We start from the raw sequence: 62,210 nt of genomic DNA, 5'->3' as shown, positions 1-62,210 counted from the left end.
AGGTGCAGGATTTGCAAAGGGCTCTGCCCTAGGCAGAGGTGAAAGTAAGCCGGTACACCATGCTGGACCCAACTGGCTTCCCCAGGCTGGCGATTCAAAGGGCCCGGGGCCCTTTCAATTGCCTCCAAGCCCCACTGCCAGAACTCTGGGTCAGCAGCAGTAGGGCTCCAGATGTGATTTAAAGAGGTCCGGGGCTCCAGCCACTGTGGGGAGCCCCAGGCCCTTTAAATCACCGACAGAGCCCTGCTGCTGCTACCCCAGAGCTCCAGCAGTGGGGCTCAGGCGGCGCTTTAAAGGGCCCAGGGCTCCCCACAGCAGCCAAAGCCTCCGGCCCTTTAAATCCCCACTGGAGCTCTGCTGCTGCTACCCCGGGGCTCGGGCAGCTGGGCTCGGGTGGCGATAAAGGGCTGGGTCTCCCTGCCATCGGAGCCTCGGGCCCTTTAAATCGCCACCCGAGCCTGGCTGCCAGAGCCCTGGGGTAGCGGAGGCAGGGCTCCGTCAGTGATTTAAAGGGCCCGGAGCTCCACTGCAGTAGCGGTGGCCAGAGCCCTGGGCCCCTTAAATCGCCCTGGGGCTCCTAGCCACCTCTGCAGCTGGTAGCCCTGAGGGTGATTTAAAGACCCCGGGGCTCCCAGCCACAGCCAGAGCCCTGGGGCCTTTAAATCTTGATTTAAAGGCCCATCCTCTCCCGGTTGAGGCCCCGCCCCTGCCCAGGACTCCGGTAAGTACCTTTAACTTACTTTCATCCCTAGCCCTAGGACCTCAAAAGAAGGCTCAAGGTGCTTCTAATGGAGGCAGCACTCTGGCCGCAATCCGACCCGGAGTCGGCAGAACCCATGCCCACCACCTCCTCACCGGTGCGCACTGCTCCGGTGCTGACAGTCCACGAGGCAGTGCCGAGGAAGGACCCCAAGGGGCAGGCCGATGCAAGGAAGTTTCGTGCCCTAGGTGAAACTTTCACCTTGAGCCACCCCCCCCAACCAGCTAACCCTGTCCGCTTCCTGCCCTGCGGCAGCTAACCATGCCCCCGCTGCAGCAGCTGCCACCCCCTGTCTGCAGCTAACCCCGTGCAGGGAGCCCCCAACTCTGCAGCAGCTAACCCCACCCAGGGAGCCCACCTCCCACCCCGTGGAAGCTAACACCACTCGGAGAGCTCTCCCCAGTTCTCCCCCATTCCGTCTCCTCCACTCAGTATGCCGGCATCGCTCTAATTCTCCTCCCCTCCCAGGCTTGCGGCGCCGATTGGAGGAGAATTAGAGCGGGGGCTGTGTGCTCAGCGGAGGAGGCAGAGTGGAGGTGATCTGGGGCGGGGAGCGGTTCCCCTGTGCGTCCCCCCCATTACTCCAGGTGACCCTGCCCGTGCTCCCTCCCCCCCGTCCCAGCTCACCTCCACTCCACCTCCTCACCTGAGCGGGCTTTTAGGCACCCTCAACCACTAGGCGCCCTAGGCAGCCGCCTAGTTCGCCTAGTGGTTGCACTGACCCTGCCAAGGAGTCATAGGACTGCCACGGCTCTGCCCAGAGACTATCTTCTCAGTCCCCAGTGCCCTGGAAAAAGAAGAGGCTGGAGAGGGGTCGCTCTCCCCCCTCCAGGCCCAAGGAGCCTGGGGCAGGGAGATCCAAATCAGGCCATGTCACCTCGGCCCTCCACTTCCCAGGGTCTCGTCAACTCCTGTCCCACCCCGGGACCCAAACCTACCCTTGTTAATGGGTGGGTGGGTCTCCAACAAAAGGGGAACTGAATATGGAACAATAATACTTATGAACAACACACACTTCCTTTTTAAAGTAGTGATACATTTGGTAATATATGACCAGGAGCTACAGAGATGCTCTCCATCCATGCAGCTGCTCTTCTAACCATGCTGATTAAACACCACCCCCTGTACTCATTGATACATTTGCTTTGGACTGGTGTAACTGGTAAGTTAATACTTCTAGTTCTTTTGATGTGGAGGCAATGTTGGGTTTCCTTAATGAGTCTGGACAAATGACTCAGACAGGATCTCTAGGTGTTTTCACAAATGTATAAAGTTTTGTCATTTCCAAATGTTAGTTGGTTTTATTGTCTGTCAAGGTTCTGAATTAGAAGCTAAGATAAATGTTTCCCATTAAAAATCATTTTATAGCTGTATCATCAGTCACTTTAACTAATGTGTTTTCGTTCATTCTGTTATAATGCCTAGTGTCAGAGCCAGAATAGGAAGTCAGCTGTATCACTGAAAGGGGGAAATTGGATGTTTCTGAAGCTTATTAACTGGTTCAGATTAGCATGAAAATTGTTGCCATCTGATAAATTTTCAGTTTCTTATGTGGCATAAACTGGTAAATTCCAGATCACTTTTTACTGGACAGGAGTTGACATCGCAAATTACCACAACAAATGGAACCCTGATTGACCATTCAGATGTTAATATTTTGAACAGGCATGCAGAGCCTCTCATCCTTAACATGTTTATGGGCAATGCATAAATAATAAATAGTAACAATAATAATCCCTATCATTTATGGTTGAGACATGTGGGTGGGATGGCATTGGGGAAACTAGAAACTGCTGATGTGAATTGACTTAAAATGCTTCAATTTTCTAGGATGTCAATATGCCCCTTCTACTGGCACTAAATTCACTATTCTGTAAAAGAAAATTAATGCCAAAATTTACAATTTAACTACTTTAGTTCTGTATGTGTCTAAAACAAATGCTTTCTATCCTTTAGTACTTATTATTTGCAGTTTCTTTTTCTTTAGTTTCAGGAACTCGAGAATTGCAGGAATTAATTAAACCACAAAAGGTCGAATTTCACTCATTAAACTTCAACAATACTTTGCATTGGCAGCTTGGGAGGGCTGCCCCAGGTGACATCATCTACTTTGTGCAGTACAAAGTGTAAGTACAGTGAGGAACTCCCAGCTCCTGCTTGTCTTTATGTCTGTGATAGCTGGGCTGAAAAGTAGAATTGAGCTGGAACTGATTTTTTTTCAGTTCACTGGCAGTTCCAAAAAGTCAGAAACAAAAATTGTTTTGGGTTGACCCAAAGGAAATGCTTAGCAAAATATTTGGCAAAGTGAAAAGTCAAAGAAAAATTAATTTTGGGTCAAACAAAGTGTCTTGTTTCAATTTTGAGCTTTTCAAATGGCTTTATTATTATTTATTAGTAAAGTAGTGTGCAATTTTGAAACAGTCTTTTTGAATACAAAAATGTTCAAATGAAACATTTTGACTTAAAAAAGTGTTTGTTTTTTCCCGTCCACAACCGTTCAATGAAATTGACAAGAATTCACAAAATATTTCATTGTTGCTGAATCTGCATTTTTCACTGAAAAACTTCACTCTTCTCTTCTTTCCTATGTTCAGGGAATGGCCAGGCTCTGCTACCTCAAAAGAGGTGACTTAGTCAATCGCGACAAGCACCACAAAAGATGTCAAGTAACTCCCTGCAATGTGCTGAGCATCTTCATCACTCATTGTCTCTGGGGTGGAATGTGCTATCTCACTGGCCCACATTTTCAAAAGCAACTAGTAATCTTGGGTGCCTCAGTCTTTAGTTGTCCAGGTTTTGAGACACCTTAAAGAGGGTTGGTTATTAGATATACTGAGCTCCTGCCCTCTGGCATATCACGTAGTGTCCCACATGGAGGCACCTTAAATCATTAGTCACTTTTGAAACCTTAAGCCACAGTGCCCAGCAATTGGAAGTGAGAAACAAGACTTCATTTGCTGGTTGGAACTGCAGGAAGGCTTAGATGGGCAGTTTGATGTTTTGCCTCCATGGAAAAATATCTAGTAGGCCACAGCTAGCACCCCTTATCTGAAGGGGAAAAGTGCCATAGGTTTTTAATGACAGGAAATGGTCAGCATTTCAGTTTTATGTATCCTTTAGAGAAATGCAGTAATACACTTTGGAAAGCACCTATGACATCAATTTTTCCTGCAATCAACTTGGATGAAAAAGCTACTTGCCATGGCAGATCTGAGGATCTGGTGTTTGGGTGCAGCTCAGCAACTGGATATGGAACTATAACATCAGAACCTGCACAACCTTGAACCAATGGTCAGAAATTACTGAAGTCTACACCTTCTCTCCCTCTCCACAGGTATGGGCAAAGCCTATGGAAAAATAAAGAAGAATGTTGGGGTATTCGTGAAGATTTTTGTGACCTAACACATCAGACATCTGATATCAGAGAACCTTATTATGGCAGAGTGAAATCTGTTTCAGCAGGAGTCCATTCAGATTGGAACACCAGCAGCAGATTTACTCCATGGAGGGAAAGTAAGTCTGAAAGTGTTTAGCCATTCTGTGTATATGGGCTCTCTCTTCAAGAGATGTCTGTTTTTTTCCCCCAACTTGTAATTTTGAATAGTCGCTTTATAACTAAAAGTTTAACAAAAAAATTACGATTACATTGCAGACCAAGTTAACACTGTGGTCCTTAAATCTAAAGGTATACCTTTTGTTTCATGCTATGATCCTTTTTGTTCTGAATGCACATTTGTACCTGCAAAATGGGTTGCTAGACGTCTATGCTCTATTGCTTGTGACCGTAATTGTTTGCAGCCTCAGTACTGTAGTCATAGTTGACAGCAGACACAAAAGTGCTGGTGCAAAATCAGAGGCCTTACTGAAGATGCCCTCTACAGAGCTAAATGCTTGTCGGCTTTAGCCTTCTACAGGTTTCTATGGTAAGAGAGTACACATTATGTCAAAGTGGTTCTCGTCCACGTTGCTGGCTTATTGATCTCCAAGTATGTTAATACCATGAGAAGGAAGCGGAAGTTTCTTTTTCTGCCTAAAGAGTGAATTTAGCAAAACTGTGCTGTGTGCTGGCTGGCAGTGGGTACACTTTATGTTTGTGGAAGATGCCCACTTCCCTAGAGACTGGACTATATAAAGCTACCACTAGCCTGAGCCTACTTGCATTCAGTGCTTCTGTCTAGAGTGCATTACTGAGGAAATTGTGAAAATGTTCAATTGCTTGGGGGGAGGAAAGATTCCTAGGTGGCTCTGAACTATGAAGGTCAGCAAAATTCAGTTGCTTTAGCATGCAGGATAAAACAGCTGTGTAGTATTGCTGTACGGTACAAACATGCAATCTGCATCAGGTGGTAGGCTGAAGATATGTTAGCTAAATCAGGGTGTGGCAGATGAGCAACAAAAAGATGTATGAGTCCCAGGGTGAAGCACATCAGATGAAACACCAGACGTCAGGTGTCAGAACCTTATTCAGAAACAGAGCATTCACAGTGAGACATCTAGCTCTCAGGAATCAGCCATTCTCAAGAAAATTCCTATTACAAAACAAATACATTATACAAAATTCCATTTAGCTTGAGTACACACAAGTACTAATTAGATGCTATACATAACTGAGAAACCAGAGCAGGCTGACTCTCTTTAGCTTAAGAAATGGGCATCTTCAAGATAACTAAATGGCCTGGAGCTGGAACAAGCATTGTCATTAGCATTCAACACCCCGGCCAGGTCTGGACAAAGGATCGAGAAAGCTGAGAGTAAGCGGGGGAAATGTGTCCTCCTTAAGCTATGGGAAAAAGGAGCAGAAAGTCAAGAATTATAGGCTGCATGGGAATGTCTACACCAGCACCTGTCATGTGGAAGTTCAGTGCTTTCAAGAGCACAGTACATCTTTCACTGAAGGAACAGTTTGTAAAGCATGGCGTACAGCTGTGATCACCACCCTTTACTGCACTGAAGTCTCTTCTATGTTCTGTTTCCTAATTGCATGCTGAACTTTCTTGCTAATGCATTTCCTTCTACCTGGGGCCAGGGGAACAAGTTTGAAGGGACATTCATAGCAGATGAACCTTTGTTTTGGCAGAGGAGGTTTACAGCTTGTATTTAGAAGTTGGCAAAATGTGTGTAGGTGTAACTTTTTCTTTTGATGGTATATATCCTAGTGATACATACAGAGAAGCAGCAACAGAAGAGGTGATAGCATGCTTTTCCAACTCACTTTTGATTGGTACAGTTGATCTTGTGGATCTGTGAGAGTCAGACTTAACAATCCTCATTACAGTGTAAGGGACTGAGGTTTTCCTTAACCATTTTCTTGAGTTTGAGACTAAGCTTTGTCGCAGAGACTAGTATTTTGTGACAGTAGCTTGGGTGATGGAACATGTTCACCTGTCTCACTTTCAAGGGTAGTGGAACAATTTTTACAGTGGTGGGTGCTGAGAGCCACTGAACCAAGCTGTAAACTCTGTATATAATGGAAGCCACTTCAAGCCAGGGGATGCTACAGCACCTCCAGCACCCTTGCTCACCTTTCCCCTCCTACTCCACTCACCCACCCAGAAAAGAAATAACACTGGGTTGATTCTGCCTTCCCATGTCACTGGAAATTGCACAAGATTTACCCCATAGCTATTTAAAAACCCAAATGTTTTTCAAATATGTCAAAAGCTCCTGTCCTCACTGAGGACATGTCCATGGCAAGACAGATGTTTTTAAGGTAGCCATTTTGAGTAATCCAAACACACAGACACTTCTGAAAGTCCTAGCTCATGAAAATTCCCCTTTGCTTACAACAAATATACCTTGTGAACAGCAACATGGAATTTCACAAGTTTTCATCTTTTAAGCTGATATTTCTCATGTTTGTAAATTAAAACTTTGGACTATTTTAAAAAAAAAATCACCTTAAAAGCAACCCATCAGCTGTAAGTACCACTTTACTAGCATGATGCCACGATACAAAGATAGTAACATTACAAATTAAATTATTTGATGGTCTGTTTTTTCCCAATGGCTTACAATTCAGGACTGTGAGGTAAGCATTAATAAGTTATAATTATTTTCATATTTTTGTTTATTACTCTAGCAAAGATAGGCCCTCCCTCAGTAAATGTGACTCCTAGAAACAAATCCATACAACTAAAGCTCCAGGCTCCAAATTCACCTTATACAAGGAGAAGAGGCAGTAAGATACCAATGACAAATTATTATGATCTATTATATCGAGTGTTTCTAATCAACAACATGCTAAATGAAGTAAGTGCACGTTCATGTACACATTGTACTTCTAAAAATTGAATTACATAAGCCTATGCAAACCCTTCCTGCTTTAACAGAGCCAGCGCTAGACATAAGCAGACTAAGCGATTGCTTAGGGCCCTGAGCAGCTCAAGGGGGCCCCCATTCGCTTTCTCATTTAACCTGAATTATTTAACAAGTTTATTAGTATGTGAGAGTGCAAAAATATTTCTGTGTAGGGACCTCAGTGGGCTAGCACAGCCTCTGTTTACAATTGAATTAACCCTCCCAATTTACTTGTGTATAACTAAATGAATCTAGAGGTTTTAGAAAATAATTAATGACTTTATCATTGTATCACCAACCATTATCCTATCCCTTTGTTAGTGTGTTTCAGCTCTCCTTTATCATGCTTAAATGAGCTCTCTGGGGCGGGGCTTTGGCTTTCTAGGTCTTTTTAGATGCTACAAGCAAATCAATTATTTTATTTACATACGCTCACCGCACATCCTAAACATGGCTATACAATGCTGCTGTCCTTAACAAAGCCGGGCCATAGAAATACTTCTTATAGGAGCGTACTGATTGTGATTTCCCCCTCCCCCATATGCAGAAAAACAAAATACTGGCATATGAAGGAACAGACAAAGTTGTTAAAATAGAAGATTTGAAACCTGAAGTCAGCTACTGCGTAGTGGTTACAACCTACTTGCCAGTGCTGGACCGCAGCAGTGTGTACAGCAGTAAGAAATGCACGGTACCCCTATGACATGGTAAGTAAACAAACGAGAAGCTGCATGGGATCCCAGAAGCTTGAGATGGTAAAGACCTACCGGACTACCTAGTCCATGCCCTTGCCAACACAAGATAGAACGAAATGTCATGTGAAAGTGCTACTGTATTTGAAACTCAGGCAATATAACCAGAGCTTTCACACACTTCTCTCAAACCTGTGCTGATGTCACAATTGTACGGGAAGCCAAAGCAGAAGAAATATGGTAGGTACAGGACGTTTAATTAGTTGCTTGTTGACATTATTGCTGAGATCACCACAGTATCTGCTTTAGGAAAAACCTTCATATAAAGAGATCAGGAATGCCCCTTATTTCCCTATGTTTAAATATAGATACACAGTATTATTTTCATCAGCTTTGATGGCCTGGAAGTAACAAATACTCTTAAGTTACAAGTCTGCGTTGTCTGCATTTGCAGATGTTTTGTACTGTAAGTTTCCCCGGTGACCGAGAACCAGTGAAAGTAAAGCACTGGTTTGTGTAGTCACTGAATTCCTCAGGCAGAGTCTTTACATTCCATTGCGGATGAGAGCAGCACTCTAGGGCAGCTATCCCTCCTGTCCAGCTCTCTCAATAGGTCTTGCGGGAAGAGGGGGTGAGCAAAAGGCATTCTGGATCCCTACTCAGTGGCCCGTGATGCACTGCTTTTTATCCCAGCAGCCCCATTACTTCCTTGTTTCTTTCGTGGCATTTTTAACCTCCCCTCTGCTGTGTGGCTTCTTTTCCCCCCCACATCTACATGCAGAAATGGATCCTGCACTGCTGTCCACTACTTTGATAGCTGTCACTTGCACATAGCATGTGGCAGTGCAGCTGTTTTTAAACTTGCAAAGACAGCTGCAGTCAGAGATGCCTGATGAGCTGCCTGAAATAGAAATAAGTAACATGTGATTGCTTTTGGCATTAACTGAGGAGCTAAGCAGTGTGGAAGGGCGTTTTTGGGCTAGGGAAATTAGCTCAGAGTGGTGAGATCGTATCGTTATGCATGTCTGGGATGACGACCAGTGGCTTCAAACCTTTCAAATGCAGAGAGTCACCTTCGTGGAACTGGGTGCTGAGCTTTCCCCAGCCCTGCGTCACAAGGACACCAGACTGTGAGCCCCACTCACTGTAGAGAAACTTGTGGCAATCGCATTGTGGAAGCTGGCGAACCAGTTTGGAGTGGGGAGATCGACCATTGGTGCCATGGTAACTCAAGTGCGCAAGGCCATTAATCGCATCCTACTGTGCAAGACCATGACTCTTGGTAATGTGCGTGACATTTTGGATGGCTTTTCAGGAATGGGCTTCCCTAACTGTGATGGGGCGATAGATGGAACGTACATCCCTATTGTTGCCCTGGCCCACCTTGGCACTGAGTATATAAATCTTAAGGGGTACTTCTCCATGGTTTTGCAGGTGCTGGTGGATCACTGTGGGTGCTTCACTGATAGTAATGCTGGATGGTCCGGAAAGGTGCATGATGCATGTATCTTTAAAAACACTGGCCTGTACAGAAAGCTGCAAGCGGGGAATTTCTTTCCAGACCAGTAGCTCACCATTGGGGACGTGGAAATGCCCACTGTGATCCTGGGAGACCCAGCTTACCCATTGATGCCATGACTCATGAAGCCATACACTGGAAACCCAGATGCCAGTAAGGGATGTTTCAACAACAAGCTGAGTAGTGCAGAATGGCTGTCGAATGTGCATTTGACTGTTTGAAGGAGCGCTGGAGATGTTTGTACACTAGACTGGAAATGAGTGGGAAAAATATTCCCATGGTTATTGTGGTGTGCTGTACTTTACATAACATTTGTGAGGGGAAGGGTGAAAGGTTTACTCGTACATGAAAGGAGCCTGGAGGCTGAACGCCTGGCTGCTGAGTTTCAGCAGCCAGATACCAGGCCTATTACAGGGGCTCAACATGTGGCAGTTAGGATCCAAGATGCCTTGGGGGAAAAGTTGGAAAATGAAAATCGTTAAACTTTGCTGTTGTGCTTGGGAAAGGAAGTGTTAACAGCAGGTGCTGTGCTACGTGGCAGTTCTCTATGTAAATTCAGTGAAGATGAAGTGCTAGTTGACTGGTAGCTGTGATGACAGGTACAGAAATTTGAACACACAAATAAAGCTTGCTTTTTGAAAAATTCGTGCTTTTATTTTAAAAACAGAGAAACTCCATGTCATAAACAGATAGCTAAGGGTTAACACCTCTTTCACCTGGAAAGAAGTAATCTGAACCACCTGACCAGAGGACCAATCAGGAAACAAGACTTTTTCAAATCTGGGTGGAGGGAACTTTGTGTGTGAGTCCTTTGTTCTTGGTCTGCTGTCAGACTCTCTCTCTCGGCTATGAGAAGTGATTTCTGTTTCCTGCTTTCTAATCTTCTGTTTCCAAGTTGTGAGTACAATATAGTAAGACAGAAAGGTTTCTATTGTTTTTCTTTTTGTATTTACATGTCTATAGTTGCTGGAGTGCTTTGAATTGTATTCTTTTTTAATAAGGCTGTTTATTCATGTTTCTTTTAAGCAAATGACCCTGTATGTGTCACCTTAATACAGAGAGACCATTTTTATGTATTTTTCTTTCTTTTTATATAAAGCTTTCTTTTTAAGACCTGTTGGAGTTTTTCTTTAGTGGGGAACTCCAGGGAATTGAGTCTGTACTCACCAGGGAATTGGTGGGAGGAAGAAGTCAGGGGAAAATCTGTGTGTGTTAGATTTACTAGCCTGACTTTGCATTCCCTCTGGGTGAGGGGGGAAGAAAGATTAGCTCTTGGTAATTTTGTTCTCCAGGACTGGGAACAGGGAGGGTGGAGTCCCTCTGTTTAGATTCACGGAGCTTGCTTCGGTGTCTCTCTCCAGGCACACCTGGAGGGGGGAAGAGAAAAGGTTTATTTCCCTTTGTTGTGAGACTCAAGGGAGTTGGGTCTTGGGGTCCCCAGGGAAGGTTTGGGGTGACCAGAGTGCCCCAAAACACTCTAATTTTTTGGGTGGTGGCAGCTTTACCAGGTCCAAGCTGGTAACTAAGCTTCGAGGTTTTCATGCTAAACCCCATATTTTGGACGCTAAGGTCCAAATCTGGGACTAGGTTTATGATATGAGTGGCAGTGGTGAGACAGAATCCAGAAGCCAGTAGGAATATTATATTTTTCTTTTCTCTGCTAGGGGCTTTTAAGCAGAGGGGAACAGTTTGGTTTTAAAGGAACCAGAGAGAATTTTTTTTTCTCTGCTCTCTCTGGCAGCTGTGGCTTGCATATTAAGCAAGCAACCATTAAGAGACTATTAAGGGTCTTTTGTCACACAATAGCACTCCCATTAGGAGGCAGATACCAGCACTATATACATGCAAATAAAGTGGTTTTTCTGGTTTACTTCACATTGAAAAAATTAGCTAGAGGAAGAAAGGGAAAAAGGCACTGTTGCTAGGCAGACCCCAGGAGACAACAGAGCCTGCAGTTCAGACAATAAACACCGGAGGGCACCACAACACAAGAAAACAGGAACCATGACTTCTAAGGCAAAAATGAAGGCCGAGCAACACATCAAAGACGCCAAGCACAGGCGAGAGATGGAAAAAAAACAAACAGGAACTGGAAAAAAGACAAAAAGAGGTGGCGCTGAAAGAAAAGGAAGAAAGCATCAAACTGGCAGCCTACAAAAGAGAACAAGCAGCCAAAGAGGCAGCCCACAAAAGAAAACTAGAAGAAGAAGAGGTGGCCCACAGAAGGAAACAAGAAGAAGAAGAAGAAGACATGGCCCACCGCCGAGAAATGGAAAAACAACAAAAAGAAAGTGAAGAGAAGGAAAAACAAAGAAAACATGAACTGGACTTAGCGCAAGCTGGGCTGCATGCGCCAGCCAATCCTAACAACCCTTCGCCAGTACTTGTTCCACAGCACAGGAAATTTCCCACCTACAAGGCAGGTGATGACACCGAGGCCTTCTTGGAAAATTTTGAAAGAGCCTATCTTGGGTACAGCATCCCTGAAGACCAGTATATGGTAGAATTGAGGCCACAGCTCAGTGGACCTTTAGCAGAGGTGGCAGCTGAAATGCCTAAGGGGAACATGAACGACTATAAACTTTTTCAAACCAAGGCCAGATACAGAATGGGGATAACCCTGGATCATGCCCATCGGCGTTTCAGAACCCAAAAGTGGAAACCAGATGTGTCATTTCCCAAACACGCCTACTACGTTGGGAAAAATTATGAGGCCTGGATATCAGGACACAATGTTAAATCCTTGGAAGAACTGCACCTCCTCATACAAATGGAGCAGTTCTTGGATGGTGTTCCTGAGGACATAACACGGTACATACAAGATGGAAAACCCAAAAACCTCGCTGAGGCGGGGGAGATTGGAGCCAGATGGATGGAAGTGGCAGAAAGCAAGAAAGCTACGGTCAAAGGGAATGAATACCCCAGGGAGCACACCAACCATAAACCCTACAACCGAGGACAGCCAAAGACCCCACATACAACCCAAGTAAAGCCACAGACGCCCTATTCTTCCACCTCACCATTCTCCAGTAACTCACCTCGGCCCAGTGACCCATCAGATGGAAGATGCTTTAAGTGTAATGAACTGGGACATATCAAGGCCAACTGTCCAAAGAACGCCATCCGAGTGCAGTTCATTACACCACCATCACACCAAAGATCCCCAGGCCCAGATGCCTCTCAAATACCCTTGGAGCGAAGGGAAAATTTGAGAGTGGGCGGAAAGAAGGTTACTGCGTGGAGAGACACGGGGGCACAAGTGTCAGCTATCCACCAATCCTTCGTAGACCCCAAATTCATCAACCCAAAGGCCAAAGTGACAATTTACCCCTTCATGTCACAAGCTGTAGACTTGCCTACAGCTGAACTGCCTGTCCAGTACAAAGGCTGGTCAGGAATGTGGACTTTTGCAGTTTATGACAATTATCCCATCCCCATGCTACTGGGGGAAGACTTGGCCAACCAGGTGAAGCGGGCCAAGAGAGTGGGAATGGTTACACGTAGCCAAACCAGGCAAGCTTCCAGACCTATTCCTGTTCCTGAGCCGTCCACAGATGCCCCGTCTGTGTTACCAGAGACCCAGACAGAGGTAGTGGACCCGGATTCCATGCCTACCACTGAAACAGCCACAGCACCTCCAGTCCCAGGCCCGGAACTGGAACAGCAACCAGCACCAGCAAGTGCAACCACATCTTCAAACTCAACGCCAGAGGGCGCCAGCGAGCCAGAACTGGCAGAAGCAACAGACAGCCATACCCAAAAGGCTCAGCCAGAGCCTGAAATATCCTCAGGTGCACCAGCGGAGAGTGGTTCACCAGCAACAGAAACAACGCCATCACCTACATCGCTTCCAGAGGGACCAAGCCAAAGTCCCCAGTCTGAGGAAGAACTGGTAACCCCAGCCTCAAGGGAACAGTTCCAGACTGAGCAGGAAGCAGATGACAAACTTCAGAAAGCTTGGGCGGCGGCACGAAGCACCCCACCACCTCTCAGCTCTTCTAATCGATCCCGGTTTGTTATAGATCAAGGACTTTTATACAAGGAGATTCTTTCTGGTGGACACCGGGAAGAATGGCAGCCGCAAAAACAGTTGGTGGTTCCAACTAAGTACCGGGGGAAGCTCTTAAGCTTAGCCCATGATCATCCCAGTGGCCATGCTGGGGTGAACAGAACCAAGGACCGGTTGGGGAAGTCCTTCCACTGGGAGGGGATGGGCAAGGATGTTGCCAAGTATGTCCGGTCTTGTGAGGTATGCCAAAGAGTGGGAAAGCCTCAAGACCAGGTCAAGGCCCCTCTCCAACCACTCCCCATAATTGAGGTCCCATTTCAGCAAGTAGCTGTGGATATTCTGGGTCCTTTCCCAAAAAAGACGCCCAGAGGAAAGCAGTACGTACTGACTTTCGTGGACTTTGCTACCCGATGGCCGGAAGCAGTAGCTCTAGGCAACACCGGGGCTAACACTGTGTGCCTGGCCCTAACAGACATTTTTGCCAGGGTAGGTTGGCCCTCCGACATCCTTACAGATTCAGGATCTAATTTCCTGGCAGGGACCATGCAAAAACTGTGGGACATGCATGGGATGAACCACTTCGTTGCCACCCCGTACCACCATCAAACCAATGGCCTGGTGGAAAGGTTTAATGGAACTTTGGGGGCCATGATACGTAAATTCGTCAACGAATACTCCACTAATAGGGACCTAGTGTTGCAGCAGTTGCTGTTTGCCTACACGGCTGTACCACATCCCAGTTTAGGGTTTTCACCATTTGAACTTGTGTATGGTCACGAGGTTAAGGGACCATTACAGTTGGTGAATCAGCAATGGGAGGGGTTTATGCCTTCTCCAGGAACTAACATTCTGGACTTTGTAAGCAACCTATAAAGCACCCTCCGACACTCTTTAGCCCTTGCTAGAGAAAACCTAAAAGATGCTCAGGAAGAGCAAAAGGCCTGGTATGACAGACATGCCAGAGAATGTTCCTTCAAGGTAGGAGACCAGGTTATGGTCTTGAAGACGCAACAGGCCCATAAGATGGAAGCATCATGGGAAGGGCCATTCACAGTCCAAGAGCGCCTAGGAACTACCTCATAGCATTTCCCAATTCCTCACTAAAGCCCAGAGTGTACCATGTTAATTCTCTCAAGCCTTTCTATTCCAGAGACTTACAGGTTTGTCAGTTTACAGTCCAGGGAGATGATGGTGGCCTGACAGTGTCTACTACGACGGGAAAAAAGACGGTGGCGTGGAAGAGGTGAACCTCTCAACCACCCTGGAACATCTGCAGCGGCGACAAATCAAGGAGCTGTGCACTAGCTTCGCCCCATTGTTCTCAGCCACCCCAGGACAGACTGAATGGGCATACCACTCCATTGACACAGGTAATGCTCACCCCATTAGAACCCCACCCTACCGGGTGTCTCCTCATGCCCAAGCTGCTATAGAACGCGAGATCCAGAACATGCTACAGATGGGTATAATCCGCTCATCTACCAGTGTATGGGCATCTCCAGTGGTTCTGGTACCCAAACCAGATGGGGAAATACGCTTTTGTGTGGACTACCGTAAGCTAAATGCGGTAACTCGTCCAGACAACTATCCAATGCCACGCACCGATGAGCTATTGGAGAAGTTGGGACGTGCCCAGTTCATCTCTACAATAGACTTAACCAAGGGGTACTGGCAAGTACCGCTAGATGAACCTGCCAAGGAGAGGTCAGCATTCGTCACCCATGCGGGGGTGTATGAATTCAATGTCCTTCCTTCGGCCTTCGAAATGCACCCGCCACCTCCCAGAGGCTGGTAGATGGTCTACTAGCAGGACTGGGAGAATTTGCAGTTGCCTACCTCGATCATGTGGCCATTTTTTCAGACTCCTGGCCCGAACACCTACTCCACCTGGAAAAGGTCTTTGAGCGCATCAGGCAGGCTGGACTAACTGTTAAGGCCAAAAAGTGTCAAATAGGCCAAAACAGAGTGACTTACCTGGGCACCAGGTGGGTCGAGGAACTATAAACCCCCTACAGGCCAAGGTGGATGCTATCCAAAAGTGGCCTGTCCCAAGGTCCAAGAAGCAGGTCCAATCCTTCTTAGGCTTGGCCGGATACTACAGGCGATTTGTACCCCACTACAGCCAAATCGCTGCCCCACTGACCGACCTGACCAAAAACACCCATCCAAATGCAGTTAAGTGGACTGATGAGTGTCAAAAGGCCTTTACCCAGCTTAAGGCGACGCTCATGTCTGACCCTGTACTCAGGGCCCCGGATTTTGACAAGCCATTCCTAGTAACCACAGATGCATCTGAGCGTGGTATAGGAGCAGTACTCATGCAGGAAGCAACGGATCACAACTTCCATCCTGTCATGTTTCTCAGCAAGAAACTGTCTGAGAGGGAAAGTCACTGGTCAGTCAGTGAAAAGGAATGCTATGCCATTGTGTACGCCCTGGAAAAGCTATGCCCATATGTTTGGGGACGGCGGTTCCAGCTACAAACTGACCATGCTGCACTAAAGTGGCTTCATACTGCCAAGGGGAACAACAAGAAACTTCTTCGTTGGAGTTTAGCTCGCCAAGATTTTGATTTTAATATTCAGCACATCTCAGGAGCTTCTAACAAAGTAGCTGATGCACTCTCCCATGAGAGTTTCCCAGAATCCAGTAGTTAAAAAGTGTTCTTAAAATGTAGAAGTCTGTTAGTTATATACTTAGTGGTATATGTAAAGGTGCATGTGTTGTATTAATCTGTTTATTTTCAAGTTCTAGAAGGAAATCGCCGCCAGTGAGCTTCCCCACTGTCTGCAATTTGGGGGGCGTGTCATAAACAGATAGCTAAGGGTTAACGTCTCTTTCATCTGGAAAGAAGTAATCTGAACCACCTGACCAGAGGACCAATCAGGAAACAAGACTTTTTCAAATCTGGGTGGAGGGAACTTTGTGTGTGAGTCCTTTGTTCTTGGTCTGCTGTCTGACTCTCTCTCTTGGCTATGAGAAGTGATTTCTGTTTCCTGCTTTCTAATCTTCTGTTTCCAAGTTGTGAGTACAATATAGTAAGACAGAAAGGTTTCTATTGTTTTTCTTTTTGTATTTACATGTCTATAGTTGCTGGAGTGCTTTGAATTGTATTCTTTTTTTAATAAGGCTGTTTATTCATATTTCTTTTAAGCAAATGACCCTGTATGTGTCACCTTAATACAGAGAGACCATTTTAATGTATTTTTCTTTCTTTTTATATAAAGCTTTCTTTTTAAGACCTGTTGGAGTTTTTCTTTAGTGGGGAACTCCAGGGAATTGAGTCTGTACTCACCAGGGAATTGGTGGGAGGAAGAAGTCAGGGGAAAATCTGTGTGTGTTAGATTTACTAGCCTGACTTTGCATTCCTTCTGGGTGAGAGGGGAAGAAAGATTAGCTCTTGGTAATTTTGTTCTCCAGGACTGGGAACGGGGAGGGTGGAGTCCCTCTGTTTAGATTCACGGAGCTTGCTTCAGTGTCTCTCTCCAGGCACACCTGGAGGGGGGAAGGGAAAAGGTTTATTTCCTTTTGTTGTGAGACTCAAGGGAGTTGGGTCTTGGGGTCCCCAGGGAAGGTTTGGGGGGACCAGAGTGCCCCAAAACACTAATTTTTTGGGTGGTGGCAGCTTTACCAGGTCCAAGCTGGTAACTAAGCTTGGAGGTTTTCATGCTAAACCCCATATTTTGGACGCTAAGGTCCAAATCTGGGACTAGGTTTATGACACTCCACATGCACATATATCAATCCCAAGTGATGCTTGGGAACAGGGTGGGGTTCCCTCACAGCTGTGTATAACTCCAGCTGTCGTTTGTCGAGCTGTCTGGGGGTGTGGATTGTTGAGAAATGGAAAAATTTGCAGCGAGCCTATAAGAATGTGCAGTGGGAGTTTGGGGACTGCGTGCAGAATTCTTTCCCATTTGCTGCAATAGGGGGCAGACACGAATCAGGTCACTCTGCAGTGTAATGAGAGAATGCAACAGATCTGTCTGATGCTCCAGAACGTTGATTAGCCTCTCTGTGGCGTCCCCCTGGAAAGCATTATTTTCTTTCCGGTCTCAGTTCTCTCCCTCTTTCCACTTTGTCATGGTTTCTCTCCATTTATTTTTATCACGTGTCTCTGCTTGGGAGTGCTGAATCACCTCACGCAACACGTCCGCCTAATGCACCTTGGCTGCTTTCTTATGCATCGCAGACAGCCTGCTACAGCGGGGATGGATCTTTCACAGTCATTTCTGGGGAGACAAAAGCAACACATTGCTCTGAAACATACATACAGGAATCACTGTGTATGTTGCAATACACTATTGGTAAGAAATCACTGTCTGGGTGACAAAAGTCAAACCCATGGTGCACAAGAACCTGGCAATGGTGAGGGAACGCAGAGTTATAGGGTTTCTTGCATACACCCATTCGGAAAAGGGCTAGAATGAAGGGAGGGCTCCCAGCCCACAAACGCAGCCATCTTAGTACTTTTCTGTGCCCACAATTTGCTTTATGCATTGTTAAAGCAAAGCAACTTTCCAGAGCTCTGCTCTTCTGCCTCTGCCTCAGCAGATTGTGGCTGCTCACACTGACTAGACACCTCCAGAGCGCAGAAGGGGTCCTGAGTGCGCAAAGAAACAGGCTCCACAGCTTCCTCAGCTGCCTCCTCTTCATCCATGATTATCTCCTCCTAGCTAGGGCCACTTTCCATTGACTCCAGACATGCAGAAGTATTCACTGGGCTATTTGCAGGGGAGGTGGGGTCACCACTTAGGAATGCATCCAACTTACTGTAAAAATGACAGCTTAGGGCGCAGCACCAGACCAATGGTTTGCCTCCCTCACCTTGTGGTATACGCTCCTCAACTCCTTCACCTTCGCTCTGCACTGCAGTGTGTCCCTGTTATGCTCCTTCTCCTGCATGCAATCTGCTCATCGGTATTGAAATTCCTACGGCTGGAATGCAGCTGGCACTGCACAGCCTCCTTTTCCCCAAAACTGATCAGGTCCAGTAGCTCAGCATTGCTCCGAGATGGGGATCATTTGCTATGTGGAGCAGCCGTGGTCACCTAGGCAGATGAGCACTTGCCACAGGAAAGGGAGTTTCAAACTTCCTGGGGCTTTACAGGGGGCGGGGCAGACATCCGTTTACCTGTCAGAGCAGCAGAGGTGCTGGCCAGAGCGGTCACTTTTGGAACTGTGGGATATCCTCCGGAGACCAAAAGGTGTTTACACAAGAAAACCGAGTCTTCACTTTCACATCAGTGCAAAAAGAAGAGGAAAGAGCTGTACACCTCTCGTGAAGGTGGTTTTCTTTTTGAGGTGAAACTTCTGAGTTTCACCACAAAAAGTCATTAACAAGTGTAGAAGCTCCCACGGTTTTAGCACCAAAAAGGGACATTCCTCTTCAAGTGCTTGTTCATGTCCATTCCAATCAGGTGTGTGCGCATGCACGTGCACAATGGACAGAAGATTTTTCCCCCAGCAACATCCATCCGGCTGGCCTGGGCACCCCCTGGAGTCGCGCCTTCCTGGTGCTCAATATAGAGCCCAGCCGCCCTTTCAGTTCCTTCTTACTGCCAGTGACAGTTGCTGGAACGTCCCTTAGCCCTTGCTTAGCAAGCGCGTTCTGTACTCATCATATATAGTTACCGTACTGTCTTCTAAGTATTAGAGTTCTTAGTATAGAGTTGTTGGAGTTCCCTCCCATCCCGTCTCCCTGGAGTCGTGATGTGCCACGATTCCTGAGGTTTAAAAACTGTGTGGCCTGGGGGAAGCGCATGCCGAAGCGCAGACTCAGGCCTTAACCGCTCCAGTCGTGGCTAACGTCAGTGTGTCGCCCAGCCCGGGGCAGCTTGGACAGGATTGTGACCCTGCTTCGCCCAATCCTTGACTCGCTCCAGTGGTGGATTGATGCTCAGCAGGTGTGCTCAGGGGTCCCCTTTGCTGCCCCACAGCCATCTCTGTCGTTGGTGATGGACACATCAGACTTGGGCTGGGGAGCTCATTTGGGAGACCACAGAACTCAAGGCCTCTGGCTGCAAGCAGATCTGGGTCTCTATATCAGTGTCAGAGAGCTGAGAATGGTGTACCTAGCATGTCAAACATTCTGTTCTTACCTAATTGGACAATGTGTATCGGTCATGGAGAATACGACAGCAATGTTCTATATCAACAAATGGTGGGGTGCACACTCCTCTCCCCTGTGCCATGAAGCCCTCATGCTATGGGACTTCTGTGTAGAACATCCAATTCATCTGCAGGCGTCGTACCTCCCCGGGGTTCAGAACGAGCTGGCGGAACACCTCAGCAGGTTGTTCCACAGCCACGATTTGGTCCCTTTGCCCGGAAATCGCAATTTCAATCTTCCAGAGATAGAGGTTTCCCCGATAGACCTCTTTGCCATGTGGTGCAACAGGAAGTGCCAGCAGTTCTGCTTCTTCCACACAGCCCAGGCTCCAGCATGGATGTGTTCCTCCTCCACTGGGGACATTCTCTCCTATATGCCTTTCCACCCATACCACTCGCTCACAAGGTGCTGCTCAAGAGCCACAGAGACTGAGCACAGGTCATACTTATAGCACCAGCCTAGCCCCATCAGCACTGGTACACTTCCCTCCTAGACTTGTATCATAACCTTATTCCCAGATTTGGACCTTAGCGTCCAAAATATGGGGGTTAGCATGAAAGCCTCCAAGCTTAGTTACCAGCTTGGACCTGGTACTTGCTGCCACCACCCAAAAAATTTGAGTGTTTTGGGGCACTCTGGTCCCCCTGAAAAACCTTCCCTGGGGACCCCAAGACCCAAATCCCTTGAGTCTCACAACAAAGGGAAATAATCCTTTTTCCCTTCCCCCCCCCCCAGATGCTCCTGGAGAGATACACAGACACAAGCTCTGTGAAACTACACAGAGTGATTCCCCCTCTCCGTTCCCCAGTCCTGGGAACAAAAAGGACTTTCCTATTCCCCAGAGGGAATGCAAAATCAGGCTAGCCAATTCAACACACACAGACCTCCCCTGATTTCTTCCTCCCACCAATTCCCTGGTGAGTACAGACTCAATTTCCCTGAAGTAAAGAAAACTCCAACAGGTCTTAAAAGAAAGCTTTATATAAAAAAGAAAGAAAAAATACAAATGTTCTCTCTGTATTAAGATGATACAACACAGGGTCAATTGCTTAAAAGAATATTGAATAAACAGCCTTATTCAAAAAGAATACAAATCAAAGCACTCCAGCACTTATATTCATGCAAATACCAAAGAAAAGAAACCATAGAACTTACTATCTGATCTCTTTGTCCTTACACTTAGAAACAGAAGACTAGAAAATAGAACTACTTCTCCAAAGCTCAGAGACAGCAGGCAGACAGACAAAAGACCCAGACACACAATTCCCTCCACCCAAAGTTGAAAAAATCCGGTTTCCTGATTGGTTCTCTGGTCAGGTGTTTCAGGTGAAAGAGACATTAACCCTTAGCTATCTGTTTATGACACGCCCCCCAAATTGCAGACAGTGGGGAAGCTCACTGGCGGCAATTTCCTTCTAGAACTTGAAAATAAACAGATTAATACAACACATGCACCTTTACATATACTACTAAGTATATAACTAACAGACTTTTACATTTTAAGAACACTTTTTAACTACTGGATTCTGGGAAACTCTCACGGGAGAGTGCATCAGCAACTTTGTTAGAAGCTCCTGTGATGTGTTGAATTTCAAAATCAAAATCTTGGAGAGCTAAACTCCACCGAAGAAGTTTCTTGTTGTTCCCCTTGGCAGTATGAAGCCACTTTAGTGCAGCATGGTCAGTTTGTAGTTGGAACCGCCATCCCCAAACATATGGGCGTAGCTTTTCCAGGGCGTACACAATGGCATAGCATTCCTTTTCACTGACTGACCAGTGACTTTCCCTCTCAGACAGTTTCTTGCTGAGAAACACGACAGGATGGAAGTTGTGATCTGTTGCTTCCTGCATGAGCACTGCTCCTATACCACGCTCAGATGCATCTGTGGTTACTAGGAATGGCTTGTCAAAATCCGGGGCCCTGAGTACAGGGTCAGACATGAGTGTTGCCTTAAGTTGGGTAAAGGCTTTTTGACACTCATCAGTCCACTTAACGGCATTTGGCTGGGTCTTTTTGGTCAGGTCGGTCAATGGGGCAGCGATTTGGCTGTAGTGTGGTACAAATCGCCTGTAGTATCCGGCCAAGCCTAAGAAGGATTGGACCTGTTTCTTTGACCTTGGGACAGGCCACTTTTGGATAGCATCCACCTTGGCCTGTAGGGGGTTTATGGTTCCTCGACCCACCTGGTGCCCCAGGTAAGTCACTCTGTTTTGGCCTATTTGACACTTTTTGGCCTTAACAGTTAGTCCTGCCTGCCTGATGCGCTCAAAGACCTTTTCCAAGTGGAGTAGGTGTTCGGGCCAGGAGTCTGAAAAAATGGCCACATCATCGAGGTAGGCAACTGCAAATTCTCCCAGTCCAGCTAGTAGACCGTCTACCAGCCTCTGGAAGGTGGCGGGTGCATTTCGAAGGCCGAAAGGAAGGACATTGAATTCATACACCCCCGCATGGCTGACGAATGCTGACCTCTCCTTGGCAGGTTTATCTAGTGGTACTTGCCAGTACCCCTTGGTTAAGTCTATTGTAGAGATGAACTGGGCACGTCCCAACTTTTCCAATAGCTCATCGGTACGTGGCATTGGATAGTTGTCCGGACGAGTTACAGCATTTAGCTTACGATAGTCCACGCAGAAGCGTATTTCCCCATCTGGTTTGGGTACCAGAACCACTGGAGATGCCCATGCACTGGTAGATGGGCGGATTATACCCATCTGTAGCATGTTCTGGATCTCCCGTTCTATAGCAGCTTGGGCATGAGGAGACACCCGGTAGGGTGGGGTTCTGATTGGGTGAGCATTACCTGTATCAATGGAGTGGTATGCCCGTTCAGTCCGTCCTGGGGTGGCTGAGAACAATGGGGCGAAGCTAGTGCACAGCTCCTTGATTTGTTGCCGCTGCAGACGTTCCAGGGTGGTTGAGAGGTTCACCTCTTCCACGCCACCGTCTTTTTTCCCGTCGTAGTAGACACCGTCAGGCCACTCAGCATCATCTCCCTGGACTGTAAACTGACAAACCTGTAAGTCTCTGGAATAGAAAGGCTTGAGAGAATTAACATGGTACACTTTAGGCTTTAGTGAGGAATTGGGAAATGCTATGAGGTAGTTTACAGCTCCCAGGCGCTCTTGGACCGTGAATGGCCCTTCCCATGATGCTTCCATCTTATGGGCCTGTTGCGCCTTCAAGACCATAACCTGGTCTCCTACCTTAAAGGAACGTTCTCTGGCATGTCTGTCATACCAGGCCTTTTGCTCTTCCTGAGCATCCTTTAGGTTCTCTCTAGCAAGGGCTAAAGAGTGTCGGAGGGTGCTTTGTAGGTTGCTTACAAAGTCCAGAATGTTAGTTCCTGGAGAAGGCGTAAACCCCTCCCATTGCTGCTTCACCAACTGTAATGGCCCCTTAACCTCGTGACCATACACAAGTTCAAATGGTGAAAACCCTAAACTGGGATGTGGTACAGCCCTGTAGGCAAACAGCAACTGCTGCAACACTAGGTCCCAAGTATTGGAGAATTCGTTGATGAATTTTCTTATCATGGCCCCCAAAGTTCCATTGAACCTTTCCATCAGGCCATTGGTTTGATGGTGGTACGGGGTGGCAACCAAGTGATTCACCCCATGAGTTTCCCACAGTTTTTCCATGGTCCCTGCCAGGAAATTAGACCCTGAATCTGTAAGGATGTCAGAGGGCCAACCTACCCTGGCAAAGATGTCTGTTAGGGCCAGGCACACAGTGTTAGCCCTGGTGTTGCCTAGAGCTACTGCTTCTGGCCATCGGGTAGCAAAGTCCACTAAAGTCAGTACGTACTGCTTTCCTCTGGGCGTCTTTTTTGGGAAAGGGCCCAGAATATCCACAGCTACTCGCTGAAATGGGACCTCAATTATGGGGAGTGGCTGGAGAGGGGCCTTGACCTGGTCTTGAGGCTTACCCACTCTTTGGCATACCTCACAAGACCGGACATACTTGGCAACATCCTTGCCCATCCCCTCCCAGTGGAAGGACTTCCCCAACCAGTCCTTGGTTCTGTTCACCCCAGCATGGCCACTGGGATGATCATGGGCTAAGCTTAAGAGCTTCCCCCGGTACTTAGTTGGAACCACCAACTGTTTTTGCGGCTGCCATTCTTCCCGGTGTCCACCAGAAAGAATTTCCTTGTATAAAAGTCCTTGGTCTATAACAAACCGGGATCGATTAGAAGAGCTGAGAGGCGGTGGGGTGCTCCGTGCCGCCGCCCACGCTTTCTGAAGGCTGTCATCTGCTTCCTGCTCAGCCTGGAACTGTTCCCTTGAGGCTGGGGTCACCAGTTCTTCCTCAGACTGTGGACTTGGGCTTGGTCCCTCTGGAAGCGATGTAGGTGATGGGGTTGTTTCCGTTGCTGGTGAACCGCTCTCCGCTGGTGCACCTGAGGGTATTTCAGGCTCTGGCTGAGCCTTTTGGGTATGGCTGTCGTGTGCTTCTGCCAGTTCTGGCTCGCTGGCGCCCTCTGGCGTTGAGTTTGAAGATGTGGTTGCACTTGCTGGTGCTGGTTGCTGTTCCAGTTCCGGGCCTGGGACTGGAGATGCTGTGGCTGTTTCAGTGGTAGGCATGGAATCCGGGTCCACTACCTCTGTCTGGGTCTCTGGTAACACAGACGGGGCCTCTGTGGACGGCTCAGGAACAGGAATGGGTCTGGAAGCTTGCCTGGTTTGGCTACGGGTAACCATTCCCACTCTCTTGGCCCGCCTCACCTGGTTGGCCAAGTCTTCCCCCAGTAGCATGGGGATAGGATAATTGTCATAGACTGCAAAAGTCCACATTCCTGACCAGCCTTTGTACTGGACAGGCAGTTGAGCTGTAGGCAAGTCTACAGCTTGTGACATGAAGGGGTAAATTGTAACTTTGGCCTTTGGGTTGATGAATTTGGGGTCAACGAAGGATTGGTGGATAGCTGACACTTGTGCCCCCGTGTCTCTCCACGCAGTAACCTTCTTTCCGCCCACTCTCAAATTTTCCCTTCGCTCCAAGGGTATTTGAGAGGCATCTGGGCCTGGGGATCTTTGGGGTGATGGTGGTGTAATGAATTGCACTCGCATGGTGTTCTTGGGACAGTTGGCCTTGATATGTCCCAGTTCATTACACTTAAGCATCTTCCATCTGATGGGTCACTGGGCCGAGGTGAGTTACTGGAGACTGGTGAGGTTGAAGAGTAGGGTATCTGTGGCTTTACTTGGGTGGTATGTAGGGTCTTTGGCTGTCCTCGGTTGTAGGGTTTATGGTCTGTGTGCCCCCTGGGGTAATCATTCCCCTTGACAGTAGCTTTTTTGCTTTTTGCCAGTTCCATCCATTTGGCTCCAATCTCCCCCGCCTCAGCGATAGTTTTGGGATTTCTATCTTGTATGTACCGTGTGATGTCTTCAGGAACACCATCCAAGAACTGCTCCATTTGTATGAGGAGGTTCACTTCTTCCAAGGTTTGAATGTTATTTCCTGTTAACCAGGCCTCATAGTTTTTTGCAATGTAGTAGGCGTGTTTGGGAAATGACACCTCTGGTTTCCATTTTTGGGTTCTGAAGCGCCGACGGGCATGATCTGGGGTTATCCCCATCCTGTATCTGGCCTTGGTTTGAAAAAGTTTATAGTCGTTCATTTGCAGCTTAGGCATTTCAGCTGCCACCTCTGCTAAAGGTCCACTGAGTTGTGGCCTTAATTCTACCATGTACTGGTCTTCGGGGATGTTGTACCCAAGACAAGCTCTTTCAAAATTTTCCAGGAAGGCCTCGGTGTCATCACCTGCCTTGTAGGTGGGAAATTTCCTGTGCTGTGGAGCTATAATTGGCGCCGGGTTGTTAGGGTTGGCTGGCACATGCAGCCCAGCTTTTGCCAAGTCCAGTTCATGTTTTCTCTGTTTTTCCTTTTCTTCATTCTCTTTTTGTTGTTTTTCCATTTCTCGGCGGTGGGCCAACTCTTCTTCTTCTTGCTTCCTTCTGTGGGCCAACTCATCTTCTGCTTGTTTCCTTCGGTAGGCTACCTCTTCTTCTTCTAGTTTTCTTTTGTGTGCTGCCTCTTGGGCTGCCTGTTTGATGCTTTCTTCCTTTTCTTTCATCTCCATCTGTCGCCTGTGTTCAGCTTCTTTGATTTGTTCTTCGGCGTCAATCTTTGCCTTAGAAGTCATGGTTCCTGTTTTCTTGTGTTGGGGTGCCCTCCGGTGTTTATCTTCTGAACTGCAGGCTCTCTGTTGCCTCCTGAAGTCTGCCTAGCAACAGTGCTTTTTTCCTTTTCTCTCTCTAGCTAATGTTCAATGAAGGGAAACCAGAAAAACCACTTTATTTGCATGCATATAAGTGCTGGTACTTGCCTCCTAATGGGAGGGCTATTGCATGACAAAAGACCCTCAACAGTCTTCTCCCTTAACATGCAAACCACAAACTGCTAGAGAGAGCAGAAAAAAAAATTCTCTCTGGTTCCCTTTTAAAACCAAACTGTTTCTCTCTGCTAAAAAGCCCTTAGCAGAGAAAAGAAAAATATAATATTCCTACTGGCTTCTGGATTCTGTCTATATCCCGCCGCTGCTACACCATATCATAACCTTATTCCCAGATTTGGACCTTAGCGTCCAAAATATGGGGGTTAGCATGAAAGCCTCCAAGCTTAGTTACCAGCTTGGACCTGGTACTTGCTGCCACCACCCAAAAAATTTGAGTGTTTTGGGGCACTCTGGTCCCCCTGAAAAACCTTCCCTGGGGACCCCAAGACCCAAATCCCTTGAGTCTCACAACAAAGGGAAATAATCCTTTTTCCCTTCCCCCCCCCCCCAGATGCTCCTGGAGAGATACACAGACACAAGCTCTGTGAAACTACACAGAGTGATTCCCCCTCTCCGTTCCCCAGTCCTGGGAACAAAAAGGACTTTCCTATTCCCCAGAGGGAATGCAAAATCAGGCTAGCCAATTCAACACACACAGACCTCCCCTGATTTCTTCCTCCCACCAATTCCCTGGTGAGTACAGACTCAATTTCCCTGAAGTAAAGAAAACTCCAACAGGTCTTAAAAGAAAGCTTTATATAAAAAAGAAAGAAAAAATACAAATGTTCTCTCTGTATTAAGATGATACAACACAGGGTCAATTGCTTAAAAGAATATTGAATAAACAGCCTTATTCAAAAAGAATACAAATCAAAGCACTCCAGCACTTATATTCATGCAAATACCAAAGAAAAGAAACCATAGAACTTACTATCTGATCTCTTTGTCCTTACACTTAGAAACAGAAGACTAGAAAATAGAACTACTTCTCCAAAGCTCAGAGACAGCAGGCAGACAGACAAAAGACCCAGACACACAATTCCCTCCACCCAAAGTTGAAAAAATCCGGTTTCCTGATTGGTTCTCTGGTCAGGTGTTTCAGGTGAAAGAGACATTAACCCTTAGCTATCTGTTTATGACAACTTGTCCTTGGGAGCCCTGATTACCTTGCCGCTGTCCCCGGACCTTCTCTCACAAGATCACGGATGTCTCCAACACCCAAACCTCGAGTCGCTCCGTCTTATGGCATGGAAGCTCCGTGGTTAAATCCATTGGAGCTTTTCTGTTCAGACCACGTCAGACAGGTCCTCCTTGGTAGTAGGAAATCCTCTACAAGAGCCATGTACCTTGCCAAGTGGAAGAGATTCTCAGTCTGGTCGGCGCAGCGCCATTTGCCTCTGACACTGGCTTCAATGCCGCAGATTCTTGACTACCTCCTCCATCTGAAGCAGGAGAGTCTCTCGTCATCTTCTATACGGGTACACCTAGCCGCCATCTCGGCCTTCCACCCAGGCGTGCAGGACCACTCAGTATTTGCTAACCCCATGGTCAGCCGATTCCTGAAGGGGCTCAACAGGTTATACCCTCATGTCCGTCAGCTGGTCCTTGTCTGGGACCTCAGCTTGGTCCTTTAAAGGCTCATGGGGGCCCCCCTTTGAGCCTTTAGCAACATACTCCCTGCTCTACCTCTCTTACAAGGTCGCGTTCCTGATAGAAATAACCTCAGCCAGGAGGATGTCTGAGTCAGGGCCTTGACATCAGACCCTCCCTACACCGTGTCCTATAAGGACAAGGTTCACTCAGGCCTCAAGCTGCTTTCCTCCCAAAGGTCTTCTCGCAGTTTCACATCAACCAGGACATCTTTCTCACGGTTTTCTACCCTAAACCTCAATTCCAGTGGCAGGGAGCAGAGACTCCACTCTCAGGATGTCCACAGGGCTCTGGCCTTTTATATTGAGAGAATGAAACCGTTCAGAAAGTAAATTCAGCTGTTTGTGGTAGTGGTGGACAGGATGAAAGGTCAGCTGGTTTCACCCCAACGCATCTCATAATGGATCATGTCCTGTATCCATGAGTTCTACAACCTGGCAGGTGTTCCTGCACTGCCAATTACTGCGCTCTCTACCAGGGTGCAGGCTTCATTGACAGCATTCCTGACTCAGGTTCCCACCCAGGAAATCTGCAGAGCGGTGACGTGGTCTCCATACACACTTTTGCTGCACGTTATGCGACTACCCAGCAGGCCAGAAACGATGCGGCCTTTGGAAGAACAGTGTTCCTGTCAATGGACAGCTCCGATCCCACCTCCTGAACTTGGCTTGGGAGTCACCTGACTGGACATGAACAAGCACTCGAAGAAGGAAGAACTGTTATTCACTTCTTGTAACTGTTGTTCTTCGAGATGTGTTGTTCATGTCCATTCCAATACCCACCCTCCTACCATTCTGTTGGAGTAGTCAGCAAGAAGGAAATGAAAGCGTGGGGGGTCAGCAAGGCTCTATATTGACCGCCATGAAGGCGCAACTCCAGAGGGAGCCCAGGCCAACCCGATGGATGCTGCTAAGGGAAAAATCATCCGGCCATTGTACACACACCTGATTGGAATAGACATGAACAACATATCTCAAAGAACAAGTTACGAGAAGTGAGTGACTGGCTTTTTTTGCACTTTAAATGGCAAGTGTAGACATGCCCTTAGTGATTGTAAAGCTGTGGCACAATGAGGGGCTATAAAAGTTGTTTGTTGTTAGGGATTTACAAAGCTCCACCCAAACTTCTAACAGTAGTTAGTGTCTGGATCCTCCTATGGAACACTTCATACTTTATGTTCTCATTTGTTATATTTCCAAGCCATGTGCTTTTTAGGTATCAACTATCAAATTTTCCTTTGCCCAATCTAAAGTAGAGAACAAACGCAGTGACTTTATCTGAAAAACCACAGCAATAAATCTGTTTTATCCATTTATATGGCCTCTCACCACAGCATATCAGTGTTTCACAAATGTTAGCGACAGGGAATTCGTATTAATCCCATTTGACAGGAGCTGTGGCAGAGAGAGATTCAAGGCTTGATCCCAAGTGCACTCAAGTCACTTTCATCAATTGGCTTTGGATCTGCCTTTTATGACTTGCTCAAGCTCACAAACGAAAGGTGTGGAGGTGCCAGGAACTGAACACATATACTCTAAGTGCCATGGCAGTGCCTTAACCCCAAGACTGTCCTCCTTGTCAGTTTCATGTTAGACTGCAGAGTGATGGTCTTCTCAGAAAATTCACTCAGTGGCATTTTCTACAGAGGTAGATGTGGTACTGAAGAATTTGCTTTCAGTGATGGAGTAGCTGCTTCTATCTGAAAAGCTCCAGCTGTTCCAGGCTGGCATCTTGTGTCACATGCAGTCTCAGAACTATTTGGGGGGAAGTTCTGCCTACAAAGGAATGCAGGATTTGGGTCTGTGTTGCCATTATCTTTTAGCCACGTACTCTTCCCCTTGAATTATTATGATGTGGGGTCAGACCAAAGGTCCATCTAGCCCAGTATCCTGTCTTCTGACAGTGGCCAATGCCAGGTGCCCCAGAGGCAATGAACAGAACAGGTAATCATCAAGTGATCCATCCTCTATCGCCCATTCCCAGCTTCTGGCAAACAGAGGCTAGGGATAACTGAACACACTGCAAAAAGGGTTAGCTCAGTATCATAAGGTTTGTTGTATATTTGGCTAACAGTGCTCTGGTGACTTTTCCATTCTTTTTTTTTACTCCTAGCATTACAGATAACAGTGGAAGAGGATATATTCAATGCTTCTTTCTGTACCGGCTCTAGTGATCAAGTGGACTTCTGTATTTTTTAACATTTACAAGTCTACATTCAAATGCCTTTAAAATAACCAATGGACTCTGATGCTTCACCAAATCAAATCAATGTAACATGGAGCACGGGAAATAAAATCTTTACTTATCACATGTTAAAACATATCCAATTTATACATTCTTGCCAGGTACAGCATAAATCATTTCATTGGAAACCTTTTTATATGTTTGAGATCCTCTGGTGGTTGAAAATATGCAGGAGGATCATTTCTAGAATTCATTTTTCTTTTTGAGTCTTGGAATTAAAAAATTTCAATTCTTTATTTCTATATCTATGCTACACATCACAAGCAGCAGCGTGTAGATAGTTACAGGCTGCAGCGACAGGCTCTGGGAGCGGGGAAAGGTTTCAGCAGCTCAACACTGCCAGAGCTGTTCACTGTAGGGAGGAAAGGCTCTGGATGGTGGGAGACAGCAGGGAAACCCGTGTGATGTTACACCCCATCTTCTTCACAGTAATATTATTCTGATGTGATTATGGCATAACTATGATGTATTTTATATAAGATAGGTCATGTGAGATCATTTAAAAGGTTATGATTTACTGAATCTGATTATCCTATTTGTATGCATGTATCATTTTTGTATCTGAAGTTAGGAATATTGACCATGTATCTGCATTACAAGTATGTTTACATGTGGAGAGCGCCCAGTAGGCAGAATGCACTCAGTCTAGATGGCTGGCTGGCTGGGAAGGACCATTTGAGAAAACAAAAGGTCTTAGAAGAGGCTAATCTCCTACTGGGAGGCCTTCCTAAGGACACTAAACAGCTTCTGAGTCATGGCTGCTATGACATTACAGGGGTATGTGACCAGATCACCTGGTACTGGACTCCATCTTGGAATACCACTGTTTTTCCACTGACTGGGCATGGGATCCAACCTTAGAGACAAAGGATTCCCACCCTATGCAAAAGCTATATAAGGCAGGGGAGTGACATCATCATGATTCTTCACCGACTCCCTGCCAAGAAGAGACTCTTGGAAACACCTGGTGAACAAAGACTGTACTGGGGGAAGTGCTGGACCCAGGCTAGAGGGATTTCTGGGGTTTTTAAGCTGCAAGCAAATGCAGCTTGCACCTCAAGAGCCTTCAGCCATCTTAAATCATCATTTTGGGTGAGAATTTGCTACTTATATCCAATCTCTTTAGTATATTTAGTTTAGATTGCATTTTTGTTTATTTGTTAGGTAACCTGCTTTGATCTGTTTGCTATTCCTTATAATCATTTAAAATCTCTTTTGTAGTTAATAAATTTTGCTTTTGCTTTATCACAAACCAGTGTGTGGCAGTTATAACTTGGGACAAAAAGCTTTGTATATTCTCTCTCAATGTTGAGAGAGGGGGCAAATTTCATGAGCTACACTGTACAGATCTCTGTGCAGCACAAGACAGTATAATTTTGGGTTTACGCCCCCAAGGGGGGGTGTGCACTTGAGCAGTTGGGCAGTTCCTTAGCTGAAGCCTTCCCATGCAGAGCTGATCTCAGCATCTGTATGTAGCTACATGTAAAGGGAGTCCAGGTTGGTGGGTCAGTTGAGCTCAGTGGCACCCTAGTTGCAGGTGACACCTTGGGAGGAACCCATCACAACCCCACCCCCTCCAGAGCCTTTCCCCTCTGTCATAGACATTTCCCATTGGTGGAGTCTTTCCCTGCAGCAGGGAAGGGCTCCAGTGGTGGGAGGCAGTAGGACACTATTTGGCTAAACATAGCAGTATAGACAGAGGCACAGCTTGGCTGAGTAGACAGCCATGTAGGGTACTTAGCCAGGTGCAGCCTTACATCCTTTAGGTGGGTCTGTACTTGCCTAAGCCATGCCTCAACTTCTATACTGTTGTTTATTACCGGGGCTAGGTGGATTACACGTGTAAGTACACTACACACCACCAAAAGAAAAGTGCTGTGGAGTTGCTACTCCTGGGGGAATCCTACGCTAAAAAATAAAAAATTGTGCATTTCATTTGTTAAAAGAACACAATATTGCACCAGTTTCAAATATTTTGCTAATTTACTTCAAATTACTTGTCAATATAGACAACAACAACAACAAAGATTCCCCCAGGAATAAGGAGTTAAAGAAACCACTATGACAACCCAAGTGCAGTTGGTGGGTGCTGGAGAGGGCTGCAGGGGGTCCCCCAAAGCCCAGACACCCATACTCCCCTTTCCTCCAAAACCCAGCTGCAAGGCACCCCTCAGAGCCCAGACACCTGCACCCCAGAGCCTAGCCATAGGACACCCTGAGAGCCTAGACACCTACATCCCCTCACCCAGAGCCCAGCCATGGGGCACCCTCATTCCCTCAGAACTCAACCACCGGGCACCCCCAGAGCCCACACACCCCCTTCCCTCCAAAGCCCAGTCATGGGGCACCCCCAGAGCCCATGGAATCTCCTTCCCTCCAAAGCCCAGTCACGGGGCACCCTCAGAGCCCACGCACCCATCTCCCTCCCCAGAGCCCATGCATCCCCTTGCCCCTAGACCAGCCATGGGGCACACCCCAGCCCAGACACCCATACCTTCCTCCCCTCAGAGGCTTTACTCCCACTAGCTTCTTCACTGTCCAACCAGGGATGTGGTGCACTGTGGCCCTGCCTTTCCCCACCCTTTGCCACAGCTGGGTTTCCCAGCCCCTATCCCGTCCCCAGGCAGATGAGGATCAAGCCAGGCAGCCAGAATGTGCAGTCTCCATCCCCCTGGGGCTGGGTGCTCTGCTCACTGTGAGCTGGACTCTGAAGTCCAGCAGCCCCTAGTGGCTGCCAGCAGCTCTGCAGCCCCGCAGCCCCAATTTTGCAGGGGAAAACATCAAATTCTGCATTGCGCAATGGCACAGAATTCCCCCAGGAGTAAACAGTTGCATCCTAGCAGAACAATGTAAATAACAAAATACAACCTCTAGAGAAAATGTGTGCTGTTTTTAAAAACACACCAGGTATGTCTACATTTCATGCTTTTTGGCAGCATGTAGCATACTACCCCCTGCCCCCAGTATGGGCATAAATAGCAGTATAGCCAGCAAGGCACAGCTCAGGCAAGCAAAGACACACCTGCAGGATGTGGGTGTGTACCTGGGTTGGTACCCTTCATGGCTCTTTACTCACTCAAGCAGTGCCTCCCTCTCTACACTGCTCTTTTTAGCAGTGTGTCCCACTGCCTGAGCCTTCCGCTTCCACAGGGAAAGGCTCTGGCAGGGGGGTGGTTTCCCCACTTCCTTCCCTACCCCCCCTTCAAGCCTTTCTTCTGCACAATGAAAGGTTCCAGCAGTGGGGAGCTGCTGAAGCCTTTTCCCACTGCTGGAGTCTTTCACTGACAGCATGTGGAGGTACACACAGCAGTGTGGATGCAGCTTGCTTTTCACGGCAGCATGCATCTCCACATACACTACACACTGCCAACACTGGTGTGTAGTGCAGGGGTAGCCACACAGTCTTTCCTCCCCCCCCCCCACTATCCCATCCCCACCAAGGCAGTGTTCTGCCTTCAAAGCTCAGGTGTAACTTTGGCTATGTCTATACTACCATGGTAAGTCAACCTATGCTACACAACTCCAGCCATGTGAATAACATAGCTGGAGTCGATTGTACCTTAGGCTGAGTTACTGCGGGATCTACGCTGCAGGGGGTTGATGGGAGACACTCTCCCAATCGACTTACCTTACTCTTCTCATTGAGGGTAGAGTACAGGGGTCGACTGGAAAGCGATCTTCTGTGAATCTGGCAGGCCTTCACTAGACCTGCTAAATTGACCACCAATGGATCGATCTCAGCGCATCGATCCCGGCTGTAGTGTAGACATAGCATTTGTGTTAGCAAAGCCAACCTATGACTGGGTAGGAGCTAAATGACCAAACCCACTGAAATGTGAGCTAATCCAAAAGTCATAAAGGAACCGCCCCCTCATTCTATCAATGACAGTTAGGTAGGACAAAGAGGATGTTTGTAAAAGTGGGTGAAATTCATGGTAAACCAGCATCTGAATCACCATCCACAAGACTTGCTTCCTCTCAGTCTAAGAAATCAGTTTCTATTGATCATCATGCTCAGCAGAGAAAAGGATTTCCAGCCTTGAATCTCACTCAATGCCCTTTAGGTGCGGTGGGGTGGAGAAGGGAAGTGACTTGTGAAAACTGCAACAAAGGAGCTTCTATCTAATCCCACATTGCATCACCAGTTACCGTAAATTAGATGAAAGGAACTGGCAGCAAGGTATCATGTAAAACTGATATAAAATGGTTCGTTATTAATGTATCCGGTTACTCAACCACATTTACTGCAATTTACGTAAGAGTTATAATTTAAAGTGAATTAGTTCAGTCTGAACAACACAATCCAAATGTATAAAAATGTGAAATTTTTTCATGTTATATTTAGCATTTATATTGTACTGGTCCATGTAGCTACAAAGCACCATCCAAACCTTGACTGAGCCATCCTGGGAGATACTGTATTTAGATTTAAAAAAAAAAAAATCTCTGTCCGAGGTAATCCATCTAGGCTAGGAGCGGGTCAATGTGGCACTTGTCAAGGCCAGAGAAAAGGATGATGCACATGGGTGGCAGGTATAATAGGCAAAGGGAGGCGGTGCCTCCCCTAGCACAGCCGTCCCTGCTGCCCAACACCTGGATTGTGGTATCCTGTGTCAAAGTCAGACTCAGACTCACAATTTGTTTTATTAGCACAGTGCTCTGCTAATACACCCAGATAATGTGAGTACCATGCAAGACACAAACTATCTTATTTATACAGATAAAAGGATGCAAATTTAACAAGATAAAGGAAGCAGAATCTGATAAGTTTACCTGGGCTAGACATGCATATCTTATTTCCTTACTAACTATTATCTCTCTCCTGTTAATTTTCCACTATCAGCTTAAGCGGACTCATTGTTTATGCCTTAATGTTTCTTTTCCTGACACCTGTAATTCAACATTCCTTATTTCTGCTTAAAGGTACATACAGCTTTTCTTTAGTCCATTCTTATTTTTACAATATAATTCATTCTACTTTCACACCTGCCCCCCTCCTGGTCTTCCTCTCCCTGCTCTGACCCTTCCTGGAGGCTCCCACAGCCTGCTGCTGCTGCCGCCGCTGCCTGGTGAGTCTTCCTTCTCTCCTCTCTTCCACTCCACCCTCTTCCATTTAGGAGGCTTCTGCAGCTGCTGGCAATCCCTCTTCCTCACCCCCCCCATCCCTGCGAGGCGCTGTGTGTGCATGTGTGAGGATGGCAGTGGCGGGGGGGGGGGAGTGAGAAGCAGAGGGGATTCCTGAGTAACTTTATAAAGTGGAAAAGCCTTCCAGTCCTAGGATGACCAGACGTCCCAGTTTTACCGGGACTGTCCCGATATTTACTTGTTTGTTCCATGTCCCGACCAATGTTCAGTCAGGACGCGAATTGTTCTGGTATTTTGCACTCCGGTGCACAGGTAGCGGGGGCTCATGCCCCCAACACAGCCCCAACTCCGCCCCCTTCCTGCCCCATTGGATCCCTCCCGAAATCCCTGCCCTGACCCCACCTCCTCCCCCCTCCCTCCCAGGCTTGCACGAATAAGCTCTGTGACTGCACAAGCACTGGGAGGGAGGGGGAAGAAGCAGGACATGGCAGTCCGCTCAGGGGAGGCAGAGGTGAGCTGGTGCGGTGCAGCGGGGTGCTGCCAGTGGGTGCTCAGCCCCCACCAATTTTTCCTATGCTCTGGTGGCTTTTTTCCCTCTCCTGGGGACCCCCTCCCCCATGTCTCTCAGCTGGTCACCCTATGCAGACCAGAGACTTAATAGCAGCTCACTGAAACTGTTAAATGGCATTATTGCCCTTTAACAGGCATTTGCCAATGCCCAGGAAGCCTTTTGGCCACATTCAGCAGGCTTTTATATTGTAGAAAAATGTTATGGGGTTAGACACACTTTCCAAGAGACCCATCAGTTATTCTCTGTACCACGCAAAAGTATTTTTCACCAAGCTCGCTCAAGGAGGAGCTGACATAGCCAGTGAGTTTATTTCCTGATCTAGTGATTTTATTCAAACCCAGTTTAAGTAAACGAGTCAGGCAGGGAATTCCATGTAAGAAAGGTGATTAAACTGTAACCCTTCTGCCCCTCTGAACTGGCAGCAACAAGGGCCGGGTTCAATATCCAGGGGTTCCTTTTCAATAACACCATGCATAACCCCCACCCAGTGACCTGCGACACTTACATACCACACACCCCTGGGCGCCTCTAGGAGGCAATACTTCCCCTCTCGCAAGCACGGAGTCTGAGTGTAGCAAAATCTTTTTAATAAAGGAAGGAAACAATGTGGCATCCCACTGGCGAACCACCACAAACAGGATTATAACACAAACCATAAACAAACAAAAAAACCCAACCTCAGGTATGTTTGGCAATGTCCTTTTCCCCTTAGGGTCTTAAGTCCAATCACCCCAAAGTCCAACAACCCAAAAGTCTCTGGTCAGTGCCACCCCAGAATTCAAGAGTTTATCTGCAGAGTGTTACCCCCCCCCCCAGCCTGGGTGGAAAGGGGTGGGGAAGTCCACACCGGGTGTTAAGGGGCACCTTACATGGGCCAGGGCCAACTGCTCCGCCTCTCCATGGAGTTCTGCTGCAGCCTTCACCATGACCAGCTCCACCACACCAGTGTGCCGCTCCTCCAGCTGTTCCTGCAAACCACTTCACTCCGCTCACTGTTCCACGGGCTGCTCCAACATGCTGCAAACTGCTCTGCCAGTCGCTTAACAATAGGTCTTCAGGCTCCCACACTAGTTAACACAGCACTCCATGATCTCAGTTCAGCTCTTTCAGTGATTTCAGCTCTTACCAGGGGAGCCCTGGTGCTGGTGCACCATTGGCCCAACATGAATTCAGCTCAGTAGTCTCTAGATGGACTCCTAATAGAATCAAAAATTAGCTTGCCTCTTTAACAGTGGAGAGAGGAGGATGTGCAGTTGGTGTTCCAGACCCTCAAAAGGGGCCCATACCATCAGGTACACACACCAGTCCCCAACCTCTCTCTATTCATGGGGTTTTGGAACCCATGTCCCATGTTTAGCAAGTACCACCCAACTGAGGTTGAGTCATTTCTGTCACAAAGCAGTCCCACAGCTCCCCATTCACACAATCAGGGTGACAATTTTTTTTTCCTGCCCCAATAACAAAGAAATTGGGGATCCCAAAGCTGTTAAAAATCACCATCCCAAGCTGCTGTGGGGTGGATGCCAATGCAATTCTTGAAATTCTTTCCATGCACTCTACAATTCACCACCAGATGTCAGGGTAGCGCTCATCCTAACTCTGCTTACAAAACTACTGCCCTAATGCAGGCTGTCAATGACAAGCACTTTTTCAAAAGGAGAGATTAGGTTTCAGGTTGGTGCAGGTAGCCTGCTTTTTGTCTCCCTCTATACAGCACACACCAAACTCCCTGCCATGCAGAGGAGAATCATCTGGCAATTGAGCTATAGCTGTTCCGTTCCCTTGGAGAATGTTATTAGTGCTTTAAGGTGAAAAGGGGGACGGGTCTCACCGGGGGGCGGGGGGGGGGAGCAGCGGCAGGGTGAGGTGGTGGTGAGCAAGCTATACAGAAGTTGTGGGGAGTCTCATGGTGGGCAGGGGGGTGAGAAGGCGAGCAGCAGATGAGCAAGCAGCAATTGGGCAGGGGAGGAGGTTAGTGGAGGGGGGACCTCACAAGGGGGGTGAAAAGGTGAGCAGCAAGTCAGCGGTGGGCGGAGACAGGGCCTGGGGCAGAACAGGGGGTGGAGTGTGGGTGAGGCTGTGGTGGAGGAAGCAGGACAAGGAGCTCGCATCTCCAAGGGGAAGTGTCACCCACCACCCATGATGGCTACACTTGGAGATGTGCAGCGCTGGGAGTTACAGCTGTGTTCGTACAGCTGTGTAGGGACAGCGCTGCAGTGTAGCCACACTGACAGCTACCAGCGCTGCAGTGTGGCCACATTTGCAGCACTGTTGGGAGTGGTGCATTGTGGGCAGCTATCCCAGCGTTCAAGTGGCTGCAACGTGCTTTTCAAAAGAGGGGAGTGGGGTGGAGTGTGACAGGGAGCGTGGGGGAGACAGAGAGAGTGGATTTTTGGAGCTGACGCTGTTCTCAGCTCCCTGCCTTGCAGGTTCTAAGGACTGGAAGATACACAGCACCTACCTTCAATTATTTTAAAAGTTTTGACCTTTCCCCCACCTGTCTCTTATTCACTAAATGCAAATTATGCACTCCTAAATAGTCTTTAGACCATATAAGCAGCTTCTCAACACTACCCCTCCCCTCTCTCCTCAAGCAAACAGCTGTGAACATTCCAAAGCAATTCCCCTGCCTCCGCTCACTGGAGCAAAGAGCAGCTGTGTTTGTTTTTTAGCTAAGTAGCTATAGGGAGATCGGAGATCAGCCATTCTTCCGGTTTGTTGTGGACAGGAATTCTGGGATACCTTCTAATACCCTGGAGGCCAATAACAGTGCTTTTGGTGGCTACACTTGATGATCAGCGCTGCATCACCAGTGCTGGAATCGCTACACCCCAAGCAAACCAGGTGTACAGCCAGCGCTGCAACCAGGGAGTTGCAGTGCTGGCCGTGCTTTGCAAGTGTGGACACAGAGTGAGTTGCAGCGCTGCAACTCTCCAGTGTAGCCATGCCCGCAGTAACTGAGATGATTGGAGTCTGAAGGAGAGTTTTACCTGTGTGGACAAATAGGAAATGTCATATCTTGGAGATGTTCTGCAGAAAGAGTTTGCAAGATTTAGACACGTTATTTGTGTATTAATTTTGTTCAAATTCCAAAAATAGAAATTATACATTAAAAAAATCTACTTGATCCTGGTATAAGGCTGTTTGTCATTTTTTCCACTGAAATCATCTCCCATACTTTACTTTTTCATACCACTAAGACTGGGGGCTCTCTCCTTTTCCAAAAACTAGCTATTACACCTCTGGCTGCCAGTAGCCATTGACTCATGAAATATCAGTAACCAATTAGTACATCATAGAGAGTTTGGACACTGATTTTCAGTATATGCATACCTTGGTCTTTTATTAATTGATTTGAAGCTGTCTAGCTCTGCACACATGGCTAATCTGTGTCTCCACGTCTTTTTATCACTGTTCCTCTCATTTGCCCCTCCTGTTTCTTTCAATTGTTTCACACCTACAGGCTGCACTAGTTCTTAAACTAAACAGTGAGCTCTTGGGGCAGCAAGGTCTCTAATGAAGTGTTTCTACAGCACCTGGCACAATGGAGGTCTCAGTTCTGATGGGACCCTCTGGGTGCTAATATAATGTTTGTGCAAATAATAGTGCTGGTCTAATAAAAAAGTGTGTGTTTAATAATAAACGCTCTGGTCAATCCTATCTAATAGTATAGGCCCTTCTACAAATTTCCTGTAAGGGCACTTTGCAAGAGTCAAAAACATATCTATGAAGTACAATGTGTGACAAAGTTCCTCCTCTACCTTGGTGCGTCCTGCGCTTATTGGCAGATTTGCTCACCTCAGTGATCTTCCCCTCTGGTGGAACCCACAGTCTGGGTCAACTCCTCCTGTGTCAGATCAGGAGTTGGGAGGTTTGGGGGGAACCCAGGCCCACCCTCTACTCTGGGTTCCAGCCCGGGAGTCCTGTGGATTGCAGCTGTCTATAGTGCCTCCTGTAACAGCTACATGACAGCTACAACTCCCTAGGCTACTTCCCCAAGGCCTCCTCCAAACACCTTCTTTATCCTCACCAAAGGACCTTCCTCCTGGTGTCTGATAATGCTTGATTGTCTGATAATTCCTCAGTCCTCCAGTAACACACCCTCTTAGTCACAGCTCCTTGTGCCTCTTGCTCCCAGCTCCTCTCACACACACTCCTCCTCCTCCCTCCCTGACTGGAGCGAGCTCCTTTTTAAACCCAGGTGCCCTGATTAGCCTGCCTTGATTGGCTGCAGCTGTTCTAATCAAAGTAGCTATCTCCACTGCCTTCTAGAAAGATCTTAATTGGCTCCAGGTGCCTTGATTAACCTGGAGCAACTGCCATTTGGTTACCATGGTACTAGGGATTTGTTTAGCCTGGGGCTAACATGCCTGTTCCTCAGTACTTTACTGTAGCCATCTGGCCTTGCCCCATCACAAATGGTTTGAGACTTTTTGTCCCCTTCCATTGATATTTCTTGCCAGCATACAAGACCCTCTACATCTGTCGCACTTGATCTAAGATGAACAATAATTCTAGTGTGAAATCTGAAAAATAGACTTGTTGCTTTTAAACCAAACACACTAGTAGAAGCCTCTAGGCACTACAGCAATATAACTGATTAATTATAACACATAGCCATAGTGGCCTCTTGAGAGATGGGGATTCATGCAGTTTAGAGACCTATTTATGGTATCTGGATGGGGAGTCTGTGATAGGATCATGCAACCAGGCTATCCAGAAAGCAGCCTAATAGCTAATAAGCTATTTGTGCCCCATGGCAAGCAATGGCTACTTCGTCCACCCCATCCCCTTTCCCCGGGCACTGTTAAGAATGATAAAGTTATGCTAGATGTTTCTCACATACCAAATCTTTCCTTCTCTTATATAAAAATATAGGTCTATTTCACATCTGCTGCCAACATGAAGGCTACTAGGATAGCCTTTTCACCAAGTTTCATCAGTCATTTTCACCTCAATGGCAGAGACAAACTCTTGGCCATTTCAGCTTCAAAATCAACTGACCAGATTGTTGCCGGTGGTTGGGTTCAGTAGAAACACCTTCACAGTGGGAATGTACCTCTTCAGCTGCTCCATGTTAAGCAGCAGGACAAGATCAGCAATGTAGATTTTCATAACTCAACCCACCAGCCGCCTCCATCTGCAGTGTCACGGCTTTGGCAGCTTTCTTGTTATGGGCACATTATTAGGATGGAAGCTCAATGAATTACAAAGTGCATTGACCAAGGAATACAAGCCGGCAATCACATAGGCGCTAAAAGCTTTGGTGACACCACAAGATCACCAATGACAGACAAACTGAATATCTAGCCAGACTGTATTAAGGACCTAACTAGAGGCAGATCCGAGCGATGCTCTATCTTGAAGGAGGCCTTGATTTGGGATTTGCCTTGATGATGGTATTCATTTATACTGAACCCATCCCATAGAGGGAACAGATCCCCATAGTGCTAAAGGCCAGAGGCCCCTGTGCATGTAGATAGATAGATATATAGATAATCAAACACAAGATCCTTTCTCCAAAGAGCATACAGTCTTAAAAATTACACTAGTACCTAAAGTGTTCAGGCCTGAGTAGAAATGGAGTAAGAATTTTGGATATGGCCTTAATAAGAAGTTGGAAATAACAGGTTCAACAAAATTTAATTTTTTTTCTAACATTAAAATCACGTTAGCAGACTAAAAATGAAGAGGTTTGACCAGAAATACTTACACTGTAACCAAAAGTCACTTCCTTAACCATAAGGCAGGTTTACTGAAAACTGAAACAGTATTTGCAAGAACTTCTTCCAGTCTGAGAATGCCATTGTTTATGGTCACCAACCCTGTAATGCCCTGCAAAAGGCAAAGTTCTCCTTCCATTTGTAATGTACATTTCCTTCCATCTCCACTCTAAAAAGCACTTTTACTGGGACAATGTTTGGTAAAATAGCTGGCGGCATATTTCCCCCCACCCCCAAACAATGATAATGATACAGTCCCATGACGCACTCTGTGGCAGATGCAGTGAGTCAGGCTAATGCAGAGACATGCACTATGCAGTTCCTGGAACCAACCAAGTGAATCTTGCACACTGCTTTAAGATGTCCCCCAGAAAGTTTTGGTAAAATGCTCATTTACTTACGGCTCGTCTACACTAAAAAATCAAATCTACTTTATCTAATTCGACCTCAAGCTGCCGAATTAATTAAGTCAATTGTGCATGGCCACATCATGCTCATTGTCTCAATGGAGTGCGTCCTCACTAGCAGCGCCTGCATTGATGCACAAAGCAGTGCATTTTGGGCAGCTATCCCAAAGTGCAACTTGCTGCAGTGTGTTTTGGGAAGTTTGTGCACAGCCTCATGGGACCAAACATTGCCACAAGGGAGAATGGGAGCATTGCGTCCACATCTCATGATGCATTGTGCTCCCTCCTTCATATGAACGGCAAACAACCCAGTGGTTTTCACACCTTAAAACTGCCGTGTGTACACCATAACCCCAGAAGCATGGAGCCTGCTCAGTTGTGCACTCTTGCTGTGAGCATCTCAAACCTCATGCCTTCTCCTGCCGTTTTTCTAGAGCTGAAGTAGGGACCGCTGCATGGAACTTAGCAATGTCCAGCAAGCAGCCCTGCTGCAAGCCATTGAAAAAAACAATTCACAGTTGCTGCTATCAGTCACAGAACAGCTGCACTCTATTGAGGGAGGATGCGGTGTTTCTGGTCCCATGAAACAAGCACTGATTGGTGGGACTTCATCGTTTTGCAGATATGGGATGATGAGCAGTGGCTGCAGAACTTTCAAATGCAGTAGGCCACCTTCCAAGAACTTTCTGCAGAGTTTTCCCCTGCACTGCAGTTCAGCAACACAAAAATGAGGGCTTCTCTGACAGTGGAGAAGCAAGTGGTGATCACTATTTGGAAGCTTGCAATGCCAGACAGTTACTGGTCAGTGGGGAATCAATTTGGAGCAGGTAAATCAACCCGTGGGAGCTGCTGTGCTCCCAGAGTGCAGCGCCATTAATCAACTTCAGCTACGAAGGGTAGTGAGTTTGAGAAATGTGCAGGACATAGTGGATGGTTTTGGCACAAAGGGGTTCTCTAATTGTGGTGGGGTGATAGATGGTATGCATATCCCCATCTTGGCACCAAAGAGTACATCAACTGAAAGGGATACTTTTCAATGGTGCTGCAAGCACTGGTGGATCAGCGGGCTTTTCACAGACAACAACGTAGGAAGGTCAGGAAAGGTTCATGGCACACACATCTTTAGGAACTCAGGTATGTTCAAAAAGCTGCAATCCGGGACTTTCTTTCCAGACCACAGAATGAACATTGATGACGTTGAGATGCCTATAGTTATCCTGGGGGACCTAGCCTACTCCTTGCTCCCATGGCTCATGAAGCCATAAACCAGCCATCTGGACAGTAGTAAGGAACGGTTCAACTATAGGCTCAACAAGTGCAGAAAAGTGGTTGAATGTGCCTTTGGTTGATGGAAAGACTGCTGGAGAAGTCTAATAACCAGGTTGGACTTTAGTGAGGAGAACATCCCCATGGTTATAGCTGCCTGCTGTGTGCGCCATAATATCTGTGGGGAAAAAAGGGAGGGGGGGATTTTCCGCAGGGGTGTGCAGTTGAGACAGATCACATGGCAGCCATTTTTGAGCAGCCAGACACCAGGGCAATAAAAAGAGCACAGCAAGGGGCACTGCGTATCTGCAAAGCTTTGAAAAGCCATTTTAATAATGAGCCACAGTAATGTGAGCTGCTTGTCTGCACTGTGCTTTCCCAAACCTTCACCTGGCTTGTATTTTTGTCCTTGGAAAGCCAACCCCCTGCCAAGCCCACTGTTTCTACTCAATAAAGAACATTTATTTCTCGAATCCATTTACTTTATTTAACAAACATCAGTAAAGAGGGAAAACAGAAAAAAAAATAACCTTGGGGAAAAGGGGTTGTAAAGTTGGAATGGGAGAAACATTTTCAGCTGTGTAACATAACATCACATTCCAGACCATCAAAGGTCTGTGAATGGGCACCTTCAAATCCTTGTACCCTCCCCCTGTATTAAGTGAAAGGTATAATGAACTTTTCACCCACACCTCATGGAACACTTGGAGTAGGGTGATCCTGCGCCAGGCGATGCTGGCTGGCTGGCTGGCTGTCCACCATGGTCTGCAAAGGGACTCTACCCTCCTGCTTCTGTTTCTGCAGTTCAACCAGCAGGGGTGGCTCCAGGCTCCAGCACACCAAGCACGTGCTTGGGGCGGCATGCCACGGGGGGCGCTCTGCCGGTCGCCAGGAGGGCAGCAGGCAGGCAGCCTTTGGCGCCATGCCTGTGGAGGGTCCACTGGTCTCGCAGCTCCAGTGGACCTCCCGCAGGCATGCCTGCAGAGGGTCTGCTGGTCCGCGGCTTCAGTGGAGCCGTGGGACCAGCAGACCCTCCGCAGGCACGCCTGTGGAAGGTCCACCGAAGCTGCGGGACCAGCGGCCCCTCCACAGGCACGACTGCGGGAGGTCCACTGGAGCCGTGGGACCAGCGGACCCTCCACAGACACGCCTGTGGGAGGTCCACCGGAGCCGCGGGACCAGCGACCGGCAGAGCGCCCTCCCATGGCATGCCACCATGCTTGGGGCGATGAAATGTCTAGAGCCACCCCGGCAACCAGACACCTCAACATATCTGATTGGTCCCTCATAATCCGAAGAATCTCATCCTGCACTGCATGCTCTCGCTCATTGGAAGCTTTCCTGGTCTCCACGTCTAACTTCTCGGACAGTGAAATCCTCCACGCTTTCAACTCTGTGTCAGCTGTTCCAGAGGCATTCATTATCTGTCCTCTCGCATTCTCTTTCCCCTCCTTCTAATCAGCGAAAGTCTGCTTTCAGGTGTTGATGACACGCTGAAGAACACATTTCCAGCTGTGAATCATGAGAAAAAATAAAGGAGCCATTGTACAGGAATAAAATGTTTCCATAGCAAGGCCGTTTTCATTTAAAAAAAAACAAACACATATAACACTCGGTGCAAGCCATAACATAATCAGAATCTGCAAACATTTTTCTACCCCAGCCATGGTGAGCAGGCCCCCCCAGGTCATGGGTGACCGCACTTTTAATGAAGTTTATGGCGGGCTAATGACAGGAGCAGAGGTAGCTATTCGAACAATAGCCCTTCCCCATAGCACTATGGGAAGCTGTTTACAAATGGCGGTGGGGGGAGGGAAAGGATGTTTTCACTACCAAATTGCAGAATCTATCATGTGGGCCCCAGTCCCCTATCAGTCAGTTTAAACTACTTGATGGCCCATTCCATGCACAATAAAGGCACATTAGCAACCATGTGGTTGGCGATGTGGAATGTGTGGGGGAGTGACTTTTTTTTTTTCTTCTAAGAGCACTTTTAATGAGAACTTCCCCCATTTCCCCAGGCAACCCTATGTGATATCAGTCTCCTGAGGGTAACAGAGGCGGAAAGGCAGGAGATGCTGCAAGTGGCTGGATATAGACCTGGTCCTTATGCTGCTATGCGGTGTACTGCAATGATGCCAGAAGAATCGATTCAGGAGTTGCATGGGAAAGTATCCTACCATGGTGGACGAAATAAAATGGCCCTGCCCAGAAATCTTCTGCAAATGATTGCAGAGCACACCTCCATGAAAGTTTCCTAGAGATATCTATGGAGGATTCCCAGGCTATCCCAGTCCACATAAACAGTCTTTTCCAGGGACCACCCTCTGTGTAGCTGGAGCAGCCTCTTGTAAGCAGAGAACCACAATACCTCGCTTTTTCTTCACAGTAAACATGCAATGACACCAAATGTGTGTGTACCTGCTAAAGTTTAATTGGACTTTGATTGTAACAGTATACTCATGAGGTGCCTTCCCAGCATCACGGTTGGCCACCATGATGTCCTGCAACCCACAGGACTCCAGGGTTAAAAATATTTCCTGGCTCCCAGGGAGACTGGATCCACCGCTCGCCTGTCTCCCATTCTCCTCCTCATCCACCTTGTTGTCCCTAGACTCACACACCTGTGAGGTGTCCACGTTGCTGGTAGGGTCACCCCCGAGAATCGCATGCAGCTCATTGTAGAACCTGCATGTGTGAGGTTCAGCACCAGAATGACTGTTCACCTTCCTTGTCTTCTGGTACGCTTGGTGAAGTTCTTTTATTTTCATATAGCACTGCTGTGTGTCCCTCGTGTAGCCCTTCTCCCCCATCCCACGAGCAATCTTTGCATAGATGTCAGCATTTCTTCTGCTGGATCGGAGCTCTGCCTGCACAGACTCTTCTCCCCACACAGCGATGAGATCCACCACCTCCTGTGCAGATCAGGCTGGAGCGTGTTTGGGGCGTGTAGGATCCATGATCAGCTGTGCTCAAGCTGGCATACTCCCAATGCTGATCAAACAGGAAATAAGAAATCCAAAACTCCCAGGGCTTTAGCAGGGGACGGGCTGTTTCCTGTGTACCTGGCTGCAGTGCAGCAGAGTTAGGAATGATCTTCAGAGCAGTCACAGATGAGCATTGTGGGACACCACCTGGAGGCCAATTAAGTTGAATTCCACAACGCTGTGTCTGCACTACCTCACAGTCGACCCATGAAAATCGAACAAAGTGTTACTTCTCTGGCAGAGATGGATTACAGAAGTCCACATTAGAGGTGACTTAGGTCGGCATAAAGAACCCAGTACTGTAAACACATACATTAACAGGTCAACTTAAGGAGGCTTCCTTCAACCTCACTTTTTAGTGTAGACCAGGCCTTAGTGCCTTATGCTCCCACATCAAGTCCTTCTGCTTTTGCTCTTCAGGATGATTACCCCAGACTATGGCCTGGAAGTACAACTGCTTCTTCTTCTTGGCCAGCACTGCAAATGCACCGCGGGGTTACTGGCTTGTGTGCTGTTGCTGCCCTTTCCCATATGTCGGTGTAGGGAGAATGCCTGCAATGTCAGTGTTCATATGGATCTATCTACCACTACTACATCTGCACCTGATCTGGTTGCTGCATGGACCCTTCTGATTTTGTAATCTTAGGTATTTCTACAGCATGAATTACTTCAGTTTCTACCAATTGTTGAAATCTGTATCTCGAAATAATTCTGGGAAAATTTACAAACATCCTCTGTTTCAGGGAATATAAGTGAAATGGCTCCTCGTCTCGAGGCATCTAAATGAGGTGTGTGGATGGGATGAGGTAGCATTACAAAAAAACAGCATTGTACCCCCAAGCTACAAGCCTTTTTGGTACAGCTCTTTGAATTTTATGGAATATTCATAGTGTTAGGCATGTCCTGTTTCAAACATCTTACCTATTTGTCCAAACCCCTTTAACTCAGCAATGCAATTGAACGTCTTGGTGATGTGAAATTAATATTTTGACTTTTAGGATTTTATACAAATTGATCTACATAAGCACTCCTCTAATGTTAAGGTCAAAACCAGAAAAAGGAACAATAAAGGACATTTCCTTCTATGTGTTACCCTAATACTCTTACAGAGTTCAGCAACAGTGCATCTCATTTCATTGTATAAGACAACTCCTTGTTTTCACTGTCAGCCAGTGCTGCATTATTTAAATAAGGGATTTAAGAATAAGGCTCTGAAAACTCTGATAGAGTGACAGCAACAGACCAGATGCTCCAGCTTTATAAATTAAGAGATTATGCATAGCCAGCTGTACCATATAAATGCTCTGTTTTCATACTCTGCCATGATCCTTAGTGTTTATCATATGGTCTAGCATCTGGTCAATCCTGTCCACACCTCCCATATATCTATTCTTATGAGGCATGGACTTGGGGTTTATTTACATGTACAACTTTACCTCAGTTGGTAACTGTTTCTGTGGTCTCATCATATGTTGTGAGGTGATGCTATGCTTTTTTGCATCACAGCTATCAGTTCCTTAAAGTTGCACGCAGATGTTCCATGGAAGCAGGAGTTGCATATAGCGGGGCTATTCATTGCAGATAGAGGTTTTTCAGTGGGGCTCACTGTTGTCTCACACTATGCTTTGAACAAAGAAATGCAGCTGTCAAAATTGCTTTAAAAAAATGAGAACCAGAGTTTGTTACAAAGAAAGTAAGATACAAACCAATAACGTTTGTGCACAGATGTCGAGAGACAGGAGTAGTACCTGTATTCATCTTTCAGAAAATTTACAGCATCGCATGGAATTCATGTTCAGAGATTTTTTGTCATTCGATTCCCCACAGAAGCAGTGTGACAACTTAAATTCCACGTAAAATTGCAATGTCTTGCAATTTTATTGTGAGACTCATCAGATTTGGTGGTTCTCTTAAAGCTCGGCTCCTGGAGACTTACGATTATGTCAGAATCTGTCTCTAGCCCTCATGATAGCAGAGAAAAGCTCAAATAGGTGACCCCCATAAATGCTCTAAAACAGTGGTCACCAACCGGTCGATCGCGATCTCCAGCTGCGCAGTGTGGCTGCCATTAAGATAGGCTCCCTGCCTGCCTTGGCCCCACGCCACTCCTGGAAGTGACCAGCATGGTCTCGCAGCCCTGGGGGCAGGTGTCTCTCTTGCACACTGCTCCTGCCTGTAAACACCGCCCCTGCAGCTCCCATTGCCCGGGAATGGAGATCTGTGGCCAATGGGAGCTACAGGGGTGGTGCCCGCAGAGAGGGGCAGTGCACCAAGCCATGTGCCACCCCTCCCCCCAGGGCTGCAGGGGCACGGCCCTTTCCAGGAGTGGCATGGGGGCCAAGGTAGGCAAGGAGCCTGCCTTAGTGGCAGCCACACTGCACCGCTGACTGGGAGCTGCTGGAGGTAAATGCTGCCCAGCAGGAGGCTACACACACCAAGCCCCAGCCCTGAGCCCCCTTCCAGAACCAGAGCATACTCCCTCCTGCACCCCAAGCCCCAGCCCTGACCCCCCTCCCAGAGTGAGCACCCCTCACCCCCTCCTGCACCCCAACCCTCTGCCCCAGGCTCAGCCCAGAGCCCCTTCCCACACTGTGAACCCCTTTTGCCCCATCCCAGAGCCTCCACCCCCTCCTGAATCCCAACCCCCTACCCCAGCCCAGGGAGAGCGAGTGATGGGAGGGATTGAGTGGGGCAGATCTTGGTTTGCCCTTAAATTCAAAAAGTGATCTTAGGTGTAAATAGGGTACTTCATGTCTCCACTGCAACTGGGAGGTGTGAATGCAGGCATTCCCATGCTAGCTCACTAAAAACAACAACATAGCAGTGTTGGCATGGACTAGCTGCCAAAGTGATTCTGGGTACCTACTTGGGTGGCTGGCCAATGCTGTCATGGTTATGCTGTTATTTTTAACAAACGAGCTTGATCAAAGCTAGATCACGTATGTCTTCTTCATGTGCTGCAATTGCACCTCTTGATTACAGTGTAAACATACCCACAGAATAAGTAAATGGCCTAAAGTCTACTCCTGAGGGAATTCTGCATCAAAAAAATTAAAATTCTGTGCACAATATTTTAAAATTCTGCATATTTTATTTTTCAAAATAACACAATATAATCACTCCAGTTTCAATTATTTGGTAAATTTATTTCAAAATATCTGTCAGCAAGTATGTCTGTAACAATGGACAACAACAAAAATTCAGGAAATGTTTTTTGACTGTGGCTGCTGGCTGTTGTGGCACCACAGAGGCCTCTGGTGGGTGAAAGGTAGAACTGCAGCATTTTTCAGGCAGAATATATTTTCTGTGGGGAAAAAAATCAGTCCTGGACATGAATTCTTCATGTGCGCAATGGTGCAGAATTCCCACAGGAATAAAAATAGGAGACATGTAAACACCACAGTAAACAGATCTCAGGCCTAGTAAGGATACCCAGTTTGAAGATACAAGTTATACCTGATTTTTGGCTCTCTTCTGATGTTTTTTTTTAAATTTCAATAAAAACTTGAAATTTCCTTTTGTATCCCTTTACTCAGATTGGCATATTGGGGTTTTGCAGATGTGAAACGAGAGAAGATCATAGTGGAGTCAGTTGTGCCTGCTGCTGCAATTCTGCTTGTAGTCTGGCTTTCAGAATTTCTTGTAAACATTACCAATATACTTCAGACCCCAAAGCACCAATTCCCACTACACTGGTTAGTACAAAGCTTATGTGATGTAATCACTAAGGTCCAGTCAGGTTCCATCTTGCCATGAGTGCTAAATTAAACGTTATCTTCAGTCCAAAGTGTGAAATTATCGAACACAATTGACCTCTAAACAGCACCAAGTGAAAATGTGTTTTATGCTTACAATCCAGTCCAATACCCGTTGCCAAGAAAAAGCCATATCTTTTTGAAGTTAACAACTGGGTCAAGCAGAGGTAAAGGAGAGTAAAGGAAGGGACTATAATTCAGCAGATCTGGATTCTATTTCTGATTCTGCCACTAACTTACAAAATGATGTTGGGTCCTTCACTTAATCTCTGCTTTAGTTTCCCCAGCTGTAAAGCAAGTCTCACAACAATTATGTAAATGGTAGGTGCTGTGTGCAATAGCTCAGCTTTCTGAATCACTAAAAATGTAAAATAATGGAAACGCAGAAGAACCGGCGGACATTCTCACCAAATAGTAGTAGTAACAGTTAGTATTACAAACTCTTGGGTATAATACCCAATTCCTTCAGTGTTTAAACAGCTGCTACATCCTTACAAGAACTCAAGCTTGTGAGGTAGATAGATAGATAAGACAGATAGATCTCTATAGCTGAGATCCACTGAGGGAAAGCTCCACTACTGTTGTATGGAAAACATAGGAAGAATCTACTGGATCTACTATTGGTTAGGGAAAGAGGCTTCAGCCCTTCCCCATGGTTCCCCTGGACTGGCTATACAAGTGTAAGGGGGCTGCAAACTAGTTACATGACCCCCCAGGTAATTTCCCTGAGGGTAGGAGCATCCTAAGCAGGGACTGAGCAGGCAACAGTCTCTGATGCAGGGGGCATCCTGGGAGTGATAAAGAGTGAGCCTGAACCTATGCTTCATCTATACCTTAGACAAGGTGGATGCAGTAATATATTTTCTTGGACCAGCTTCTGTTGGTGGAAGACAAACTTTTGAGATTACACAGAGCTCTTCTTCAGGTCTCCGTAGCTCAAAAGCTTCTCTCTTTCACCAATAGAAGTTGGCCTAATAAAAGATGTTACTTCACTGTGAAATACCAGGGTGCTATCAAGAAGCAATGTGGGCTGTGTCACCCCCTGCCCTGCAATCTTTGGTGCCTTACAATGCCTTGCTGCTATAACCTCCATCCTGGACTGCTCACAAACCACTTCCAGCATGCAGGTCACTCCCAGATGTGTTTGTGTGTAACTGCCACCTACCAATCATACCCTTGCTCTCACCACCCTTGATTATGTGGCAGGGGGACCCAGCCCCAGTACACTCCCAGTCCCAGATTTTCCCCAAGAAATTTATATTTTGTACTGTCCTGCCCTCTCCTGGACAGTCCAAGTATATGTTCCTTAAATAGTTACCCAGACACTTCAACTTAAACACACTGGATTTGCTAAAACAATAAAACAAAGTTTATTAACTACAAAGAGAGAGATTTTAAGTAAGTACAAGTAATGAGGCATAAAAGTCTGAAATGGTTACAAGAAAAATAAAGATAAAATGCTTATTAGTGTCTAACAAACTATAGTAGATTCAAGCAAAGTTTCTCACCACATGCTTCTAGCGCCATTAGTGACCAAACTCTTCAGGTCAGGACCAATCCTGCAGAGTCCAACCAGTTTCCTTTGTCTTCTCAGGTGCAGAGAATGAGATGGGTAGGGAAAGAGAGAGAAGGGGGCCTCGGGGTTTTTGCCCCTTCTTTTTATACTTTTTAAATCCGTCTTTGACAAATATTTCCAGCTGAGAACCAGGAGACAGGAAGTCTGCTGGAGGAAGGATTTTCCCTGTTGGGCTTTTGAACCTCTGAGAGCTTTCTTTGTTTTCTCCCTTTCCCCTTTGTGCTTGATAACTCTATTTACTGCATAAATGCAAATTAAGACAAGCATACACTCCTTTGTTCAAGACAGGTAGGTTTGACCAGTTTGGTGTAACACGAGTCTGAACATGTATTTTTAACATCATATATGGGTAATTTATAACTTTATGCATAAAGCTGCCCCACACATTTTACTATGATTTACTGATCAGCAAGTTATGAGTTTTCAAATGATAACATACAGGCATACCCTATACAATGATTACTACAACAGTGTATGGGGTGGAACCACATGGGTGTATTCCGCCATACTCACCCACCCTTGTCTCTCTAATATCACTGCAAACAATTCTTCCTTACATTCCAAACAGTCCACAGAGATCATTGCAGCTGCAAGTAGAGGCAGACTCTTAGGGTTCTCTAATCTGTGCCTGGGGTCTAAACAAGCTACTACTAACCCCTGGATAGGGGCAGCACATTTCCTTTCCCATTTTCTCACTCAGGCTCAGCACTGGCATAGGGATAAACCCATTCCACCCTTCACCCCATCCCATAACTACGGAACTGCTTTGCTGCATATAACTTGGATTCTGGTTTCTTGCTGACATTTTAGAAAAATGAAAGTCTTGCTGTCCTAAGTTTTCATGATTTAAAACTGAAATCGATAAAAATAAACAGAGGGGTGTGGAATATGCTGGAAGATTAAGTTGAGTACAGGGGTTCTCCCCTCAATATTTCACACATCCAAACCAGAATCTGAACCCAAACGTAATGACGAGCACAAGCTCTGTTTCTCTCCCCCCTTCCCCCATTAATTTTTCCCAATCTTTTGCAAGTTCACATGCTGAGGAATCCTCATTACAGTTGAATGATTAGTTCATTACAATAGTTTAGGGATATATTTCTAGACTCTGAACCTGTCACGGGATGTGCATGGATACATCATATTCCAAGACTGGGGCCTTAATGAATTTTTTTTTACCCCATTCTTTATTTTTCTGAAGGAAAAAAAAATCACAAGAATTTGTTTCAGTGAAAAATTTTCTATTATACATTTTTTCCTGATCAGGAATGATTACACTATGTTTCTTTAGAGATGTATGTTTTCACTCAATAGATATGGATATTCCTCCATACACGGGAAAACAAGGCGGCAGACTCTAGTCTGACCCAAACCAATACATCCTAAGGCTTCTGAACAAGCCATTTAACTACCAAGAGAATAGCCCAGCTAAGCAATATGCAGAATAAGAGTGACACTCTGTGGCAAAACAGCAGTAGTCCAAATCGTAATCCTTTCTCTTTCTGTTGTACAGCAATGGTGTAGTAGTATCTCATTTGCTACAATTATTTATTATTATTCATGTGTTAAACACAAATCCAGGGACAAGATTTCAGATCTGCAGTTTAGCCTCACTAAGCCGGCCCATATGAGATTTTGGAGGAGAGGGGTATTCTGACTTTAGAATTTCTCTAGGTTGAGGACAGGAGGAGAAAAATTCAAGAGACCACAAAGAGAAAGAGCTTGTCTTCTTGTTCCTTCCAGTTTTGAAAAAACTGAAATTGTTCGTCGTCCTCTTGAAGCAAAAAAACATTACTGTGATGATGGCATTTGGAACAACAGATACATTTCAACAGCCCAGAACAACAAAAAAAGTCTGTATCAATTCTAGCTACAGAAAGGCAGAACAGAATATTCTTCTGGCTCTGAACCAGGAGCTGAAAAACCCCAGACGCCATGCTACCAGAGGGCATGCTTGAGTGCTGCCAAACCCTGGTGCCGTGGTCTGCATCAGAGGATGGCGTGCTGAAGAAACAGCTGAATACATTGTAATGTATGCCAGCCTGAATGACCCAGATGATGTATCTTTTTTGGATCTACCACAGTTCTAGTGTGAAAGCCACATGTGTCACCCATGTCAAAACGAAGGTGCTTTTCAGAAGGATTCATGAGAACACATATCTGGCTTCTTTTTAATATTTTGACCATTAGGACCAAAGTTCAAATTCCAGTTAAGATTTTTTATTTTCTGAACTTTCAGCCCTGAGCAGTAAAATAGCTAGAAAACATTATCAATACGATCATTATATTTCTCTAGTATGACTCTGATCAATGGTTGCAGACAAGATTGATCCAAAGCCTCTCTACCTTCAAAGCAAATTACCTTTAAGGCAAATGATAAAACATTCACACTCATCCATAGATTTATACTGCTAATTTTCCCTGTAGCACAAGTTTAGAGAGCCTTTTAATTCCCTTCCTCAGTCACATTCAAACTTACTGGCAGAGGAAAGTGATTCATCCCAGCCAGAAGAATCAGTTGACCTATTAATTACACCTTTCTTTTCAAGCACATTTTTTTCACCAGATTCATCACACAAACTTAAAGAGGACATTATTGCACAATGACTTGTGGTATTACAAATATAATGACCTCCTTCATGTAGGTCAACAAAAGGTTCTGAACCCAAGATCTTCAGCATTTGACCACAAACCTTATCACTTAAATTATTCCTTTAGCTTAAGCATTAGCAGGCAGCAGTAGTAGACTGTTACCTTCCATGTAGACCGATAACTAAAGGGGGACATGACACATGCCGTGTCACTGTGTTACACAAGATCTCTCACACCATCACCTTGTAAAGTAAAACCTTGTAAAGTAGTCCCTTTTTTATATATACTGTTTAAGGCAAAAAGAAAGTAGCCCCATAATACAAAACTCCTAATTTCAGTGGGAAGTTCACACATGGAGTAACTGCAGAACTAGGAAGAGCCTGATGAAATAATCAGACAATGAGACAAATCACAGAGCAAGGACTTGCATAGACTTCACATACTGATGTTATCTTGTTCCTCTAACGTCCTCTGTCTGTTACTAAAACCGGACCAAATAAGTTACTTGTTACTGTTTTCCTTTCTGAATACATAATCCTGAAGAGTGAGTAAACAGGATCAGTTCTCTTCCAGTAATTATGCAGGGTCAAATTCCACTCTCATTTTCACCCATGGACTCATACTGGACAAATTTAGCTCTGGTGTAAGTGCATGTAACTGCTAAAGCCAATGGACCTCATTACACCATGGGCTCTGTTTGTCCTACTGATTTTACAGTGTTGCATTCTCTCAGGTACTTCACTATCTTCTCATCCCTAGAAATGACTCCTCCAGCTCAGGTTTAAGCCCCCATCTGTGAGGAATGTTGCACTGCTGCTGTTTATGCTATACCTCTTCCATGGTTAAATGAAGAAGGAATGACACTATCCTGGCTGCCAGATCAGTACCTTTCACAAGAACTAAATTCTTTCTCATGCATGTAAAAGCCCACAAGAACAGCAGCAAAAGCTATCCCTTCCCAGTAAGAAAATACTAACATCTTTATCATAGTTGGTAGGCTTAATTGGCAAGGGTTGATGCTTTCAAAATCAAATGGAGGGAATAATAGCCCAGGTCTACTGGACCAGCTGAGCTGGACCCAGTGCAAGTCTAGGGAACAGGGCAAAATATTGTACTGGTTTATTTTAAATCCCTTCCAAAGTGACATAGTCTAAAGCAAAAGAGTCCTCGTACACCAGAATAAGTGTGCCCACGTGGGAGTTGTACTAGTGTAACTGTATCAGTTTAAGTTCGCACAGTAGCTGATGCATTTTTTGTAACTCCATAATGGTGGGGGCAGCAGGCACTAGCTCCAAGGCAAGCTAGAGCAGTCTCTCTGTGACTTGGTTTCCCCATCTGTAAAATAGGGATAATGCTTCTAGCCCTGTTTGTAGAGAGCATTGACAAAAGTGTGTGTAAGAGCTAAGTGTGGTTGTAAACTCACTTGAAACACAAAATTCCCTGGATGGAATGGACAAAGCGTATAGCTATGTGTTAAATTGTTGTGCACTGTATAAAAAGGAAAATAGGTTTGTATATTACAAAAGATGACGCGAAGCAAACTTGTGAGGTCTCAGTGGTCCTTCAGAATATAGGTCTGGAGGCTAAGCTACCTTTATGAATTAGGAATAAAACTTACAAACTAGCCACTCTTCCACACAAGGAGATGACACATCCCACCATATAGTGTGTTCGTGTAACATCTATTTTTCTGATTACAACTGCATCCACCCAAACAGCAAGTACTTGACTGTCAGATTTCATCATTCAGAAAAGCTGAACAAGGCTAATTCAGGAGGAAGTATCTGTGCCTCGGCATGTTGTGTTTTGACAGAAGCAGAGACTTGCACAAATCTGCATCTCAGGAGCATCCACAACACATTGCTTGTCACTCTTTATACTCTGCACACTCATTTAATGATACCCTATGGCCAGTATAATTTTTCTGCTGTGTGGGGGAGATATTTAATATGGGGCACTGGAACAATTTGTATAGTGGGGGTGCGGAGAGCCACTGAACCAAACTGTAAACCATGTATATGATGGAAACCACTTCAAACCAGGGCATGTGGCTGCATCCCCACCACCCCTATTCCAGAACCTATGCATTTAATAGTGGGAAAATAAGTTTAATTTAAAAAAAAAACCTGCTTTCTACTGAGTAGAAAATACCAATTTGTTTGCGCTTCACAAGTCCAGCAAAAATGGAGTTTTACCAGCAGCATCAATTTTTCACAAAACTGCAGTTTTAACCAGTTAATACATGGAGATTCATACCAGGCTTGCCATAGTAGCTTCTGGAAACAAACAAAAACAAAAACAGGAGTACTTGTGACACCTTAGAGACTAACAAATTTATTTCAGCATAAGCTTTTGTGGGCTACAGCCCACTTCATCGGATGCATAGAATGGAACATACAGTAAGGAGATCTATATATACATACAGAGAACATGAAAAGGTTAATTAGCCTCTTAGAGTTGTTAGGGCAAATCCACCTTTTCATGTTCTCTGTATGTATATATAGATCTCCTTACTGTATGTTCCATTCTATGCATCCGATGAAGTGGGCTGTAGCCACAAAAGCTTATGCTCAGATAAATTTGTTAGTCTCTAAGTGCCACAAGTACTCCTGTTCTTTTTGCGGATACAGACTAACACGGCTGCTACTCTGCAACCTGGAAAAAAAGAAGTGTACAGGATTTTTTGTTTAGTTATATTTTTGATATAAGCTTTTATCCAGAGCTAGACTTTCCCATGCCACTATGTTCACAGAAAGTGCATTGAGGGAAGCAAAGTTTTGGCTACTTCTGAACTTCATAATCAATCTATTCAGTTTCCTTTCTCACTGTCTTATGGTACACTACTAATTTCCCCTAAATACTGAATAGTTATGACTCTGCTTCTCTAAGAGCTGTGCTGTCTACAGAAAAAAGTAATGTGTTCCTTAGTGCAGAATGTTACACAAAGATAGCATATTTGGTGTATCTCCTGAAGATTTACTTTATTTTTCTGTTCGGTTTTCTTAATCCAAAATAAAATACATTAAGACTCAAATTGTTGTTCCGTGTATATGGAGGATATAATATTTTACCAAGGAGGGCGTTTATATTGCTAAGACTTTGGGCTCGACTTTCAAGGGTATTTAGGCACTTGAAGATGTTCTTAAGTATATGGGTGAGTTTTTCTAAAGCATCTAAGAAAGTTAGGCTCTTTTGAAAATCCCAGTAGGTGCATAACTGCATCTTAGGTGCATAAATATCTTAAAACCTTGCGCCTTGTCACTTAGCCTGGATACAAAAGGCTAAAACTCTGAATATTAGGTGACCTTTTTTGTTGTGCTCTCTTATGTGAGTTCTTTGGAACAATCAGTAGCTGGGAGTGATAAAGTTGTTTGTATGATTTAATAAAATTCAGACACCAAAATAATGAAATAATGTACTCAGACAAACGATCCTTGTCCATGACTATATACACAAGAGACAGCACTATCATACTAGCAGCAAAGAATCCTGTGGCACCTTATAGACAATAGACGTTTTGGAGCACGAGCTTCGTGGTGAATATGGTATCACCCACGAAAGCTCATGCTCCAAAAGTCTGTTAGTCTATAAGGTGCCACAGGATTCTTTGCTGCTTTACAGGTCCAGACTAACATGGCTACCCCTCTGATACTTGACACTATCATACTGTTACTTACAGAAAACAAGCAATTGCTGTATTGTTCCCGGAACATGATGGGATACTTCCACTCAGCTAGCACAAGCCACTGCCAAACTCTCCTTTATACATAAGGATGTAAACAGCATTCCTTTAGTTGATATTCCCCATAAGAAAAGCCCAGCTATAAAATAATCCCACAAAATTACAAAAAAAGTTTGGGATTTTTAAAAATCTTATTAACATGCATGTTTCCTTTGATCCATTATAAATCTGTCTAAGAGCTGAGGTAAAATTTTCAAAGGAATCTAAGTGACATAGGAGCCTAAGGGTATGTCTGTACTGCAGTTAGACACCTGTGGTTGTCCTGCACCAGCTGACTTGGCTTGAGGCACCCCAGCTAACGGGCGTTTTAACTGCAGTGTAGACTTTGGGGCTTGGGCTGCAGACCAAGGTCTGGGACCCTCCCACTTTGCAGAGACCAGAGCATGGCTCCAGCCCAAGACTGAATAGCTACACCACAATTAAACAGCCCCTTCCCCCAAACCTGAGTCAGCTGGTACAGGCCATCCACAGGTTTTAATTGCAGGGTATATATACCCTAAGTTCCATTTTTAAAAGTGACTTAGGACCCAGCTACTCAGAGATATATAGGTATCTAACTCCCATTGAAATCAATTTTCTGTATTGTTCCCGGAACACGATGGGATACTTCCACTCAGCTAGCACAATCTGGGGTCTTAGGAGCCCAAGTCTCACTGAAAGTTAATAGGGTTTCTACGTCACTTAGGCTTTTAAATGTGTTACATCTTATCTACAATTTCTGATCTTAAATATTTATAATTGTACTGAGCAGTACAAACTGAGAAGGTTTGGATGGCTTGGTTTCATGACTCCCAAATTTCTGGTTTTGTGAGCAAAATGTAAGATTAAAAAAAAAAACTAGTTCACAAATAAAAGCAAATCCTTAACAGCAGGATACATATATGGAAAGATGGGGAGAAGGAGAGTAGAGACAGATTTCACTTGTGCATGAAGCTCTAAAGAGATCAGACTAGGCTAATGTTCACAATATGGAAAAATACAAGGAGGCAGTTGCTTGAGACCTGTAGCTTGAATTCAAGAGAAAATGGTACAAATTCCATAGACATTTCAAATGTGGTATGTTATCCCATCTAAACAACCATTTTAAAAACAGAACTCTGAATTATATAATTACAGCCTATCATTTACCTTGAATTCCTGCATATAGCCAGAAAGTGGGTACAGTAGCTTCACAAGCTTCCTTGCAACTGTGATTGAATCCTGACTTGGAGCAATCCCATTGAGGGATGAGAGCACTTCAGTCATCATGCCCATACAGATTTTGGCCTTCTTGAGAGCAAAAGCTTGTCTATATGGGCAAGTTATACCAGCATCAGCGACTGTGTGAATTTAAATGGAAACAGTTACACTAGTACAACTTGCCCATGGGCACACTTATTCTGGTGTAAGAGGACTTTTTTTGGTTTAGCCTACATCACTTTGGAAGGGATTTAAACTAAACCCATACAAGCCACTCTTATTCTGGATTAAGTATCTCCACACAGGGAATTATACCAGCATAGCTAGTATTATACTGGTATAATTGGCAAAACTTTCACATATAGCCAAGGCTCTGAGCAATAATCTTTTGTTTGCTTATGCAGACGTACCCCATAAGCAGCAACTATCAGGAAAATGTTTTGAGGATGAGACCCACTAGGCTATAGGTGCACTTTGCCTACTAGGGAAGTGGCAGAAGCCCTAGTGCTTGATGGTGACAAAGCCCTGGAGACTGTTAGGTAGGGACCATAAAATCTGCACAGTGTCATGTGGTTGGCAGAAAGTGGGGAATGACAATATTGAAAATGAGTGAATAACTATACTTGGGGCCTGCTCCTATTTCCATTGAAGTCAACAGAGAACTCCCATCATTCCTATCTGCTGGGCAACTGCTATTTATTGGTAGCGTACAACGAGAGGGGGAGGTATGGAAGGCATTGCAACTATGAGGAGGCTTGAGCTAAGGCAGCTCAGATTGATATATTGGTTTGGCTGCTGTTTGAAAAACCATGACAGCATCAACCAACCAGGTATTCTCATATTTCTTAGCATGGCTCAGGATTCTGGCAGTAGAAATCAATGCGATTGTAATTTCTGTAGGTAGGCAGATGGTATAACAACACACAAAGAATTATAATAATCAGTGTACGATGTGGCTAGACATGAATTAATGCTTCCAAAGGCATAAAGTCTAGGATTTTATAGAGATTAACTACTTTATTGGACCCACAGTGCAAACATGTGCTCATCAAAGTTACCAGAACTGCGTCAAGCACTTGGCTATTTGTATCAACCTGACCTTCTGGACTGACCTGATAAGTCACCAACTCAGCTCCCTCCAACAGATTTATTTCAGTAAGAAAATCCCTCAAAACTAATGCTCACTAGTCCATGTTTTAATGGGATCAAAAGTCTTCTAAAAATAGTTAATCATATGGGATGGGAATTGTGCTGCCCCTTTAAGACTAGATGCAGTGAGGAGGAAAGGAGAATAATAATTCAGTTCCTTCCAACTTGCCAGCTCATCACAGTTTAGGACGTGAAACAATGCTACAGTGGAGCAGGAAAGTGGAGATAGGAAGTAGGCAGCAAGTATCATCAAGGTTATTATTTATTAAGCTCCAACAGTAAGTTACACTGTGTACAAGACCAGAAGAAGAGCTCTGTATAAACTCGAAAGCTTGCCTCTCTCACCAACAGAAGTTGGTCAAATGAAAGATATTGCCCACCACCTTGCCTCTCTACAAGATGCAGACATTCCTTGCCCAAAATGCTTTACAATCTACACAAACCAGAACCAGAGTAAGCAAGCACTGGGGAGTCTAGAGGAGGGAATAAGTAAGTTAATTTATTAGCACTATTATGAGAATTCACATTATCAATAACATTGTATTAGAAGGGCAATGTTAATACCATATTTGAGCTGCTCTGGCCTTGAAGCATAGTAAAATAGGCTGAAAAGCTGGGAGATAGTGCAACTATAGTTGTGAGCTTGAGAGAGTGGGACACTGCAGCACAAAGAAGTGCTGATCGGCAGCATTTACTAGGATTAACATGGAGTGAAAAAACATACGACGAATGGATGGATAAGAGGACTGGCAGTGGGACACAGATCTTTTTATTTCTGAGGTGCTGGTTCAAATTCAGCCCATGTCCATAATAACTAAAAGTGGTCATGAAATTTGATGGCAGTTTGGGCTATGCGAAGAAACAGGGTCTCAAGTCCACTCCAAAATGAAGAGAAGTCCACAGCAAAATGCCACTTCTGCAGCCAGCACCTTTGGTAACTTTGTCAGCATTTCTGCCAGTGGGCTCCAGGACTTAACACTGTCCTCATCACCTAGAGCTGGTCCCTTCTGGGTAGAACTGAGAGTCCATGGAAGAGAGTTGGGATTCTGTATAACCGTCTCTGTGGATAAACTGAGCACTTCAGTCACAATCCAGCAACCTTCAAAGATGTTAAGCATCCACAAGCAGGATTGTCCTCTAAATAGCAGGCTACTTATTTAGGCGTCCAAACAGGAATTTAGGCACCCATGTTGCCTTTAACCTCTGTGTACAATTCCCCATTTGCAAAATGTTGTTAATAAAATGCATACATACGTGAAGTTCTTTGAGATCTTGGCATGGAAAGTATCACTGTTTATTATTTGTATTTATAATGCAAGGTCAGCGTGGTAGTAGTATCAACGAGGGGTTAGGCATTCTACATACAGAGAACAGCAAGACAATTTCTGCCCCAGAGAGTTTGCATGTAAGTGGTAAAAATACTGTGATGCGCAAGTATTTCTTTTCTAAAAGAAGCCAGTCAGGATGAAATAGGAAAACCTTAAAGCATCCATGATTAAATCTCTCTGATACTAAAAAGAGGTACAAAACAGGTGGCGTTCCAAAGCAGTGACAGCCCACGCCTAGCAAGAAAGACTTTCGGAATCATCGATCACATGAAAAGTCATAGTGAGCGACGGGAGAATTGGAAGAAGCCAAGTCTGACAACTGGAGAAACAGAGGAGACACATAGCCGGAGTATAACAGAGGAGGAGTTCAGCAAGCCCTAACACTAAATTCATAGATTTTAAGGTGAGAAGGGACTACCGTGATCTAGCCTGACCTCCTGCAAATTGCAGGCCACAGAACCTTGCCCACTCCTGTAAAAGACCCATAAGCTCTGGCTGAATTACTGAGGTCCTAACTCATTGTTTAAAAAACATCAAGTTACAGAGAATCTGCCATTTACACAGATTTAAACCTGCAAGTGACCCATTCCTTATTCTGCAGAGGAAGGCAAATAAAACCCAGGGTCTCAGCCAACCTGATCCAGTGGAAAATTCCTTCCTGACCCCAAATATGGCGATCAGTTAGACCCTGAGCAGGTGGGCAGTCAGACACCTAGGAAAGAATTCTCTGGAGTAACTCAGAGCCCTCCCCATCTAGTGTCCCATCACAGTCTTGAATCCTAAAGTTTGCCACAAACTGTAACTGGCAGCATATGTCCATGACCCTAAAGAGCATCAGAAACATTGTATTAGAATGTATTGAGAGAATCATATGCATACATTTACAGAACATGTGCTGTATTGTAAAGAGAAAAATGCAAACTGAAAAGCTTGTGAGCTTTTTCCCCATCCTATGCTGATGCAGGCTGTCTCCTCAGAGGCCAGTATAAGTCACCTTATCTCCAGCCTGCATAACTGTTTGCAGTCTTGGAAAATATGGCAAGGCATGATTCCAAAGGCAGTGAAATCATTCAGCACTCCTTTCATTTCTATGTTAGAGTTTAATGCTGCCTCCCACAGTCATTTGTGGTAATTTGTTAAGCTTCTAATTTGTGTGCACAAAACAGAAGTTAACTTGGCACTTTAAGTCCTTTAGGTGGCTACTGTAGTTTCCGCACATAATTCCTTGGCTCAGAGACAGGGAAGTGTGCTTCAGGACCTGATGATTATCAAAACTTAAGGTTTTA

At 45.7% G+C, this 62,210-nt stretch overlaps 1 protein-coding gene across 2 annotated transcripts; it reads left to right on the top strand.

Moving 5' to 3' along the window:
* The first annotated feature begins 1,795 nt into the window (after positions 1 to 1,795).
* Positions 1,796 to 30,074, top strand: IL22RA2 (interleukin 22 receptor subunit alpha 2). Of its 2 annotated transcripts, none has more exons than XM_030554255.1 (6): positions 1,796 to 1,922; positions 2,748 to 2,886; positions 4,095 to 4,273; positions 6,840 to 7,009; positions 7,605 to 7,764; positions 29,433 to 30,074. In XM_030554255.1, the coding sequence occupies exons 1-5, from the start codon at positions 1,829 to 1,831 to the stop codon at positions 7,758 to 7,760; spliced, it is 738 nt and encodes a 245-aa protein (XP_030410115.1). In that variant the 5' UTR covers positions 1,796 to 1,828; the 3' UTR covers positions 7,761 to 7,764; positions 29,433 to 30,074. The 2 variants fall into 2 exon arrangements, with proteins under 2 accessions (XP_030410115.1, XP_030410114.1); XM_030554254.1 differs by lacking the exon at positions 29,433 to 30,074 and adding an exon at positions 8,815 to 9,873.
* The last annotated feature ends 32,136 nt before the right edge of the window (positions 30,075 to 62,210 follow it).

Source organism: Gopherus evgoodei, chromosome 3 (genome assembly GCF_007399415.2).
Source record: "Gopherus evgoodei ecotype Sinaloan lineage chromosome 3, rGopEvg1_v1.p, whole genome shotgun sequence".
In the NCBI taxonomy this organism is placed as follows: Eukaryota; Metazoa; Chordata; order Testudines; family Testudinidae; genus Gopherus; species Gopherus evgoodei.
The sequence above is the reverse complement of the archived record's forward strand: the minus strand, read 5'-3'. Positions and strand labels throughout refer to the sequence as shown.

What these genes read in the sequence shown, in the direction of transcription:
- IL22RA2 (XM_030554255.1), top strand. Translation starts at nt 1,829, where the DNA reads ATGCTCTCCATCCATGCAGCTGCTCTTCTAACCATGCTGATTAAACAC. An exon ending in ATTTACTCCATGGAGGGAAA is followed by an intron (nt 4,274 to 6,839) that starts GTAAGTCTGAAA and finishes TTATTACTCTAG; the next exon opens with CAAAGATAGGCCCTCCCTCA. An exon ending in TCAACAACATGCTAAATGAA is followed by an intron (nt 7,010 to 7,604) that starts GTAAGTGCACGT and finishes CCCCATATGCAG; the next exon opens with AAAAACAAAATACTGGCATA.